At 44.7% G+C, this 62,739-nt stretch overlaps 1 protein-coding gene across 1 annotated transcript; it reads right to left on the bottom strand.

Moving 5' to 3' along the window:
• Positions 1-3,745: 3,745 nt before the first annotated feature.
• Positions 3,746-34,192, bottom strand: LOC146078292 (cytochrome P450 1A1-like). Its single transcript, XM_083186098.1, has 7 exons — positions 34,123-34,192; positions 19,661-20,467; positions 18,458-18,581; positions 16,952-17,041; positions 11,625-11,748; positions 6,438-6,524; positions 3,746-4,299 (listed from the first exon to the last, which is right to left on the bottom strand). The coding sequence occupies exons 2-7, from the start codon at positions 20,459-20,461 to the stop codon at positions 4,017-4,019; spliced, it is 1,509 nt and encodes a 502-aa protein (XP_083042224.1). The 5' UTR covers positions 20,462-20,467; positions 34,123-34,192; the 3' UTR covers positions 3,746-4,016.
• Between the last annotated feature and the right edge of the window lie 28,547 nt (positions 34,193-62,739).

Here is a 62,739-nt window from a genome sequence, read left to right as displayed (position 1 = left end):
TGAGGCTGCCAGTGATTGAGAGAAGCGCCCAAAAATATTTTTGCCTAAAACCTCCTTTTATTTTTACAAAGGTATGATGATACCTTAGACAACCGGTCCTTTAACCCAGGAGACAAAGTGTTAGTGCTGGTACCCACCACAGAAAGCAAGCTGTATGCACAATGGTGGGGCCCTTATGAGATCATAGAGGCAGTGGGACTGGTCAATTACAGGGTCTGAAAGAAGGGTAGAAGGAGGGAGGTACAAATCTACCATGTAAACCTGTTAAAATCCTGGATGGAACCTGTCAGTCAGCCCTCTTTGGTAGCTAAAAAGGTTTCAGAATGCCAGGTACCCATTAAAGTCATGCTTACTCCTGAAAAGAAATGGGAAGTGGTGAACTTGGTGAAGCGCTACCAAGATGTGTTTTCTGCCATTCCAGGAATACACAGATCATCCAACATGAAGTTGTGACTCCACCTGGTGTGGTCATTAAACAAAGGCCATATCGCATACCCAAAGTAAAGCGGGCAGCGGTAAAGCAGGAGATGGAAGAGATATTACGCCTAGGAGTTATAGAGGAATCCACCAGTGAGTGGAATAATCCAATTGTCTTAGTACCTAAGCCTTAAGGTGCTTAAGGTTCTGCAATGACTTCCATAAACTGAATCATATGTCCCGGTTTGATTCTTACCTTATTATTATATTTTTATTCATAAGGCACCACAAGTGGTACGCAGCGCTGTACATATAGAACACATTAGAACAGTACAGGGTAAACAGAACTAGACATAACACAATTAAAGCACAATTCTTAGTACAAAATACAGCTGAGATATAGGGAAGTGAATAAGAATAGATGCAGGTAGGTGAGTAATACCCCTTTCACACAGAAAATGAAATACCCGGGTGAAGCAGTTCAACCCGGAAATTTCATTAAATACACGGGTTCTTTTTCTGTGTGAAAGGGCACACCTGTGTCGGAAATCCTGTGTCTCCAACCCTGGAATTGACCAGGGTCGAGGACACGGGATTTATGACCCGTGTTGACCCTTTCCCACATAAGAAATACCCGTGTTATTCAGCAAATTACCGGGTAGAAATTTTCATCCCGGTAATTTGTTCTTCTGTGTGAAGGGGGTCAGGCTGCACCTGGCAAAATGACACGGCATTTGAAATGCCATGTATTTGCTGGGATTTTCAGACTTCTCTGTCTGAAAGGGGTATTAGGGAGCTGTAATTGACATGCAAGAAGAGTGCTGTGAGAACAGGAGGGAAGAGGATCCTGCTCTAAGGAGCTTACAATCTAGAAGGAGGGGGAGACAGACAGGTGACATGAGGTGCAGGTAAGGAGACCTGAAGGCAAGAAGTGAGTATGGCAGGGATGGTCAGGACATGAGGCAGCAGGTAGCGAGAATGGGCAAAGTAGTCCTCTCCCTCCTCCTATCCCCCTCCATGTTCACCCTTGACCCCTAACAGCCCTGCACTGTGGCCCATGCCACAACACATCCTGCTAGGGGGCAGAAAGCATGTAGAGTGAAGAGGTATACCACAGGATTGAAGAACCAAGGCTCTGGTACCACAGTGTAGTTCAGAAAGATAGTGTCAAAACAGAGAATAGAAAAATAAATACAGAGTTAGGGTAAGTAGTGTGAGAATCAGGTGTAGAGGGATATATTTAGTGCCAAGAGAATCTGGCACACTGAAATGGTGAGTAGTGATATTAGGGTGTACAGACTGTTGGTGTTGCTGGATTAGGTGACTCACTGAAGAATGTTCTGTTCTCCTGTTCCTCTACTATTTATCTCCAGTGTATCTCCAAGGTTATATTAATATGAAATACTTAACACTAAAAATACTTTACAGCTATGAATGCTATACAAACAGAAGGCTATACAGCCTAAAATACACTGATTAAACAGCAATCCACATGCTTGTAATCCACCCTTATGCCCCGGGTTGATGAGTTGGTAGTAAATTTAGCCAATAGTCAGTATCTCACTACACTTGATTTGAGAAAAGGTTGCTGGCAGATTCCGTTAACAGAAGCTGCTAAGGCAAAAACAGCCTTCTCTACCCCAGAGGGCGTATTCCAGTATAAAGAACTCCCATTTGGTTTACATGAAGCCCCAGCAACCTTCCAGAGAGCTATGAATAAGTTGCTGCGGCCCCACAGGGAACATGCAGCTGCATATTTATATGACATTGTTATTTTCAGCTCTGACTGGGAGTTACACCTACCAAAGGTAGAATCCATTTTACAGTCTCTACAGGCACATGGGTTTACTGCCAACCCTGAGAAATGTGCCATTGGTATCGTTGAGGATAACTATTTGGGGTACATTGTGGGCAGAGGACAAATGATGATGGTGGTTCCCCCCTAGCCTGCGAATGGATGTTTATGTTAAACATCCATTTGCAGCCAGTGCAAGCAAATCTGCACTGTGCTGCTTGTCTATATTTCATGTATAATTGTGGTTGTCCATCTTTGGGAGATTTATTTTTGTGGCCGCTAAAATTGGCTGACATAACATCCCGGCCATAGAAAAGGTTATAACCTAACCACCCTACTACACTGTTTCGTTTCGTCTTTCTAAACAGGACTGTATCCTGATTATTTTGAGAGGTATCTGATTTTGGCTTTAACATTTTAATGCATACCTATTCAAATTTTGATTTTCAAACTGCAGATTGAGCCCATATATAAAGTATATACCCCTCGGGGCAAAATATCGAACTTGAATTAAGCTGTAATAACACCAATACAACCGCTATATGAAATAATCAGAATTATATATTTGTTAATTCACATGTTGATACATTGCTATTCTTAGAAATGAATAAAATGCAATAATGTTTTTTTGGTACTTGTTTCCTATCTGGGCGCCCACTAAGTTAATTGCGCACCATGCTATTCTCCGTAGAGAAATCGGATCGCATCGCATCGTACACATACACGATATTGAACGATGCGATGCGATGCGATGCGATCCGATTCGATTTCCCATAGGAAACAATGTGAAATGGCTCAATTTAGCCAAATTATCATAGGAACAATAGTAAATGGGCCAAAAACACCCCTGAACATTGAAATGTCCCCCCAAAAGTAGTTGACGCCACCCCGCCATCAACGTGAACCCGAAGCGTGGCGAGCGCAGCGAGCCCGCGAGGGGCGGCGGTACGCGTCCTCCGACCTTTTCATGCCCTACTATCCACGTCGGCGTGGAGTGAGAATAGAATAGTGTGGCGAGCGCAGCGAGCCACCGAGCCCGAAGCGTGGCGAGCGCAGCGAGCCCCGCGAGGGGACGCGGATACCTTCACAGGTAAACGCGTCCCTTCGCGGGCTTCCCAGGTGTCCGCGTCGCCCGCGAGGGGACGCGTATAACTGTGAAGGTATCCGCGTCCCCTCGCGGGGCTCGCTACGCTCGCCACGCTTCGGGCTCGGTGGCTCGCTGCGCTCGCCACACTATTCTATTCTCACTCCACGCCGACGTGGATAGTAGGGCATGAAAAGGTCGGAGGACGCGTACCGCCGCCCCTCGCGGGCTCGCTGCGCTCGCCACGCTTCGGGTTCACGTTGATGGCGGGGTGGCGTAAACTACTTTTGGGGGGACATTTCAATGTTCAGGGGTGTTTTTGGCCCATTTACTATTGTTCCTATGAGAATTTGGCTAAATTGAGCCATTTCACATTGTTTCCTATGGGAAATCGAATCGGATCGCATCGCATCGCATCGCATCGTTCAATATCGTGTATGTGTACGATGCGATGCGATCCGATTTCATTACGGTGCCGTACGTAGAAAACCTGGGCGCCCAGATAGGAAACAAGTACCGTTTTCTTTTTTAAAGCAAAACAATGACATTTTTAGTTTTCATTCTCCGATACAGAAAAGGTCTTATATTGAGTATTTACATTTTGTAAAAAAAACAAAACAGAAATATCTAGAACTGATTTTAGGTTAAACAGATACTGTAGCTGAATCATTGTACAGTTGTTCCAGGTCTAGAAATTATTTTGGATAGGACAAAACAAAGTTAATTACGGGACAGTGCTTTCATCACATATTTTTGAGGCTTGAGGTTCATTCCATTAACTGGCGTAAAGGTTAATTCATCTGCTGGATTCTTTTCCAATCGAAGTCTTTGCAAAATAAGTGTCAGCATCAAAAACAGTTCAATACGGGCAACTTCTTCTCCCAAACATTTGCGGACCCCCAATCCGAAGGGAATGACATTTTGGGCAAGTTGTTTGTCAAATCTCCCCTCCTTATCTAGAAACCGTTCAGGTTTAAAGCAACTTGGTTCCTCCCATAATGCTCTATTACACATAAAAATAGACTGAGGTTATAAAAATACACAATTTTATTTGTATAAAAATGCAATGAAAATATATTTTTTAACGAACGCAATCATTATCATAAAATATACACCTGTCATTTCAAATGATTCAGGACAGCGTTAAATTAATAAATAATACATTAAAGGAATGATACTGTAACTTGTGTTTCTGTATTGCATGGAATATATTGGTTACACACATTGGATAGCAGTGGCGGTTTTTACCTATGGGCGGCAGGCCCCCCCCCATGTAAAATCCACCACTGTTCCCTGCCTAAGTGAACCCAGATGCAGTCTGTGAGACTGCACTGGCTTCACTGTGACTGACAGTGACTTCCTATTGGAAGTCTGACCTGCCAGTTCCCCAAGGCAGTCCCATTTAGAGGTGTTCCCTCCCTCCGTGATGCTTCTACATGGGCTGCTGATCGGCAGACCATAAAAACCGGGTTCTGCACATGCACTTTGCAAGGTAAATAATGCACAATATGCCTCTTGGGGCTGCTGCAAAAACAGCTCATAGAGGCTGGGGACGGCGCATGTGCAGTACCGAAGAAGCTACTGCGCATGCATCGACCCTACAGCGGGGACTGGCGGCTTGGACAGGGACCCTGGTGGTGGCAGCTGTGGGGATGAGCGCATCAGCAGCGGCAGCAGGGGGGCCAATATCAAGAAGCCCCTGTCCTCTGCAGAGGTAATAGCCGCCACTGTTGGATAGACAGCCTCTAGTTAGACCAGGCATGTCCAACGTTGGCCCTCCAGATGTTGTGAAACTACACATCCCAGCATGCTTTGCCACAGTTTTGCTATTAGAGAATGCTAAAACTATTGCAAAGCATGCTGGGATGTGTAGTTTCAAAACATCTGGAGGGCCAACGTTGGACATGCCTGAGTTAGACAGTCCAATGGTCCACATGTAATAGGTCGACATTTTCAAAAGGTCGATATATAAAAGGATGAGTATGTCAAAGGTCGACATGTGCAAAAGGTTGACAGGTTCAAAAGGTCAACTATTCCCATCCATGTGGGCCATGATTGGGAATAGTAACCTGTGGCAGGAGCTGTAGTAGCGGAGCGAGCCAAATTCCCGAAGCATGGCAAGCAAAGCTAGTGTCCCATGGTACACTGGGGTGTACACTGAGGTCTACGTTGGGGTTATATATGATGAAACATACAAAATGACACTCCAAAACTACCTTTTGCATGTTTACCATTTAGGGCCTAATTCAGATCGCAGGCAGATTTGTTCTAAAAATGGTCAAAACCATGTGCACTGCAGGTGGGGCAGATGGGTGGTTTTGTGGAAACTGAAATCTAAATTGCAGTGTAAAAATACATTTACCCTGCAGAGAAACAAAATAACTCCCCCAATCCTAACTCTCTGTGCATGTTACATCTGCCCCCCTGCAGTTTAACACAGTTTTGTCCATTTTGAGAACAAAATTGTCCTACACATTTTTGTACAGTGTATGTATAGTTTTCTACAGAAAAAATGCTTCCGTATGCTTAACATGCACATACAGTATGTGAGACTAAATGCTATATTAGTATGTATAGTACACCTATCTGTTGATTTTCTTAATGATTTACTAAACGTGACATAGTAATTATAGGTTTTGGGCAGTACGGATGGTGTAAAGGTTAGCATTACTGCCTCACAGCACTGAGGTCATGGGTTCGATCCCCATCATGGCCCTAACTGTGCAGAGTTTGTATATTCTCCCCGTACTTGTGTGGGTTTCCTCCCCCAAAAATATACTGGTAGGCTAATTGGCTCCCAACAAATTAACCCTAGAACGTCTGTGTGTGTGTGTGCATGTGGTAGAGAATATAGATTGTAAGCTCCACTGGGGCAGGGACTGATGTGAATGTTCCAATATGCTCTGTAAAGTGCTGTGGAATATGTGTGCGCTATATAAGAAACTGTTAATAAATAAATAGTTATAGTATGGGACAATCACAATTTAAATATTCTTGTTAAAATGTATAATACCGGAAAGAAACAAGTTGAATGAAAAGGAAATATTAAATATTCTACATCACTTTCACACTATGTACTGTTCAAGAAGGTATACATTTTCAGGTGTACAGTAACTCAGATTTTAATACCGTTATACTTACGGATCACAATTGACTTGGTATATGAGCACGAAAACGCAGGTATTCTTGGGTATGAAATAGCCATTTAGAAAAGTGTCCCTGGTTGTGCTGAAATTTAAAATCAATAAAAATGTATTTAGAAATAAAAGTTTATGAAGTGTTAACTCAGACGTGAATTAATGTGTACTTGACACTTTGCATTCAAAACCAAACTGCAATTGAGAGGTATTGCTGGAACCCTTCATAGACAGGACTGACCCATGTCCACCTTGACATATGTCGACCTAGACCCATGTCGAACTTGCTGCATGTCGACCTAGTGGTGTCGACCTAATGCTTGTCGACCTAGTTGTTGTAGATCAAATGATCCACACCCCAGAAAAGGCATCAGAATATAGCCAGAGGCCCTGTACTGTGATAATTGGAGAGGGTAAAAAAGCTGGAGTCTATGGTTGAAGAGGATAATAAGGTACTCTTTACCTAGAAGGGCGCCCATCGTGGGCATCGCATGCACTAAAAAATCGCATGCGATGCGACCGACGCGATGCCCGCGATTTCCCATAGGGAACAATGTTAAATGTCCCAATTGACCCGATTTTCCTGTTCAATGCCTCAATTGACCCGATTTTTCCATAGGAAACAATGTTAAATGGCCCAAAGAGGCCAAATAGGCACCCTGAAGTGTGAAATGGCCCCCACAATTGTTAACGCCACCCCACGATCAACGTGAACCCGAAGCGTGGCGAACGCAGCGCGCCCGCGAGGGGTGGCGGTACGCGTCCTATGACCTTTTCATACCCCCACTATCCACGTCGGCGTGGAGTTGAGAATAGAAAGATGTGGCAAGCGCAGCGAGCCACCGAGCCCGAAGCGTGGCGAGCGCAGCGAGCCCCGCGAGGGGCCGCGGATACCTTCACAGGTATCTGCGTCCCCTCGCGGGCTTCACAGCTGTCCGCGTCCGCTCGCCATGCTTCGGGCTCGGTGGCTCGCTGCGCTCGCCACACTTTCTATTCTCAACTCCACGCCGACGTGGATAGTGGGGGTATGAAAAGGTCGTAGGACGCGTACCGCCGCCCCTCGCGGGCTCGCTGCGCTCGCCACGCTTCGGGTTCACGTTGATCGTGGGGTGGCGTTAACAATTGTGGGGGTCATTTCACACTTCAGGGTGCCTATTTGGCCTCTGTGGCCCATTTAACATTGTTTCCTATGGAAAATCCGGTCAATTGAGGCATTGAACAGGAAAATCGGGTCAATTGGGACATTTAACATTGTTCCCTATGGGAGATCGCGGGCATCGCGTCGGTCGCATCGCATGCGATTTTTTGGTCGCATGCGATGCGACCGACGCAATTTTTTTTTTCACTAACGATGCCCACGATCAAAATCGTGGGCGCCCTTCTAGGTAAAGAGTACAGATAATAAAGCTTGAACATATGGCTGAGAAGGACGACAAGGCTGGAGACAAGGGCGTAACTACCATAGGTGCAGGGGGTGCAGCTGCTATGGGGCCCAGAGCTGAGAGGGGCCCACTTTGCCTGTCAAAGTATCATGTGCTGTATACATTTTTCAGCATTAGGTGATAAATAGGGATAAATAGGTGCCCTTACAAACTTTTGTTATGGAGCCCACATGTATCTAGTTACGCCACTGGCTGGAGACTATAGGTGCCCACACACTAGAAAGATCTGCGATCTTAAGATGTGCACATACAGTTACCATTAAAATCTTTTGTCCTTCCTGCACAAAAGATTTCAGACAAGCGCACATCTTTACCAACGATTTATCTTAAAATCCGATGTGCCTTCCTATGGATATTTTGCTAAATCTTCTGATCTTACATGTAGCATGTAAGATCAGAAGATTTATCAAAAGATCCATGGAAGCACGCATACGATCGAGATCAACCGATATTCTACCGCTTTTTGGGCGATTTTGCTGTAAAAATCGTCCAATCAGTCAGAAATTGGCCATTCGGCAAAAAAAACAACCTTCTAGTGTATGTTTTTTTTTTATTTTATATATATTTTTATTGTATTTTTTATTGTATGCTGAATGGACATTTGGAATAAAAGAATTGTCTTATTGCTTGCAATTGAGTCTGGACTGACGCTTCATTATTGATTGTCTGGAGACCTGGGAGCAAAGAAACCTTTTTGGTGAAAAAAGGGCACCACTATAAGGTACGCGTGCACTTCATGGGAATCGGAGCATTCAGTGTTTTAAAAAGATAACTTTATGGGCATATAAGGCCTGTAATACAGGACAGTGTAAAGGATTTTTCCATTTATTAAAGATTATCCAGTGGACTGTTGACTTATCCATCTTTCTCTATTTTCTTGCTTCTTATGTGGGTACTTACCTGTGGAGAAACATCTATTCAACGAAAGAGGAGTGAACATCACACCTTAATTTAGAGACAGCGCATCATTGTCCACCTCTGTTGTGGTTGTTTATGCTTGGATGTGGGGTTAGCATCCCTGGGTGGTATACGGTGCAGCAATCTGGTTTGGCACGGTTATGCCTTTACTAAAAAACCTGTGACCTTATGGGTTGGCAAAGGGAGCAAAGCAGGACTCTATGGGTTAAAGAACGTAACAAATGTGGAGTCTATGGGTTGGAGATTATAATAAAGATGGAGTCTATAGCCCCGTACACACTTAGCTATAAAGGCAGCCAATATGCAGGATAACTATATTGTTAACAATGTTATTGTGCATATAGTCCAGTGTGTATAAACAATAACAATGCATGATTCTGTGGGTCGTTATCGACCTCCTTTTCTCCCATCTATATGTACACTTTACTCAAGACTATAAGGCAATATTATAACAATACTAGACGTGGATGTGATAAAATCACCCCAACCCACAATGAGATAATTGATTACATTGCATGGCTCTGTCAATTATTACAAGCAGGGTCTAAGCTTGTGAGAGAGCTCTGTCACAGTGATCAGCCTGTGTTGGATCCCAGCACAGATTTCTTTGCCAGTGGGTAGAGAAATCTGTGCAGGGGTAGAGATAATGCAGTAAGCCCTGTAATTACACTATCTCAGGATGGTGTTATTACCACAGGGTTCACTGTGGTGTTATTTAGTAAATTCGGCCAGATCACATTTCAAGTATGGGAAATGCAATCTAGCTACTAATAAATGTGCATTAAAGGGGTTGGAGCAGTTTTTCACGAAAAATTGCTCCAAAATCCCTTTAATCAATTACAGTGGTACTAAAATAATATTTGAATAGTGTGAAAACTCCCATTTCATATTATTTAAGTAATAATAATATATCTCATAATATACTCGGACTGGCCCAGCAGGGAACCGGGGGATTCCCTGGTGGGCCCCATTGATTTATAACTCCACCCACTTTTAAAGGGGGAGGGGCCTGACACTATTTTTTATTATTATTAATGCTGCCGGGTAGTCTTATTAACGCCACCGGGTAGTCAATGGCATCCCACTAGTAGCGGTGGAGGCGGCAGCTGACTGACAAGCTGGGCAGCGGTGGTCTCCATTCCCACTACGGCGGGCTGCGGGTGGACGTCACATGACACACGTCGCGTGATACCGGGGAAACGCGTTGAGCACCACTGAAAATTGCTGTTTTTCTTGGCATCCATCCATCTACAAGTGACGTGTCCATCCACCCCATAGATGACCCTCCTAATTTCCTGGATTACAAATATTCTTGGGATAACCGCTTGATCCCTAATTTCGTCCAGACGACAAACAAGAGGACATTCTATTTGGGAACCTTGAGTCCTTGAAATCATAGGACAAACCACAGGACACAGTTTCACTAGATCCTGGCTCCAAAAACCACCAGGCACAATGGGATGGTAATATACAGCCTATTATTCAAATCCATTATTCCTGTTACAGATCTAACTAGATCATTCTGTGATATTGATGCAAAATTCAGTGCTATGAACTGCACCATCTAGAGTGATTCACCTTTTTAGTATATTATTTGTTTTTAATCTGATGTTATTAATAAATTGTTATATTCAGAACCGCGTATTGCAAATTTCTTAAAACAGCCAGTGCTGGCACATTTCTCTTTTTTTATGCGTCTGGACCCGCCTACCCTTGCAGTGTACACGGAGACAGCAGGTTGCTTCGTCACACGCTGTGTGAGCTTCCCGCCATCACCACTGGAAGCACCCCCTAGCCCGCACCACTGGAGTCCAATTCACTGCCTGCAGCAAGGTAGTTTTATCTCTGTAGTTATATTAACACGGTTGCATGAGTGAAACTGGTCTTATTTGAAAGGCACATTTTGTTTTCTTTATATACTATCTACTATGCGAGGGGGCACCTATGATGATTAGCCACTCCTCTCTGGTCAGCTGGCCACACCCCTTCAAAAAGACCACGCCCCTTGGTGGGCCCCTCTGAGTGTATTTCCCTGGTGGGCCCTTCATGCCCCAGTCCAACACTATATATACTGTAGGTTGCAGTGAAGTACAGGTCAGTGGCTGGGGAAGCACTGGCTAGTATAAGAGTCAGATTTACAAACACATGATTTGGTGGTGAGTTTTGATTGCAAAAATTATTAGAATAATGAAAAATGATATTTGTAAGTTTCTTATTGTATTATTGTAATAATATTTATAGTGAAAAAGAGGGGTTCTGTCACAGGGAATCAGGGCCCTACAGGCGCCATCAATATTGCCCTACGGCTCCAGCTGACTGTCGTTCACCTTACTGTGACTGTCAGTGTAGATGCTGTTGACTATCTAGACGTGTTTGACCAAGAGTGGTCTGCCACGTGATTGTTGATCTAGATGCCAGCGGTCCGCTATACCAGACCCCTCCCACAGTACACTATGGGCCTCATTCTAGTTCACTCTTTCTGACAAATTCCTTCTTAGATGGACAAAACCATGCGCACTGCAGGTGGGGCAGATGTTACTTGTGCAGAGAGAATTAGATTTGGGTGGGGTTTTACTTCAAAGTGAGATCTGTATTGCAGTGTAAAAATAAAGCAGTCAGTATTTACCCTGCACAGAAACAAAATAACTCACCCAAATCTAATTTTCTCTGCACATTTTACATCTGCCCCCCTGCAGTGCACATGGTTTTGTCCATCTAAGAAGGATTTTTGTCAGCAATATATTTTTCTCTAAGATAAATTAATAATACAATTGAAAAATAGAATGCAAAATATGGTAAACAGTATGTTAGAGTATTCCTTAAAAATGTACCAGTGTGGGAGAGTAAATGGTGCAAATGAAGAATGCCTGAAAACCTCATGTATAAATGCTTCTGTGTAATGCAATTCTCCTCTGTCTTCTGATCTCGGAATCCTGCCATGTCCAATTTTATTCTCTGTGCAAAAAAGAAATAACACACATGGTTTATTTTTGTATATTTATTTTACACTTTATACTGTACCTTAAACACAATGACACTAAATCTATTAAATCCCAACAGAAAGGTGTACTACTGTAAATGCTTCACACATATTTTGTTATAGACTGACTTTGTACTGTGAGTTAGCAGATATATAATAAGGCATATGCGAGTTTCCAATGAGTCTATCGGATATTTTTAAACATCGTGCAGACTTGTTGAAAACTCACAGAAGCCCTTATTGCCCTCAGAGGAGGCAGCTAGAATGCCGGATAGAATGCCCCATATATCTTCATATAATATTCTTTTTGCACAGCTACAGTATACTAAATACATACCTCCGAACTTCTTCTTCCCCATGAAGAGGGACACTCGAGCGAAGTGGCCTATGTGAATGGGGTCTATGCAAATGAGGCTACCGTCTGGCCACGCCTCGGTTTCCGCCCTCTGTGCCGCTGAATAGACGCTGTGCGCATGCACACAGCGTCTATACCCTTCAGACTGGGGGGACTCCCAACTGCCCCCCCCCCCCCTGCCGCGGGACACTACTGGCCCCGGGTGGGGGGTAGGACCGTCCCAAAATACCGGGATGGTCCCGCTAAAAAGGAGACAGTTGGGAGGTATGTAAATACCTTTATTTGCAATGAGCTTTATTATATATAAACCTTACATAAGATTTCATATAATTAATCATAAGGGCTTGCAAAGCCTTTATACTGAACTGTATATTGCATAACAAAATATATAAAATAAATAAAAGTGAAAACTGTGTTTTTAGGACAGTTTTATCAGTCAAAAAAGGACCCACTATTGGGGGTTATTCAGACCTGATTGCTGTTTATTGAAATTCATGCAACGATTATTGAATTCATGCTCATGCACACTGATCATAGTACACATCAGTAATGCCAAACAGTGTGAAAAATCTGTGATTTTTTTTATCGCAAGCTGGCTGCTGTTTCACTAACAATATGCCAACGTTTAAGGATGTTAACTGGCTGTTATTCTGGGAGTGTCAAAGAAAACCAGGTGTTTTCAAGGAGGGCGTGTGACGTCAGCTCAGGCCTCAATCAACCTGTTTCCTTCGCACAGACAGAGTAGGTTATGGGTTACACACAGACTGCATAGACTGGGAAACTAATTAGATGGTGACCGAGTTGCATATTGATTTGCAGCTATTCTCCGATTGGCATGATTTGTTGCGAGTTGTAGATATCTCATCGCAGGGCAGCAATCAGGACTGAATTAGGCCCATAGTTCGATAGCATGTCAGATATGGGATAAAGGGTGTGATTCTGATTTGCGAACTCACCCATGCGTTCACACGGGGAGTTCGATGGTAAAGCTCTGCACATGCTCATAATCGCTTATGCCCATGTGCAGAGCTTCAACACAGGTGCCTTCGGAGACTTGCATAGTCCCCAAGGTGTTCGCAAACAGTGGGGGCATGTAGGAGACGGGCAGGGGGCGTTCATATGTGAACGCACTGCATTTCCTGGGCATACCCACGAAAACGCTGGGTGGGCCCAGGAAAACACTGGGCATCTCCTTGTGAACGGGGGTTGCCATCCGGCTTCCGAGGGCGGGTGGCTGATGTCACCGGATGTCAGCTACCCGCCCTGTTCTTGGAGCAGGTAGCCGCCTGTCACCAGAGACTGGTTAGCAAGCTTTGGGAAGGTCAGCAGCCAAAATGTTGACATGTTTTTTTTTTTTTTTTAATTGTACCGAATGTCGACACAGTCTTCGAGCTCAGTGTCTAGTTATACTCAGCACACTATTTTATTCTCCCTCCACAGCCTAGTGTATGGTAGGGCATGAAATACCGCCTGTCGGCATGTGTTGGCTCCAAAAAAAAAAAAAAACATGAAAAACCCATGTTGACCTTTTGACTGCCGGTCTTCCCAATGTTGACCTAATGCTTGTTAGGCATGTCAACCTTTTTTCATGTTTCAACCTTCAATGGTCGACCTTAATGGTGTGGACCTAACAACCATTTCCCACTGACCAATATGTTGTATATAAAATCATATTTTATACTTAAAAAGTACTACTGCCATCTACTGTCTAAAGTTAGTAATGGATTGTAATTAATTGTATGAGAATGAAGATGACATAATTTGTCTGTGGGTGCCCCTTTTTAAAGAAAAATTGTTCTACTTATTCAGGATGGATTTGTCGGAGGCCCGTTTGGTTGCTACACAGCCTGCGCCACTAACTACGCTCAGGCGCGTCGGAGATGCTCGGGCGCCCCATTCTCGCATGTGTGTGGCTTGCACGTCCACGTCTGCTGAATTGCCGTCCATCAGATACCAAAGGACAGTGTGCCGGCGGACAACTGTAGGTTCATTGAAGTTTCGAAGAACTACATACAGTATCTACTCTTCCTACACAAACAAGACTTTTGCTTACTCAGCACTTTTTCATTGCCGATCAACAACTAATGCTAAATTAGGCCCTTGGTTCCCTAGTCACCTTAAGCTAAATGCTGGGAAGTGTAACATTAGGATTCAGCTAACTCAAAATATTTGTGCGTCACTCTTAGTAATTTAAGTAAAATACATAGTTTTATAACCTTTGCATCAGTTGTCATTCTATATTTTATTAATATTAAATATCTCTAAGTTTGATAAAACTAATACAACATTTATTATATCAGGAGTGTGTTGGTGGGGCAAAATGCGTTAAGTCACAGGTGTCTCACAGCACACAATTTGGGAACCACTGTGGTAAGTAAAAGAACGGCAGACAGCCAAACATGCAAAAATAATTCACTGTAATTTCACATATTTGTTGTTATAATATTATGGAAAGAATAGGAGGCAAATGGAGCCTAATTATAATTTGATTATCTCTTTCTCACTAACTATATATAAAAGGCTAAATCCTTATTGGGTGAAGTACCACCAGTGACCACTGGAGGCCACTCGATGGCCCAAAGTACTCCTAAATAGAAAGTGAAACCAAAATAATGTGTTTCAAACTTCCTGGATATGGACAGAGGGAGCTGTAAAGACATAGATGGGAGGTAGGAGTAGAGAGGGACTAATGGTGGCCATATCAGAAAGACCTTCAACTCCCTGGTGGTCCTTGGTGGTTTTTAGAAACACAATGTAGTCACAATCGGTCATACAATCCATCATACAATCTAGCTGCTGCAGAACGGTCGTCTCACAATCGATTAAATACAATAATGCACCTAAACTGCCTGAAAACTGCCACTCAAATGATGCCGGAGCCAATCCCACCTGATGAGATGTGCAGCATGTTTGATCAGAGGACCAATCCTCCAACCCATGGGCCAGCGCTTTGCACGATTGTGTGCTCACAATGTGCACACAATCCATCATACAATCCATCATACAATCCCTCGAGATTGTATGATTGGGTACAATGTCTTTCAAGTGTATGGGGCCTTAATCCGTCATTTTCACAGGCTTTTAACTAGTGTATTTATAATAGCTTGCACACTTTAAAATGTTTTGTGATTTAAGGTTTTGTGAACCACAGATGGGGATGCTCTTATTGTGGCCACCGGCGCATCAGCTGCAGATTTTTGGCAGATGGCGATCTAGCGGATGGGGATGGGACGTGGTGACGCGAGTGTCTCAAATGCTCGCAAGTCCACTGCCATAAATCGGCCATGCAAGCATCTCAACGCACGCATGCCCCCTTCTGGCAGATCACGCCGGTTGGCGGATGCTGTGATCGGAGCAGCTCAGATGGGAGCAACCCATCTGTATAGAAGTATTACAATACAAATTGATTGACCAAGAACAGATAATCATGTCAAGTGTCTTATTTTTATGAAAAATTCAGTTTGGGGATTATATTCCAAGCATACATCGTACCACCACTGTTGATACCCGGGTCACATCCAGTCTGGTATTTTTGATCTGATTTGGAAATCCCTGATAGCTGTTGTTCCATTTTAATAAAGTTGTTTTTATTGGAATTGGAGTACTGTGACATCTTAGTGAAAAGATACCTTTATGGGAGTCTACATAGCCTAATGAATGTAAGCTTTCATGTAAGCACTATTTCATATCTGCACGGTTGAGGTCATCCATTAGAACCTCGGGGACGTTTGGAACTTTGTTGGCATACACCATTTCCATATGCCCTGCACGGTTTAAAGGAGACTTTACCATCTTTTATCCTGTGGGATATTAATACATCATTTCTTCTCCTTCCCTCCACATATTATCGAGTGTAAGAGAAGAATTGGACACACCAAAGGAATTTTATGGAACCATTCTTATAGCGCAAGTGGGACTATTCTTGTGTTTTTGGAAATTGTTGCTGGTGGTTGGGTGACCACCATTATAGACCCCTGCTGCTCATAAGTATACAGCGCCTTGGTGGAACATTTTTGTTTTTTCCAGATAATCATGTCACACTACATATACAGTAATAAAAGGCTAACGCCGTTCCTCACCTCTATGGGGATAATTGAAGTATCACCCACTAGATGGCAACCAAAAAGGCAGAGCAATTCAGTTCTGGCATGCACAGCCTGGGCCGCCATTAGGGGGGTGCTGTAGGTACAGCTGTCTTGGGCCCGGCACTCATTTTGCCCACCCCAACCCTCCACTGTGCTGCCTGCGCTGCTCAGTGGCTCAATGAAGCCCTGCTCCCAGAGCGCGTGCTTCTTTACATCAGGATGCTGGCAGCCAATTAATATGCGGCACCGGGTGGTGAGCCTATCAGAGTGGCTACCGGTATGCAAGCTCTGATTGGCTCACCACCCAGTGCTGCATATTAATTGGCTGCCAGCATCCTGAATCTGATGTCAGGGAGCAGGGCTTTGTTCTTCCACTGAGTAGCGCAGGCAACATAGCGGAAGGGGGGGATGGGGTAGCTGGGCGGTAAGTGAAGGAGGGAGAGGGTGGAGGACACCAAAATTCTTGGTGGCAGCCGTGTGCATAGCTGTCGACATTGCTGTTATGTTGTTGCATGGGCTGGGAACTAGTGATTGAATAAAGCTTTAGTATTGAGCTACATTTTTCTTCAATATTTTGCTGTAAGCTCATTTATTTATTCATTTACCTACAGTATGTGGGAAGTCATGTGCAATCATGTGCATTAAAGGTATTGGAAGTGTGACACCTCCTTTCAAAAATGCAGTGGACCTGAAAATTATACTGTATGTAGAAGATAAAATGTAGTCATGAATCATTACCGATTTCTCTATGTAATTTTTCTTGAATTCCAGGAAATTTCAGCAGATATAATAATGACCACCGTAAAGCAGAAGATATTGTATCAAAACCTATAAATAAGACAAAAACAAAACTAAATAATACTGTAATATTTTGGAATGCTGTATTTAATGTAGGCTACATACGTTATCCCAAAAGTCAGGATGCGAGTGGTGAAAAGACTGACGCTGGCATCCCAATACAGAGAATCCCGACAGGGGTGCCAAAGCAACAGAACCCACTCTTCCTACCCCTCCCCCTAACTCTCCCTTGCAGCAGCCTAACTTTAACCTTCCTCCCCAGCAGCATGATCCTAACCCTCCCATAGAAACATAGAATTTGATGGCAGATAAGAATCACTTGGCCCATCTAGTCTGCCCCTTTTTTAAAACATGTTACCTCAAACCATATTCGATCCTTATTTCTTTGTAAGGATATCAATATGCCTATCCCAAGCATGTTTAAATTGTTCTACTCTATTTGCCTCTACCACCTCTGATGGGAAGCTATTCCACTTATCTACTACTCTTTCTGTGAAGTAATTCTTCCTCAAAATTCCCCTGAATCTTCCTCTTGTTCTGTTACTCCTCTTCCTGTGAAGAATGTCTCCCACCTGTACCTTGTTAAAACTCTTGATATATTTGAAAGTTTCTATCATGTCCCCCCTTTCCCTTTTCTGCTCTAATGTATACATTTTAAGATATTTTAGTCTTTCCTGGTACGTTTTGTGATGTAGGCCATGCACCATTTTAGTTGCCCTTCTTTGTACAGTCTCTAATGTATTTATATCCTTCTGGAGATATGGCCTCCAGAACTGAACACAATACTCTAGATGAGGTCGTACCAATGATCTATACAGTGGCATAATTATTTGTTTCTTTCTACTGCTGATACCTCTCCCTATGCAACCAAGCATCTGACTTGCCTTCTTCATTGCTTTGTTACATTGCCTACCTGCTTTTAAGTCACCTGAAATAGTGACACCTATTCCTCAATAGTTTCCATTATAGTGCCATTTAAACTACATTTAGTCTTCGGATATTTGAGACCCAAGTGCATGATTTTGCATTTTTTGGCATTAAACTGTAGGTGCCATGCTCTTGATCATTCCGCTAATTTAGCCCTCTTGGTGTGTCTACCCTGTTGCATACCTTTGTGTCTTCTGCAAAAAGGCACATTTTACTCTCAATTCCATTTGCAATATCACCAATAAATATATTAAAAAGCACTGGTCCAAGTACAGATCCCTGGGGTACCCCACTTGTAACCTTTCCCTTCTTTGACTGTACTCCGTTTACTACAACTCTCAAAACAAAGAGGAAGGAGTGTGTAATTAACAGGTCTAGAGAAGGTGGGGACAGGAGTTATAGGAAGGGGCAGTTGGGGGGAGGTACAGTGGAAGTTGCAGGGGGGCATGGCAGCTGAGTGAATTTACTAGTTTGTACATAAATTTCATTTCATGAAAAAAAAATATTATATTTTTTTACCTGCTCCAAAAATATCATTAACTGTAGACAAAATCTGGGCATCTGATAGAGCTGCTACTTTATCTTTTAATTTCTTTTCATTACAGCAGTAAATTAAGGCATCAGTAATATCTCGAATATGGTTCTAGAGTAAAAAGAACAAATATTTATACCATGCTTCATACAAAGGGGGATATTTACTAATATGAATTCGTAAAAAATAGGTGTATTCGTAGGCAGAAATACACCTATTTTTTACACATTCGTATTTTCGGGATTTACTATCCCGAAAATACGGCAATTCGTATTCCTAAAGATGGCACATTCGTATTTGAATTTACAAATACGAATGTCTACACCATCGACAGGAATCACCATTCAAAAGAATGGTATTTCCTGATTTACTAAGCAGCCGTATTGATAATACGGCTAATAATTGGCGTAAAACGGCAACGAAAATACGGCAGGAAAATACACCTTATTTTCCTGTCGTATTTGCTTTAAGCCTGCACGGATCAGTCAGATTTGTGCAGGCTGCAGTGTAAAAAAAATGGAAAATTAAATAAATAAATGAAAAAAAATGGCGTGCCCCACCCCCTCGACATGCAGGAAGGTCGACATGGGTCAAGTTCGACATGGGTCTAGGTCGACAGGTCATTAGGTCGACACCAGCATTAGGTTGACATGGGCGAGGTCCAAAGTCAAAAGGTCGACATGTTGTTTTTCACTGTTTTTATGAGCCGACATATGCCGACAGGCGGTATTTCATGCCCTACCATACACTAGGGCGTGGTGGGAGAATAAAATAGTGTGCCCGAAGCATCGCGAGCACAGCGAGCAATGTCGACCTAGTGGTGTCGGCCTAATGCTTGTCAGCCTAGTTGCTGTAAACAATATGATTATACCCATTACAGATACGATCTTTTTAAAGGTGCTAGATAAATGATATATAATTATTATTATAATAATATATATATATATATTATATAATCAGAATTGGTTGCTATGAACAACATCTCCACTAAAACCTGTACTTAAGTAAATATACCCCTAAGTGTTAAGTGATAAATGGTGGATGTTACTGTACCTGACCAGGAGCCATTAGGGATACAGAAGTCCAGCTAAACACTGCCAACACATAGGTAGCTGTGAACCAGCAGCAAACAAAGTTCATAAGACATTAATGGGATCCTTATAACTAGTGTGAATCTCAGCATTACAAACCTTATCATATGATTCGTAATGTTCTTTTAGATGTTTTTTAGTAAAGTTGTTAAAACAGTCAACTGCTTTTACTAGCGCTTTCAATCCAGGCAGAGGAAAGAACCGTAGAAATGGAATAAAATCAGCAGCGGCTGCGGCTCCTGATGCTTCTTGAGCATCTTCACTAAGTCGTATAAGCTTAACAAGCTCGTCATCGTCATGGTCATAACGCTTTCCATAACAAATTGCAGAAAAAACATTAGTTACAGAATATGTGATATTCTGTGCTGGATCGAAGTAGCCCTTTTCAGAATTTGCCAGCAGTAGTTCCACAAGATATTGAGCCTCTGCTGTCACAAACTCTTCAAAGCGGCTTGAAGATGCTAATGAAGATCTTGTTGACTTGGAAAACTCCCTCAGTGATGTTCTTGCTATTTTTTTATGTTGTTTCCAGGCATCTCCAAACTTTTCTGAAAAAGTCAGACTTGTTCCATCAGTTACCAGGCTGAAACTGTAGAGTTCTGGACGACCAGCAAAAATATCTCCATCCTTCAGTAAAACTTTTTTAATGGTCTCCAAGCCACTAACTACCACCACAGGCACCATTCCCAGCTTTATGAGAAACACATCGCCATACTTCTTGCTCATTTTATGAAAGTACAGATGAGGTAAATCTTTTATCTGTAGCATATTTCCGAGGATTGGCACGCCCCACGGTCCAGGTATACATTTGCCTTTTCTAAAGACTGTCCTCATTAAAAAGAGGACAATAATAAATGTCACTAATGAAAGGGTCACTTCCACACTTGAGAAAAGGAACATGTTTTCCTGAAATACAAAATACTGTATGTTTTAAAGACGTAAATATATTTTATGTAGTCTGATAATATAAAGATAATAGGTATCCATAACAGGTATCTGAATTTCCCCTAGACCAGTGGTCCTCAAACTCGGTCATCAAGACCAAGTTCATGTTTTTCAGGTCACCTGGCAGAGCTCATTACTCACTGACACATTTTAAAAGATCCACAGGTGGAGCAAATTATTTCACTTTTGATTCTGTATGAAGACCTACAAAACATGCACTGTGTGGGGTCCTGAGGACCGACTTTGAGAACCTTTGCCCTAGTCCTTTTTGTTGCATAGAAAATCTTCACATTTTATACAATACAGTACCCATTGGACAGTTAGGGGTAACATTGTTATGAGGTGCTTCTCAATGCTTTGAACATTGCTACTAATAACTCAAAAATTCATGGACACCCCTGGTTTAAACAAGAGTGCTCATATATCTTTGGGTGCACTAATAGGGGACTTTCAGTCCCCACACTTCTTGCCCTGAGCTTTAGATTCTCCCCTTCCAGCACCACTAGCAATTTCCATTGGAGGTCAAGTAAAGTAAGTTTCAGTATTACTTAAAGTACTTTAGCGCTGATGGGTAAAAATGTCAACATTAAAATTTTTGAGATTTTTGATGAAAATGCTAAGTACAGATGAGAGTTTTTATTAGCACTCAAGTGATTAGTTATAAGTTAGGGGACCATAACAGGGTGTGGATGGCAGGGTGAACGAGTGTGGGGGGTGGAGAGAGGTTTGTTGCTGGAGCAGTGGGCAGTCACTGAACTGGGCTGCTTCAAAGATTGTATCATTATTTAAAGTAGTATTGATTGACTCACGTCTATAACTCACGTCTATAACTAGCATCTGTTTACCACTGCTCTGTTCAGCAGAGCAACGCCAGGCAGAAGGGACTCCCAACTGACTCCATTACCATGGGACACTGCCAGTCCTGGAGGGACATGGAGATGAGACCATCCCAGAAAAACATGACCGGATCAGGATATTTGGGAGGTATCGTAATCTGCAGTACAATGTGGAAAGAGCAAGGAAGTTGCTTACTTCCCAGCCTTCTGATAATTCTGATTGTGCCCCTTTAGAACCTAGCAGCTCGTGCAGCCTATCCTGAGCTCTACACCAGCACATGCACAGAACAGACCTGCGTGCTAAATCCTTGCTTCTCAGAGAGGGCTGCAGATGAACTAAGTATTGCCAGAGCTCTGGATACTTGCTACTTATCCAAGCTATATTTCACATTGAACTGATGTGACATATGATGAAGAGTAACAATTCATACACCCAAAACCTCATGAATCAGTAGTTTGTTTGGTACATTATATCTCTTTATTGCTCTAAAGCAGGCATGTCCAAACTTTGGCCCTCCATCCGAGCATGCTTTGCCATAGTTTTAGCATTCCTTAATAGCAAAACTGTGGTAAAGCATGATGGGACTTGTAGTTTCACAACAGCTGGAGGGCCATAGTTTGGACATGTCTGCTCTAAAGGGTTTGAATTAATTTGATGATAGCACCACAAAATCAATTCCTAATTGTCAATTTCAAGCCCGGAGTAAGAAGTACTAAACCTTTGAGAGTGATAAAGCAGCAAAACTAAAGTACCAGCCTATCATCTCCTAAATGGCATGTTACAATCTGTATGTGAAAATGTCAGGAGCTGGTTGGTGGTTTATATCACTCTACATTTTCACTCTACAAGGCTTAGATTAGAACATCTACCACCACCTGGAAAATGACAGGAGCTGATTGGTTAGTAATTTCTCTCTCCACTGTATCACTTTCCAATGCTCCTCCATGTCAAATGACAGTATCAAGATGTTTTTCAGTTTTCAATATACAATCAATATGCAATCTCAGACTTATATCCATGTTCAATATCAGCAATTTCTCTAGTAAAATGTAAAACATGTAAATAAAATCACTTTCATTTTGCTAAATAATTATTTACTTGTTTTTCTTTCATTAAAAAAGAAACAATACTACCATTTGATGTAACTAAACAGATGCATTGTATACAGGTGCAACATTAATTAAGAGATAAGGGGGGAAATTTACTAAGATGTGTATTCCTCTTCACATGTGATGTTGCTATGGGCCACCAATCAGATCCTGTCTACGATCTTAAATAGGGTGCTAAATAACTAAAGCTCCGTACACACGGGGGAGATATATTGCTCAGCCATATATGGCTGAGCCATATATGGCTGAGCAATATATTGCTCAGTTTCTCCTTTTCATCAGCGACCAGAGATGGTCACTGATGAAAAAGAAACTGCCGGGGGAGCCCGGCAGTGGTAATCAGATCGTCGCAGGAGCATGTTCCTGCGACCAGCGATCACTACAGGGGTAAAAACGGGAGCGCGCACCCGGCGATATATCGCCGGTGCACACTCCCATCGTGGGCAATATGGTCGCTTAGCGACCATATTTCCCGCGATATTGTACAAAATCGCCCCCGTGTGTACGCACCTTAACAAGTAGATTATGATTGGTTGTCATAGCAACATCACATGTGATGTAGATTTCACATCTTAGTAAATTTCCCCCAAGGACTGTTTGAACAAGAAACTGTTTGCCTATCAATTGATTTGCAAAATGTAATTAAAGTGCTAAAGTATATTAAAAATCAAAACACATGACCATGACTTCTTCCGATGTAGTAATTAAAAGACCAGAAAGACCAGGACTGTTAGAGTAAATTACTGTGTGGTTGAATTCAAATGCACAACAAAATATGTTCATTATATGTAAGGAAAAAAAGTTCATATAATCTATAATGAAGATTAAAGTTTTAACAGTGTTTTAAAATGAAATTATTTTGTTTTACCATCAAATAGGCTCCCTATAAAAATAAGTAATATTGAGGTATTTAAATAGTTATTACCTTGGTTATCCTAAAGTCTTTAGTGTTGCAGCTGCTCAGTGTTTTGGAACAGTGTTAAAATGTGAGCGGAGAGTGAGGAATATTGTGATATGGGTGGATTTCTTTATCAGTTAATTTCTCTTGGTAATAAATTACAGCTTTTATTGACCTGATCTATAAACTTATTCATGCATGGTGGGAAAACACTGGCACATTGTAGCTTTGCTAGATAAATGATGTGAGTGGAGGAAGATCATACAATTTCACATATATTGCAGGGTTGCCTACTTTTCTAGTCTCCGGGAAAAGCCCGAATTTCAGAAGCACTTTGGGGAGGGCTAAATGATGCGATTATTACATTTTAGCCCCACCCCCTCCTCAGAGACCCGCAGATTGCTGTATATGAATGCTGCGATAGGGGTGGAGGAGGAGCGGTGGTCCCTCAGAATCCGGGAGAGTTGACCACCTTTCCGGAGGGCCGGGAGGGAGACCCAATTTTTGAGAGCCGGTCTTTCCAGGAGGGTAGGCAACCCTGATATATTGTTTAGAGATCCAATAAAAGCATCAGAGCTAACCAAAATGCAATATGTGCAATAGTTAGTGGCTATGTCACAACGTTGCAGCCATGTATAAAACTGGCCATCCACTTATTTATTATCATTTGGGCCCGTTTCAAAGGATTCCGACAGATTAGGCTGAGAAATCGGGTAAAAATGTATGTGCCTAACCTCTGATTTTGATCCAATACAAGGTCCTGTGTGCATTGGAACAGATCCGGAGAGCACAAGTGCTGCATGAAAGATTTGTTGGATCCGGGAGAGCTTGCTGGGGGTTGCATACAATGCATCGCATGTGGTCTAGCTGCCGGGATGTTGCGGCTCCCAGGTGGATTAGTGTATGGGGACCTTTACTTTATTGAAATTTTCTATTAGAATAATGCAGGATAGAATACTTCCCGTTGAATTCTTAAAGAGGTAAATGACGTATATTTTGTATTTTTTGTGTTGCATTTAATTTACATATTGTATTTGTGTTTAAACATAATTGAACTTTATATTGCAAGCTTTGTATGGAGTAAGAACACAAACAAGCCTGCATTGTTTACATGAACTTTACTAATATCATCACATTGTCTTGTAGTTATAGTTGCCTTAAATTCTGCAGGAGACTCCCTGAAATAGAAGCAATCTCCCTGATTTCAACTAACCCACATTATGCAGCTGAAATCAGAGATATACACGGCACATTCAAATGGAATCATCAGTACCATTTCCCTGCATTGGTTATAAAATGCACTGATCATAATGGCTTCATGCATTTTAAATAAGATTTGTCATGGCTACTTACATGGAATCACTTGTAAAACACAATAGTGTACATGGACAAGCCCTGACATGTATCAGTGTATTTTTTTCAATGAGTGCAGTAAACCTTACTAACTACTTTGGAGTCAGGGCGGATTGGGCCACCAGATAACCGGGCCATTTCCCGATGGGCCGGTCCGGATTTGGCTGTTTTCCCCCCTGACCGGGCCGCCGCTGTCTCCACTGGCCGGTCTGAGGCCACTAACCGCAGGAGGGTGACAGGGAAGGCTGCCAGTGGTAAAGATGCCAGCGGCCGGTGGTCCTAGAGGAGAGCTACTGCCCATGCCCAATGCAGCAGCTCCTCTTCCTCCCATTGTCCTTTGCAGCGCTCGACACGTGTTAGGTCCTGCAGCCTAGAGTTGCGGTGCCCGGCACTGTCTCCACCCCGCTCCTGCTATCAGAGCTGTCCTCCCCTGCCGACAGCCGTGCTGTCCTCCCCTGCCGACAGCCGTGCTGTCCTCCCCTGCCGACAGCTGTGCTGTCCTCCCCTGCCGACAGCCGTGCTGTCCTCCCCTGCCGACAGCCGTGCTGTCCTCCCCTCCCTGGACCCCTGCTGCCACTGGAGAGAAGCAGCCTAGTAAGTGAATGGCTCCTACCCCGCAGCACCCCCCCCATTTGTACCGATCAAATACCCCCCCCCCTCACATTGTTAGGTCCAGCAGCCTAGAGTGGCGGTGCCTGGCACTGTCTCTACCCGGCACCTGCTATCAGAGCTGTCCTCCCCTGCCGACAGTCGTGCTGTCCTTCCCTGCCGACAGCCGTGCTGTCCTCCCCTCCATGGACACGTGCTGCCACTGGAGAGGAGCAGCCTGGTAAGTGAACGGCTCCTACCCGTTAGCACACACCCCCCGGCACCCCCGTCAGTACCGATCAAATACCCCCCCCCCCGGAACCCGTCTGCACTGATCAAACCCCCCACCCCCGGGAACCCATCACCCATCAGCACCGATGAAACAACCCCCCGCCCCCGGGAACCCATCAGCACCGATGAAACAAACCCCCCCCCCCCGGAACCCGTCGACAACAAATCCACCATTGGGTCAACATTGGCTGCACATCAACTGCTGACTGCTGAAGCAATTACAGCCTTACAAATTGGACAAAAAAAAATTAATTGGGGCGGTTTGTTCGGAAGAGACAACACAGCTAAAAAACCTTATACCACCCATGACATTCTACTGAAACCTGTGTGTTTTAACTAGAAAAAGTCCAATTTTCCTAAAAAATGGGACTGTTTTCAGGGATTTTGCACCGCAGGAGGCAAGTGAAATAAACTGCCTTATAAGTTGCAGCATGTACTGACTTATTGGGGCTAATAGAAACTCCTTGCTGCGATACAATTACCCTGATCATTGATTGGGGATAATTGAATACTAGCCTTATACCACTTTCACATCGCAGACACGTTTTAAAAACCGGTATTTTAAAACGGTAATTAAAACGGGTCAGAGCCTTAATAGTGCCCCAGATTACCGTTTTAAATACCGGTTAAGTGTCATTCACATAGCAGTTGAAACGTTTCATCCAGAACACGTTTCAAGGCAGAGTGTGACCATTGCCTGTCATTATGTGTCTGCAGAGAAAGCTGTGCATGTGCTGGGCTGGGGATGGGACACCTTCCCCTTACAATGCCCTGTACTAGGAGAGAGGTGCCAACAGCACATACTCAGAACAGGGAACAGACACAGTAGTGACTCACCTAAACTTATCCAGCAGCAGCAGCAGCTCATGGTGGGGGTGGGGTGGAACTTGAAAAAGACTGAAAGTTGGATGCAGTGGCGTAAGTTCATAGAGGCACCTCACGCCGGGCCGCCCCCCCCCCCCCCCGGAGAATGTAGTCGGCGGACGGGGATGGCAGTTAGCGGTACAGCTGAGACAGTTTTCTGCCTGCCTCGCCGCTCCTGGCCACAGTGATCAGATAGGCTGTCTGATCACTGTGGCCAGGAACAGCGCGGCTGGTGGAAAACTGAGCTGTCAGGACGCGGTAAGAACTAAGCAGGGAGGCGGGGGGAGAGGAGAAGAGTGGAGGAGAGAGATCTCCAAGCCCCAGCGCTCACCTCCGCTGGCTATTATCCCCCGACAAGCTACCGTGTGTGTCACACGTATCAGCGTCCAGCCTACCCCGCTCGATCCCCGGTGCCTGCTGACATATAGGAGGGGAGGGGGCGCCACAAATTTTTTGGACAGGGGCCGCAAGTTACACCACTGCTGTGCCCCCCTGACCACAGGACAGCACATGGCTACACCGGTATGTTGGACTGACCCCTGATGTACCTCTACTAGTGCAGGCTTGACTGTAGGAAAATGCTTTTGTTTGTAGTTGTAGCCTATCAGTGCTTGTGCTTGTGTTGTTTGCCTGAAATACCGTTTCAGACAAACTGTACACATTCACATTGCAGAAAAAACGGCAAGGAACCGTGTAGGACTCTGCTTTTTACACGGTTCGTTAACTTTAAACGGTAAATCGGCTGTGGTGCATTCACAGTGCAGGCTTAAACGTTTTAAAAAGGGAAAAAAACGGCAATATACCGTTTTAAAAGTGCGATGTGAAAGGGACTAAGTTCTAATTGTTTACAGTCTTTTGTTTTTACATTACAGGACTTGCTGAATATCTCTTTGATTAAAAGAGCTGGACTTGTCCTGACATGTACCTACTGTTTAAACTTACAACCATAATAACAAAGCCACTCCTTTATGTACTGTAATAACAGGATGCCAATTCTTACCTTTATCATAGGAGAATATAAAATCAGTTTATACTTTGCCCTCTTTGATGTTGTTTGCTTACATGCCTCCTTTTACAGATTTTTAGGGCCAGATTCTCTAAGCTTCAAAAGTGATAAAACGGAGAGTGATAAACAGCCAGCCAATCAGCTCCTACGTGCCATGTCACAGACTGTGTTTGAAAAATGTCAGACAGGAGCTGATTGGCTGGCTGTTTATCACTCTCCATTTTATCTCTTTGGAAGTTTAGAGAATCTGGCACTTAATCTATTGTTGTCGGCATTGAAGCGCTGAACCCCAAAGTATACTCTAATTTGATTCATATACAATAATTTTGTTTATGAATGTACACATTTCCCAAGCTTATCAAAACAGTATATATTTTAGGTATAATTGTCACCATGGATAATTTTTTAGGGTTCTGCTTCACAAGTTACTATGCTTTTAAACTTTAGGGAAATGTAATGTGTGTAAAGGCAAGTTTCTAGTTTCTAAAAGGCTAGAGTGAAAGAAGAGAGGTAGGCTCCATTCACACCAAAACATTTAAAATCAGCTACAGTATTACTACAGCCAAACTTAAAAAAAAAAATCTATTTCCCCCCTAAACTGGTTTTCAAACCACCATCAATTGTTTTCATTTGGATTTGGTTTTGTATTTCATGACATTGGTTTTGGATTTTGCATTAGTAAACTCAATTACATTAATTTACAGTATTTCCAATCAATCACTTTGATTACCTCAGAGCTTACAATATTGTACAACAATATTTAATAACTGGCTGGCTAAACAAAGCACAAAGCAGCAGCGCACACTCACAACAGTTACTAGTAAATATACTGTAACTACTTTAGCATAATAATAAAGCACTAGGTGATTCATCACGCCCTACGGGCGCTCTTCACACTGTCGTAAGGGGCTGCGCCCCCTTAATTTGTGAACGTTTGTATTGTGAGAAATTTGGTTAGAATTGTATGAAAGATGTGTTAAATAGAGAACATATGATTTGGAAGGGGGTGTGCATTGTTTTGTTTAATTAAAAAGCGGTTACAGAGTAAGATGTACATTGATAGTGTTGATGGTACAGTGACATTTGTGGGTGTGGGGGGTGTGCATGTTGTTTAGGTGTGTGTGTGCAATAGTATAGTTGGGTGTTTTTGAGTCAGCGGCTCCCCAGTGGTGGAAGTTACGGTTCAGGAGAGCAGGAAGCTGGGTAGTGATAGGGGTGTGTGGGCATACGGGGGACTAAAGAGGAGGGTGGAGGACACTGTGCAGCTTCTGCCAGTGGGTGAGGGTCCAGAGTGGCAGCACAGGAGTACAGGACGGTGCCCCTGAGTCAGTGTCTCCTCCTACTGGGTGTGAGTTAGGGTGCATGACAGCAGGAGGCTGAGTGGTAAAGCATGATAGGGGAATGTGGGCAACACAGGGTGATCGGGTTCCCACAGGCGGAAGTTACGGGGCAGGAGAACAGGAGGCAGTGATAGAGGTGTGTGGGCATGAGGGGTAGTAAAGGTTTTTGCCTGTTGCAGAGTAGGGATGGGCATTGGTTGGCATTGATGGCGATTTTGCACCCTGCCATCGATAGTAGTAAAATATTACTTAGATAACCATCGATTGTTGTGGCCATCCATCAGTGGCGAATTTAGGGGTCAGGCCGCCCCTAGGCACAACATTTTTGACCGCCCCCCCGCTCCAAGTGTGAGGTGTCTGTGTGAAGTGACACACATATACACTGTGACCTCCTCCCTGCACTGATCCTCTTTTGGGTGCAGGGAGGAGGAGAGCCCGGCGCAGCAGCAGCAGCGCCGGGTGTGTGAGGGAGGGGGGAGCCGCCGGGACCTGCTGGGACCCGGCGACTCTCACCGCAAAGGACAGCTCTTAACGCAAGAGCTGTCCTTTGCTATAATTATCGCATATGTTAGAACATATGCGATAATTATAAATGCGATGGGCGGCGAAGGGGGCGGAGATTCTTAGAGAATCTCCCCCATAGACCCTTACCATTTTGCCTCCAAGCACAGGATAGAGCTGCCAGGTGGGAAGAGGGGGAGGGAGGGGGGGCAAAGACACAGTTTGCTGTTATGAGTGCAGATGCAGGGTGTGGGGGGGCACTCCCGAGGTACAGGGAGCGAGGTCTGGAGTCACTACCACAGGGAGGGTTGCTCCCAGCCGGGGTACGGTGGCTAATGATACTACCGCAGGGAGGTTAGCTCCTGGTCGGGGTGTGGGGGCTGGTAACACCACCGCACTGAAGGCCGCTCTCGACCAGGGTGCGGGGGCTGGTGACACTATAACAGTGAGGGCAGCTCCAGGCCGGGGTGCAAGGGCTGGTAACACTGCCGCAGAGAGGGTAGCTCCTGGCCAGGGTGTGGGGGCTGGTGACACTGCCGCAGGGAGGGTAGCTCCTGGCCGGGGAGCAGGGCCAGTGGTACAGTTGCGGGAGGTTAGTTGCCAGCCGGGGAGCGGGGGCCGCCGGAGGTACAGCCACAGGGAGAGTAGCTGCTGGCCGGTGGAGCTGGAGCCAGAAGAGCGGGAACTGCGGACGCATCTGACTGGGTAAGGGCGGAGGAAGTACTAGCTAGATTAGACTGCTGGTCTGTCAGCACTGTACATCAACCAGCGGCATCTTCAAGGGGAGAGTCACCAGTGTACTGTGTCCCACCCCGCTGCCCGTCACACACATGGCCCATCGACATTGGCTACAACATGTCCCAAGCAGCGGCAGCAGCCCAGAACACACAGCCATTATTTCCACCCCGTGTATCCAGACACCGCAGTGTTACACACACTTAATCAGTCCCTGGGGATCTCGTACAGCACAGGACAGAGGGACAGGACGAATCATGTCAGTGGTGTTCGTCTCTTGCTGCTGCCTGCTCATCCATGCTGCTGGTCAGGTCATTCAGTCTTGTGACAGGCAGCCTGCCGCAGTGCCGCCCATAACAGGTGCCGCCCCTAGGCCCGTGCCGATGGCAAAAGTATTCAACATCGGCCACAAACCATCAATGATTTTAAATCATTGATGGTTGATGGGCATCCCTAGAACTGGAGGAGGGTGGGGGACAGTATGCAGCTCCCGGCAGTGGGTTAGCGTCTCCTCCCACTGGGAGGGAGTAAGGGGGTGCATGAAAGCAGGAGGCTGTATAATAGTGGTATGTGGGCAAGACATTGATAAAAGTTGTGGCGCTGGTGCAGAGGACCGTGAGGACACTTCTGGCAGTGGTGGAACCTGCAGCGCGGCAGCCAGGGCCGGATTTCCCACTTAGAGGCGGCACCTGCTTGTGGCGGTACAGGATCTCCCATTCTCACAGGGGTACGTGAAATGCGGGAGCGAGGTCGCGGGGGTCCGCTGGGGGGTGAAATTGCCGGAAGGGGGTCAGGGGGGTCTGCAAATTGTGGGAGGGGGGGCACGGGGGACCGCAAATTGCGGGAGGGTGCGGGGGTCCGCAAATTGCGGGAGGGGGGTGCGGGGCATGAATCGCGGGAAGGGGGGGTCTGCAAATTTGGTGGAGGGGGGTTGTGTGGGTCAGCGAATTGAGTAAGGGGGGTTTGCGGGGGTCTGTGTATTGCGGGAGAGGGCGCGAGGGTGCCGTGAATCACGGGAGGGGCGCGGGGGGTGCTGTGAATTGCGAGAGGGGCGCGGGGGTGCCGTGAATCAAGGGAGGGGGGGGCAGGTTGCTAGCAACTACCTATCTGCTCACATAAGCTGTGTTATGCCATTATTAAATAGCCCGATGCAGCAATCCTCTGAAAACAGTTTTCAGAGTAGTGACAGAATTGTGTAAAAGGACATCCACCGCTCTCTTGAGCCACTCGCCCGTCTGCCGCTTGGATACTTCTGCGGCTCCCAGCATCTTCACTGCCATGGGCCACCCAGAAGCTGCACCTCTCTTCTCTGCTAGTCAGGGAGGCAGTGTCACATGACTCTGGTTGTATGAGCCATCTAAAGACAGATTGCATGTGCTTAAAAGTACATGCAATCTGCCCCCAATCCCAATTGATTTTACGTGCAGCACGTCAGACCGGAAGACCAATCCTCTAATCTCCCAGGGCCGGGAGATTGTGTGATTGTATGATTATGTACACACAATGTGCACACAATCCATTTTATAATCTTACAATCAATTGAGATTGTATGATTGGGTACAATATCTTTCTGATGTATGGTCACCTTAAGAGAGATCCACGGGAACTCTCTCAGTCATCTCTTTTCGCTTTTGCTTTACTGTGACTGGCAGTGACTCCCATTGGATGTCTGACCTGACAGTCTCCAAAGGCAGTCTCATTGGGAGGTGTTCCCTACCTCTGGGCTGCTTCGGCTGCAGCCCACAGAATCTGGGGTACGCGCCAGCGCAGTACTGAGGCCATTACTCCACATGAGCCAGTCCCAGTATCTGCCATCTGCAGTGTACAGGCACCACCAGGACCATGATTTAGCTTCTATGGGCTGCTGCTGAAGCAGACCAGAGGTAGGGAACACCTCCCAATGGGACTGCCTTTGGAGACTGTCAGGTCAGACATCCAATGGGAAGTCACTGCCAGTCACAGTAAAGCGAAAGCGAAAAGAGATGACTGAGAGAGTCCCCGTGGATGTCTCTTAAGGTGACTATACATCAGAAAGATATTGTACCCAATCATACAATCTCAATTGATTGTAAAATGGATTGTGTGCACATTGTGTACATAGGAAGTACTAGCTAGATTAGACTGCTGGCCTGTCAGCACTGTATATCAACCAGCGGCATCTTCAAGGGGAGAGTCACCAGTGCACTGTGTACCACCCCGCTGCCCGTCACACACATGGCCCATCGACATTGGCTACAACATGTCCCAAGCAGCGGCAGCAGCCCAGCGGCAATGGAGGTGGGGCGGCATCACAGCCAGTAGGAGCAGCTGCTGCTAACAAACATGCACAGATCATTGTTTGGGCTGGTTTGCTGTCATAGGCTTGATTGGAAAATCAACCATTAGTAAATCTGCAGCTCTTAAGGCCCCCATACATTAGTCCGACTTGTCCTAAGGACAAGTCGGACCTGATTTCACCCTGCAGCTCCCCGGGAGGGGGACACACGATTAGGCACATGATGTGCCAAGGTTTGCATATGATAAATCGCATGGATTTATCATATGCGGTCCCCGGGGAGCTGCAGGAGGAGGGAGCCGTGCGGGGTAGTCATCAGTGGGCGGGGGATGCCAGCTAATAGAGAGCCGAGCAGGGGGAGGCTGCATAGGGAGCCGGGCAGGAGGAGGGTGACAGCGGGAGCAGCGCGCCGGGCAGGGAGGATGACGCTGGCTGCCGGGCAGTGGCGGGAGCCGGGAGGAACACAGATAACTTGAAAAAAAAAAAAGCCCATACAGAATGACTAGCAAGCCATTGATTGGCTGAGACCTCTCTCAGCCAATCGCTGATCAGCTGAGAGAGGTCTCAGCCAATCAATGGCTTGCTAGTCATCTGTATGGGCTTTTTTTATTTTTTTCAAGTTAGTGTGTTCCTCCCGGCTCCCGCCGCTGCCCGGCAGCCAGCGTCATCCTCCCTGCCCGGCGCACTGCTCCCGCTGTCACCCTCCTCCTGCCCGGCTCCATATGCAGCCTCCCCCTACTCGGCTCTCTATAGCCGGCATCCCCCGCTCGCTGTCATCCCACGCACGGCTCCGGGGCTGGGCTGCACATAAGATTTAGCAAATCTTATGTGCAGCCCGTCCGACCTCCCGATCCGATGCGCACGGGACCACGCATCGGATCGGACGGGGTGTCTGCTAGTGCGATTTGGGCCGATTTCACGGCCCGATTCATCCGAATCGGGTTAAATCGTGCACAAATCGCATAGTGTATGGGGCCTTTATACTTGTCTATGTAAATACAAATAAGAATGGGGCAAACAGAATGAGAAACAGAAGCAAACAAAAAACATGCAAGCAATGCTAGGACCAGCCTCTAGTGCAGTGATTTTCAACATTTTTACCTTGCGGCACACTAAATAAGATTTTCAAATTGCCAAGGCACACCATGAGATCCCCACAGGGCAAAACACATTGGCCACCCACAGGAAAAATCCAAACCTATTGGCCTCCATATAAAAAACAATCACAGGTAACAAAACTATAATACATTGGCCCTTTACATGAAAAAAAAAGAGACCAATAAATAACAGTTAAACTGGTGGTGGCTATAAACTGGTTTGGGCATCTCTAGACCTGGGGGCACACTTGGGAGCAGCTCAAGGCACACTAGTGTGCCATGGCACAGTGGTTAAAAAACACTGCTCTAGTGTATGTACATATATTCCTTACACAGTTTTGTTCATTAGTGTTTCTGTTACTATGAAACCTGTTTCATCTGCTAATAATAGTACACAGACCTTCATAAAAAATGACATGTATACTAAATAACTGTGCAAAGCATCTGAGTAGATAAACTAACAACACTTATACAACAGCTTTTAGTTTGCAAGTTCTATACAATATTATTATAGAAGTAGAGTATTACATTTAGTATACTGCAAGCAGAGTATGATGTCATTAGGATCACCTAGTAACTGAATATCTACATTCTACAATAATATGATTAAAGAAGCTATTGTCAAAAAAGCAAAGGAATTTAATAAAGATCAATAATAAACAAAAAAAACAGTATACCCCAAATCCCTATAACATGTTAGAATTGAGAAACAAATGACTTACTTTTTAAAACTTGCAGAGAAGTATGTGGGGCTGTCTGCAGCAGCGAGGGTGAATACACAAAGCATTTTAGCTAGTTCTGAATGTTAAAAAGTGGGCGTATTAGGAAGTGACTATTGTGCTGACATCACAAAGAGCATGTGTAGTGATCCAAAGCTTGGACCAACAATCATTTCAATTATCACAGTGTATAGGTAAATTAATACCTGAAGGATAGACAGTCAATAATCGAATAAACTAATAATCATATAGAAGTTGGATTTCAAATAAACAAACATATTAACCAGTTTTTAAGATTACAGGAATAACTATGCTAGTTCTTTTAGTCAGCATTGTATAGATAACAACATGTCAATTAAAACTAAACTATTCCACTTTCAGACAAAGTTGTAGATAAATTGCAGTGACTCATACTGTATCAAAGCAAAGGAGCATATTTACAATGTAATGCGGGAGATGTATTATTGCTGCGCTTATTAGGCTCTTAAAACATGTCCTGTTTCTCTTCATTACCGAGGTGAAGCAGGAAAGGACAGCAAAAAGATGTACTGACTTGTCCGCAGAAGTGGGGAGCGAAAACCCACCCCAGTGATGCCTGATCTGTGCGCTATCTATCCCTACCCGCCCAACTATACTGGGCATGTCTGAGATCTCGCAACTGCCAGGGACAGCGCTGTCACTGCTGTGGAGATAGAGCATCACCAGTTAGCACTGCTGCCCATTCATACACTGTCCCACATATCATCATGAATTGTATTAGATAGCAGTGCTTATATAGGTAAAGCGCCCCTATCCAGAGGCGTAGCAAGGGCGGAGCCGGTGGAGCACAAGCTCCAGACACCGGAAGCTATCATGGTGCCGGAGCCGTGCCGGCTTCGCCAGCTCGCCCGCTCCCCTGCACTCTTGTCTGCCCACTCTGTCTCCCCCACCAGCTCCCGGATCCCCGCTGTGTCCGGGAGACGTGGTGCTATTTAAAATTCACGTCTCCCAGTGGACCACTAGCCAATAGGCGCTTGTGGTCCAGCAGAAAACAGAAATTTCAAACAGAGATATTTTAGCGCTTATACAACCCGGTACTTCCCTTTAAGTGGGTATTCTTTCAGAGATGGGTCCTCTGATGCTCAAGCTCCAAATGTTTGATAAATGTTCATGTAGAATATGAAAAGAGAACACATAAAAATAGAACAATGGTGAGGATTGTCCCAAATCAGAAAATGACACGAGAATAATCTGTGGTCTGTTCTTCACCCGTGTGATTGGGTCTACAGGGCTTGTGTTAATTAACCCTTCACCCGTATACAAGGGTTTCGTACCCGACTCACATCAATGGTGGGTAAAAAACACCTATCAAGGTATCTTTTATATGGCTCCCGGATAAAATATGTACAGGTCAGATGATAGGAATGAGGTGCATACCCCAACTCACTCAGCAAGAAGTAGGTACATTCCCATCAAGGTATCTTTATGGAGACAACACCGATGGATTTTCCCACAAAAACACTTTGGGGAGCAGAGAAGGAGGACACCATTTGGATCCAGACTGGAGAATACGGCCCAAAGTCAAACACACCTGGGATGCGAGTCCGGACACCACTCCAGGTTGTAGACTTTGTTTTCTAAACATCTGCCCATCTCCAATAAGTCTGGAAGCTCTTGTAGTCCTCACTACCTTTTTTATTGTTTTGTTTTATGGTGCATCCTGCTGTTGGAGGATCAGTGTAAATAAAGTGTTTTTGTGGGAAAATCCATCGGTGTTGTCTCCATAAAGATACCTTGATGGGAATGTACCTACTTCTTGCTGAGTGAGTTGGGGTATGCACCTCATTCCTATCATCTGACCTGTACATATTTTATCCGGGAGCCATATAAAAGATACCTTGATAGGTGTTTTTTACCCACCATTGATGTGAGTCGGGTACGAAACCCTTACATACGGGTGAAGGGTTAATTAACACAAGCCCTGTAGACCCAATCACACAGGTGAAGAACAGACCACAGATTATTCTCGTGTCATTTTCTGATTTGGGACAATCCTCACCATTGTTCTATTTTTATGTGTTCTCTTTTCATATTCTACATGAACATTTATCAAAAATTTGGAGCTTGAGCATCAGAGGACCCATCTCTGAAAGAATACCCACTTAAAGGGAAGTACCGGGTTGTATAAGCGCTAAAATATCTCTGTTTGAAATTTCTGTTTTCTGTGTATGCTTTGGGGGAGGGGTGTCTCCTCATCAGACATTGAGATTGTTTTGGCTGCTGTGCCAGAGGAAGTGTCTCACTCATTGTTCTTTTCTGTATGCTTGTGGTCCAGCAGCCAATCAACTGGTGGCTGCTGGACCGCGAGTGCCTATTGGCTAGCGCGGTCCAGAGGGAGATGTGAATTTTAAACAGCAGCACCGTGCATGTTTCCCAGACACAGCGGGGAGGGGGTGCGCAGATAGCGGCTGCCACTGCAGTGGATCGATGCCTCATGTGGGGGAGGGGACATGCCCTGGGTCTGCCTCTCGCCATCCCCAATGTGCTGCAGGAGGCTGGAAATAAGAGGCAGCGGGCTTCAGCAACAGCCACCTACTCCCCAGTCCGTGCTGCAGCCTACGCCTCCTACTTCAGTGTCATCAGAATGGCTCCAAGGAGGCGTTTACAGAGGATTAGGGAGTCAGATCAGCTATTGGGACTCCAGCTGGATATTTGCTTCTGTATTCATTGTTATTCTCCCCCCCAGCTGCTACTCTGGTCTGGTAATGTCCCCCCCCCCCCCCCCCGCGCGCGCTCTCAGCCCCACTAGTGTCTCCCCTATTCATGCCCGGACAGCAGGCCACTCCTTTTAGTGACAGTCTGTGGGCCTCACACCCACCCTTTAACCCTCCATTGCACTGGTGCTGCAGCTTCTGCCTCCTCTCCCATCCCCTGAGAGATGGTGGGGCTGAATTAGAGGTGTGGGGGTAACAGGTGCAGGGGCTGATTTAAAGGAAGAAAAAAAACAGTTTTCAGCACATAAACTCTCCACCCCACCCCCATTCTCTATCTGCTTCTACCTTAAATCTCTGTCTTTGCAGCTCCCTCTTTCCCTCTTTGAAACAGATCAGTGTCCCTGCAAAAGTTGCTTTCACTTTCTGTTATGACATATTATAGCACGCAAAGGAATAATTTGGTCCATCAAGTGGCCTCTAGTGGTCAGTGGTGGTACTTCACCTCATAGAGATGAGGAGTAGTTAGCCTTTTATATAGAGAGATTTTAAGAATTAAAAGTGATAATCCTCTAACTGTTGCACTAGCTGTATACTAGTTATACAGACCATGCTGATCTCAAAATTAAAATCTAAATAAATATGTTATTCATTAATGAAAGGGTAAACATCAAACTTAATCACAACTGGTAACAGACAAAACTGTGCTCTACTCTAAAGCCCTGTACACACGGTGCAATTTCAGCCATTATCGCTGGGGATATGGTCGCTGAGCAACCATATCCCCATGTGTACGGGGCCACTGTCGCTGGGAGCGCGCTGCCGCGACTAGCCCTGGTGTGGTTGTCATGCTCCTGCGACCAGCGGCTTCCCCCGGCAATCAGCTGTTTCCCCCTGTGGCTTCTGGCAGTTTCTCCTTTCATCAGCAACCATTTCTGGGTGCTGATGAAAACGGGACACTGAGCAATATATTAGTCCGTGTGTACGGAGTTTAAAAGGACACTTCCTCTTTAAATTAGAGATGGAAATCCAATGATGGAACATTGGGCCAATTCAGACCTGTACGCATAGGTCCAAAAATGACCATGTCCCCGATGGTGAGGGTCTGCATGTGCGCAATAATGTGCATGTAAAAACTACAAAATTTTTCATTTGCCGGGGTGCTTGCTGTCGGATAGACAAGCAGGGGGCGTTCCAACGGGCCCGCCTAGCATTTCATGGGCGTGCCCACAAATATGCTGGGAGCTCCTATAGAAACGTTGGACGGACACCTGCGAACACAGGCATGCCCCTGTCTGCTTGGGGTGGATGGAAATTGTCACATGACCACAGCGCCCACCCCAAATTTGTCAGGAAGCGTTCATCAGAGAAGTTAGTATAGGCTTACTCTTCTTTACGAATAGAGGAGAAATCATTTATTGGTGAGTAACCATTGAATGATTTCTTCTCTGTACAGCCGCATGCAATCGGATGTGTAAGTGTACACATCTCTTTGCATGGTTACGCTGGGATTTGGTTGGCTGGGGGGGTGTTTGTGCGCAGCGGGGCGGCGTTTACCTGCTCGCTAGGGAGCCAATATAAGCCATCTAGGGAGTAGGTCTAAATTACCCCCATTGTGAAGTTTTTATAGATGCACCTGATAAATGTTAGCACTGATTAGTTGCCATGGGCACCAAAACAGTTTTTTCCGCCTATTTTCTGATTTCAGCCCAAGTTCAGAGGGTCGGGGCTTATAATGGTTTTGGTGGGAGAGTTTAACTTTTAACTCTTTGAGGGCTAGGGGCAGATGTATTAAGCCTGGCGAAGAGATAAACTGGAGATAAAGTGGAGAAAAAGTGAAAGGAGGTAATGCACCAGCCAATCAACTTCCAACTGTCGTATTTCAAACACTGCTGATTGGCTGGTGCATTATCTCCTTCCACTTTATCTCCAGTTTATCTCTTTGCCAGGCTTAATACATCTGCCCCATAGTATGCACTAAAGGCCCCCATACACTAGCCGATTTTGGTTAGATTTCAGCCAGATCAGTCGGATCTGATCGAAATCGGACCAAAATCGGCTAGTTTTGATGTCCCCTCAGATCCGATGCGCGGTCCAGTGCGCATCGGATCTGCGTCGGGTGGTCGGACCTGCTGCACGTCCGACCACCCGACTTGGGACCTAGGGCCTTATTCTGGTTGGTGCGGGCGGCCCGTACGCGTACGTTCCGGGGGTTTTTGTGATCTGCGCATGCGTACCATCTCCAATGCGCAGGCGCGAACACTCCACAACGCTTATGGACGGGTCTCTCCGTGCGAAAAAAACTGTACGCGAGAGTACGGGCATTGGGGGCGGCATAGGGGCATGATGAGGGGAGCGGCCAAAATAATGAGGGAAAATGGGCGTAAATATGGGCGTACACGGGGGTGTGCACCAAAAATGAACGGTGCTACTACCGCACGATCGGCTAAAGCACCGTTCATTTCGGACACAAAACAGGCGCCCGCCAACCGCCACCTCAGACCACCCCTACAGATACCGCATGCCAGCGTGCGCCTGGGTTTGCTAATTAACGCTGATTACTACTCAAACACATACACCTGAATGTAATAAGCAATGCTGCAGTCTATTAAGCTTATCTTTCTATACTTCTCGACATTTAAAGGTTTGTTTAATTTAAGGTAAGAATCTTTTTAAGACCTGCTTATATATGCTAAGGTAGGTATTTGTTAAACAGTTATACACATTCACTACGTGCTTTCATAGACTTTACACAGTAGCACACTCAATCTACACAAGTCGACATGTGTCAACGTGTTCACTCTAATACAAACATAGGTTTTGTATTTATGATACAATAACATAAACCACATCTAACACCTACAAAGGATGTTTCAGCAATGTTTTAAGCCCATGCCCACTATTTTGCACACAATCTTTGTATAGTACCCAAAATACAGACCTGTACCACTATCTGATCTGCTATGAATTGGATTTTACTACACTCTGGATGTAAGATGCCACCAATCACATTATTGCACTCACATCTCTCTAACAAAGGATTCCTACATCTGCTTATGACACTGTAAAATCATGTATATGTACAAAGTTAAACATGTTTGTCCACAAGCAATTTTATCATGTTTGGCCGATTCACACATCTTTTTTTAGGGAGGACACATATGCATTCCTACACAAATGTACCTTTTGACCCTTGTTTGTCTACCTCACCCACTCCACGAGGAAAGCATTGTTCTGGACCTGCTTTTACCTACTAATGTAGGAGCTACCTCACCTGCACACAAACTGCTTTCTCACCTATTAAGTTGCTCTGCACATGTGCTGACACAAACTAATTAGCAGGGAAAAGTTGGATAGGAACATGGGAATGGCCATGGAGAGGGTTACACATGGGAAACTTCTACCACACTTCAACAAATGTTCAAAAATACCCTGGTCAGTAAGTACACATAAATGTAGTATTTGTTTCACACAAGAAATTACACATACAACAATTTTGTTTTAATTGGTAAAATAAATTTATTTGCTGTTCAGCATCACAGCTTATTTGACACTTTAATGTCATAAATCAAATAAACAAATTAAATATACACAAAAATAAAAAAACAGCCAGAACAAGAGGTTGCATATCTCCAAACATGTGTTACCCTGCAAATGCAATGGTGAAAGAAATGGGGACACCAGAATACGTACTGCAACAACCAGGGTGAATACTAAGCAAGATACACACCACCAAAAATTTATCCTGCATTTGTAGAGGTCAAAATAAGAACTTTAATGCCCATGGCACGAAAATGGATCGATGGCCAACTCAGGAAGTGGATGTCCAGTGCAATTTAAACATTTGGGGTCCAACCACAGAGGAAGTGAACCAGGTCTCATTATTTGGGCCCTTTTTTCCCCTTTTTAGATGGGGCCTTGGGGACAGGGGCCTTTGGCTCAGATGGCTTGCGGCGTCTTCCCCTAGTGGACACAGGAGGGTCAGCAGAGGTGGAAGGTTGGGGAGCAGCTTGGGGTGGGCCAGCAGATGGGGGATTGTCCCTTAGGGACCTGGCGGTGGTCAGCAGCTCCGCAAGAATTTCATTCTGGCGGCTGAGGTGTTGGCCAATGCTTTGCATGCCAGCCGCCAGAGTGTCATTCATGCGGTTGAAGGCCTCACACTGCTGCCTGGTTGTGGCCTGCCAATCCGCCAGAATGTCCACAACCTGCTGCTGACGGGCCGCAGCATCCTCCCCTTGCTTCTCGATCCTCTCCAGCGTCACCATCAAGCTGGCATCCCATGTGTCCTGTGTCTGGGGGTGTCGTCTTGGTGGAGGCTGGACCACTTGCTCCACCTGTGGCTCTGCAGAGGAAGATGCTGCCGGTTCATCCTGGGTTTCTGCTTGTTCTAGGATAATAATTGAAAACAATGTCACCATCACATACGCACTAAAAAATATCTTTCCAAATACAATGCATTACTGTGACTTACCATCAAAATCAGCAACAAAGATCTCCACCGGGAGCTCACTATCCACATTGGATATCCCTCTGACCTCGGCCACATCAATGACATCCAAGGCATCCTGCTCCAGGGGGGTATATTCCAAGGTGTCTGGCATAGGCCCCCTCCCGGTGGACATGCTGTGGTTGTACCGGTCAGTCATCTTCCTCTTCAGTGTCATTTTGAAGTCTGTCCACCTACAAGTAAACATACAAATATCACCATGAGATATGTGCACCACTGTACTAGTGAACATCATGACTACGTTACATTTCCTAGTGTGGGTGATCTTATGTTTTTTAGCCATATGTGTCCAACACACACATTAATGTCTCCATTAGGAGGCATTTCAGTGTCTCATCTCATTCATTAGGCCACTAAATGCACATACATAGATCACTATGCAGAAATGACATCATCCATGGCCAAATTATGCACCTCCACCTGTTGTGAAACAACACATTCCACCATAGCTTGACAGTGTGGTTATTATGGAGTAATTTAACTATGGGATGGCATACTGGGATGTGTAGTTTCTCACCAGCTACATGTGCACAGTTTGGTCATTCTTGTTTCAGTAGCATCATATGGAACATGTTACAACAACTCTTTCAAAAACACATTTTCTCTTGTCCCATCACATACTTCACATACTTCACATGAGCAGAACTGTGCCCATAACCTCACATCACACCAATGGTGCATGTTTCATATATAAATGTGGGTTATTAGACATGGTTGTGTTCACATGTGACATTGAAGTGTAGCACTATCTACAAACACACCTTTCTATTATTCTCAAAACATACATGTAACATATGTACACACATATGACATTATCAGGGGGACAAACACACTTGCCTTTTCTTCACCGCTAGCCAATCTCTGACCACTGGTGACACCTGGTTCACTTCCTCTGTGATCTTCTCCCAAAGGTTTCTCCTTGCACTGGCACCCGGCTTCCTGGCTGGCAATTCGATCCATTCGCGTGCTCTGGGCACTAAAATTCGCAATTCTGCCTCTACAAATGCAGGGTTTCTCTTTTTGGTGGTGGTATCCTGCTCAGTCCTCACCCTAGATGTTGCAGCTCGTTTTCTGGTGGCCCCAGTTCTCTCACCATGCACCTGCTGGGTCACACCTGTTTGGAGAGATGCAACCTCTTGTTCTGGCTGGTTGCTTGGCCCTTGTGGAGCTGGTGGAGGTTGAACAGGGCCTGTTAGTGAGGGGCCCGCTTGGTCTTGCAGGCTACTTCTCTCTTGGGCCCTCCTTCTCCGCTCCTGTTCCCTCTTCTGCAAAGCTTCAAGCAGGGATTCTGCTGTAGCTCTCTGTAGAGCGTCCTCAGCTGCGGAATCGTCTGAGCTAGACATGTTTGCAGCAATTCTGGCCTGCATCTGACTGAATATTTATATGTTAATCTCCCACCATGAACAAGGGGGCGTATATTTTTCCCCGCAATGTTGTTGCTAATTTACGCCGATATTTCCCGCCGATAATTGCCGCTTAAATTACGCAGGTCTCAACGCACCTGATCAATCACCTGTATATGCACATACACAGGTTGTGGAGCATTGTGTGCTACATCGTGAAATGTGTGCACCTGTCATTCCAATGATGAGTGTTGTCAGCTGGTATCTGTTGGAGTTCGTGTATGCTTTGTGAGTCACATTTCAAAACATCACGTTATAATGCTTTCCTTACATATGTAATGAGTATGAAATTGTCATACACCAACATGTTGCATTGGGCCTTTTTTAGCAGCGTATTTATTAGTAGACGGTTGCGTGTATTATTTTCTGCACACTGTATATACAGTACGTCTCTCCATGGAAATCGGTGTATTGTGTCCTTTTAGCAGCGTATTTATTAGTAGACGGTTGCGTGTATTATTTTCTGCACACTGTATATACAGTACGTCTCTCCATGGAAATCGGTGTATTGTGCCCTTTTAGCAGCGTATTTATTAGTAGACGGTTGCGTGTATTATTTTCCGCACACTGTATATACAGTTCCTCTCTATACATTGAAAGCATGCTGTTGGTTATGGTGTGTGTATATCGGAACGGTCCGCGTAAGTTTCTATTCGCATCCAGTTTGTTAATGTAAGAAGGATTAATAAAGTTAATACTAAACAAACAATTTTTTAGACCAATCAGCAAGCACCAAAAGTAATATATGTACCTGCAATTAATAACTGCGCCATTGCCACTATGACTTCAACCAGGGCTAGCGCGTTTTTGACCCAGGAGCTGGTGGCCTTGGTTGAGGTCATGGACCGGCGGCTGGGGCCCAGGGGCCCATATGTGTCCAACATGGACAAGCGGCGGGCATATAATGCTGCCCGCTGCCTAATCTACGCCCGGACTGGCGTCCGCAGAAGCCTGGCACAGGTGGAGCGCCGCTGGTCTGACCTGCGCCGGCGGCAGCCAGTGTTACTTTCCTCTATTCGCCGCCATATTGCCCGATGTAAGTTTTTATTTACTAGTATGTCTGCATTTTTTTGCAATGTTTTCTGTACTTTTTATAAATATGTTCCTGAGTATGTGGGTGTATATGGGTGTATATGGGGTGTATATGGGGTGTATATGGGGTGTATAGGGGGTGTATAGGGGGGTATAGGGGGTGTATAGGGGGTGTATAGGGGGTGTATAGGGGGTATATGGGGTGTATATGGGGGGTATATGGGGTGTATAGGGGGTGTATAGGGGGTGTATAGGGGGGTATATGGGGTGTATAGGGGGGGTTTAAGTAGTTGCTCAGTTTTTGGGTGTAGCATATCAATTAGTTTGCATGATAAATGTCTGAAATATAACAGCAATGATAATTTGTAAGGTTATGAGCATGACTAATGTGAATTTTTCTTTCCCCCATTTTTATGAAACCCAACCTTCGATTTCTATGCCATCAACATGAACATTTCAGCACGGGCAATGGCACGCATAGAAGCCCGGGAGGAGGCAGCCCGGGAGGAGGCAGCCCGGGAGGAGGCAGCCCGGGAGCAGGCAGCCCAGGAGCAGGCAGCCCAGGAGCAGCCAGACCAGGAGGAGGAAGAGGAGGAGGAAGAGGAGGAGGAGGAGGAAGAGGAGGAGGAAGAGGAGGAGACAATGGGTCCAGCTGGGGACCACCAAATTTCCACATCCCCTTCCACCAGCCACTCCCCTACCCCCACCCACACCCCTACCCCCTCCCCAACCCCCACCCACACCCCTACCCCCACCCCCTCCCCAACCCCCAACCCCACCCCCACCCACACCCCTACCCCCACCCCCTCCCTTTGGAGTGTGGCCATGGCTCACCCCTTGAATAATTGACATAACAGTACATCCAATGAGATATCCGACATTAGTGGTGTTGTAGTTATGTGGGTCCAGGTGTTGGGTAACTCCACTTCCCAGCATGATGTGCAACATTAATTTATAGATTGTTTTGTTCATAGTGTGTGAGGCCATGCGGATGCATGCTTTACAAACATAGCTTTAGGCCTATAATTTGTACAGCAATGTCCTAAATTTAAAATATTAAGGAGTGCTTAAGCCGCACCAATGTCATAACCCTTAAATAGCACAGCCTAATTGTGAGGTTAGAGGTGAGTCTCCCAAAACAAAACTACCAATTGGGATACAGAAAACATTCATCCAAAAAGGAGTAATTTAATTAATGTTATTTACTATGTACAGTATGTGTGTAGTTTTTAGTACTGTGTCTACATCAGACCCATCTTCAATGTAGTTAAAAAATGTATGTGGCCTTCACACATAACTCACAACTTCTTATTATGTACAAATACAACAAACATTTGTGTATATTATATATATATATATATATATATATATATATATATATATATATTTTTTTTTTTTGATCCCTTCACTACAGACACTGAACAGCACCAGGAGGAGGTGGCAGCCATTATTCGGGAGATCTTCCTGACCCTCCTGTATTTGCAGATCCTTTTTGCCCAACTGGAGGCCCGCATTTAAGTTTGTTGATTTTTTTTTATGTTTGTATTTTAAAATTAAAAATTTCGGTACAGAGAGAAGTTGCCTGTGTTGTTAATCAAAAATATGTTTGCAGGTTTGTAAGGGCAGGTACATACAGATGTGTAATGTAAGTTATATTTGTATTTTGATGTGAGGGGTAATGATTGCTGTGTGAATGTGTGTGTTTTTGAGGTAAATAACACATAGTGAAAATGCATGAATGTTTAATGTTGTTCGATTAAAACATCACACATAACATCAGGGTAGGTATACATGTTACACATTTTGGACAAACTAATTATGGACATAATTTAGTACATACTGTATACAGAAACACCAACATAACTTGATTTAAAAGTAACAGCAATGTGGGGACACATAGATAGTGATTAAAATGCCACATTAGAACATAACAAATATACATGTAATGAGGGTTAAAATGTTGTTTTATTAGGGTCTTTATTAAGGTAGACAATTGAGTTAATAGAAAACAATAATTTAATAACAATTAGAATAATTAATTAATTGCCTGAATTGTAGTTGAAAGGCAAGATTTGCAGGTCCATATATGTGAAGGGTATGCCAGCGTGCACGGACGTACGCTCACTCTCACGAGCGATGACATAAGCTGAGTTTTCTATTGAAAACAATAGGGACCCGTCCGTACAAGCTGGCGTACGCTCAGATAGCCGCAAGAGGTCGGCGGGCAGACGGACGAGAGACGTCCGTAAACGGTGGCGTACGCTTTGTTGTACGCCAGTTGTCGGAGTCTAGGGCTGATCCGTCCGTGTACGTTGGCGTACGCTCATTTGTACGCCACTCCCCTTAGACGTTGTTTCTGGCCGTACGTATGCGGCTGATTTGAGGGTGGACTTAACCCCAACGGCCGCGTACGGAGAGCGTACGTTAATAGGGAACGTACGCACGTTTGGCCGCTCCGATCAGAATAACCTCCCTAGTGGGGCGGCGCGGCGGTAGAGGGAGCAGGGGGGGCTGGGGACGCTGCGGGGGACACAGGCGGCATAGAGCCGGGCAGGGGGAGCCGGCGGGAGCTGTCAGTACGGAATAAAAAAAAAAAGCCCATACAATGAATGGGCGGCCTGTGATTGGCTGAGCGCTCTCTCAGCCAGTCAGCAATTGGCTGAGAGAGCGCTCAGCCAATCACAGGCTGCCCATTCATACATAGCAGCAGCGGGGACGGGCAGCGCAGTGGCGGCTATTATATTTTTAAAATACTTGTCAAATGACCGGCCGCTCTCTGATTGGCTGAGAGCTCTCCGGCCAATCAGAGAACGGCCGGTCATTTGACAAATATTTTAAAAATCTAATAGCCACCACTACGCGTCCCGTCCCCGCTGCTGCTATGTGTAAGTACACTGCCCGGCCAGGTCAGCAGCGCTCACCGCACCCGCCGCCCGCCCCCACCACCGCTGGCCGCCGCTGCCCGCCCCCACCACCGCCTCCGCTGCCCGCCCCCACTACTCCTCACCGCCCTGTAGCTTCTCGTTGTTTTTTTTACATGGGATAAATCGCATGCGATTTATCCCATGTAAAAAATAGCAGATCAAGTGCCAAATTGTATGTGAGCCTCCCGGGGAGCTGCCGGGCGGCTCTCAGGTAAATTGGGTCCGACTTGTCCCTAGGACAAGTCGGCCTAATGTATGGGGGCCTTAAGCTTCAAAAATGATACAATGGAGAGAGAAAACAGCCAGCCAATCGGCTCCTGTCTGACATTTTTCACAAACAGTCTGAGACATGGCAGGTAGGAGCTGATTGGCTGGCTGCTTATCACTCTCCATTTTATCACTTTTGAAGCTTAGTGCATCTGGCCCTCAATTCTTTAACATCTAAGAAGCATTATCTTATCTATGCAGTGATTCTGTTTGATGTATTTGCCGTAGCTATCTTTGAACGGAATGGGATCGTTCGACAGACTGCATTTAGGTCTACAAGCATTAGGTCTACACCAGTAGGTCGACTTGCATTTAGGTCAACCTGACTGAAGGTCGACATGGGTTAGGTCGACAGGGTCATTAGGTCGACAGGTGTTAGGTCGACAGGGTCATTAGGTCAACAGGTATAAGGTCAACAGGGCCATTAGGTCGACAGTGAAAAAGTCAACATGTTTTTTTTAATTTATTTTATTTTATCAAACATCGACAGAGTCAACATAGCACCGCGTCCCCTTGCATGGCTCCCTGCGCTCGCCATGCTTCGGGCATGGTTTTATTATTTATTATTTTATTCTCCCACCACGCCCTAGTGGATGTTAGGGCATGAAATACCGCCTGTCGGCACATGTCGACTCATAAAACAGTCAAATGACCCCATTTCGACCTTTTGCCTGTCGACCTTCCCCATGTCAACCTAATGACCCTGTCGACCTTATAAAAGTCGACCTAATGACCCTGTCGACCTAATGACCCTGTCGACCTAATGGCCCTGTCAACCTAAGTCATGTCGACATTCAGTGATGTCGACCTAAATGCAGGTCGACCTAAATGCAGGTCGACCTAGTGGTGTAGACTTAATGCTTGTAGACCTAAATGCTGTAGACAATATGACCGTATCCCCTTTGAACTGATGGCGTTTATAGCAGAAAAAAATGACTGACATTGACAACAGGTTTCAATTGAAGCTAAAACCCAATTGATGATAGCCATTTTTTTTTTACATCAAAATGCCACTAATGTTGGTCGTCCATCAATTTTGGTTTAGAACCAAAACCAAAAGTAAATGTAGCATGTATTCTTTCATTTGCGTTTTCTTAATATTTCTCCTAAATTGCTGAAATAAAGTATACTAGGTTATTTAGGCTTTTGGTGTCATAAAGTTAAATATAATCAAAGCAAAAATGAACTTCTCAAGCAGCAACTTTAATCTCCACTCCTTTACAACATTAAACCCTGTATTTTTCTTCCTAGAACTACAATTAAATGAATCTACCAATGTTTTGAAAACAATAAAACGGTCCTGTTCTTGCTGTAGTGTATAAAGAAGTTGATTGCACATCCTGTACAGATATATACTTCTATTACATTAACTTATTTTTTGTCATTTCAAGGTTATGTTCTCTTGGAAAATATAATTATTCACTTGGGAAACAAATTGTTTCTCTAAAGGAACCAGTTAGTGCATTACATCCCACTCGTAATGATAAGAACCAAGCCTGCAGTACAAAGCAGTGAGTCACTGCCTTCGCTGCCAGTATATCAACTGTAAATATTTATCGCTCTTTTTAACGTTCACATGGGCCCGAGAAAATATGTGGATCTCAAACTTTAAAAATTCTTTATGCACTTTTGTCAAAGTTTGCAATACTGTATATGCAAATCACTTTTAAGTTCCTGGCGGCTGGACGGAAGCGCGGCAGGGAGATGCGGCATGGGCATGGCGGGAGCGCGGCGGGAACGTGAGCTGGTACTGCCCCGATGTTTGGTGAGTTTGTTACATTCCACTGTTTTTTAAGGTCATGTTATTTGTCATTTTGTGGTTATCCTTTGAGAAAGGCGTTTGCACGCCGAAACGGTCCGTCAGGACACCTCCCATGGAGTGGACCTTTATTGTGCTGCTGCCACTTTATTTATGTGGACTTGATAAGGCTGCTGTCTACCCATGTTATGATGAGTATCATGATCTTTTCTTATTAAACACCTTCGGGTTTTGCATTATATATGCTGGATGTGCTGGTCCTTCCATCTGCGGTGGATATCTATTTGCTGCATATGTAAACAAGTGTGTATTATACCACGACCTGGCACTCACCTTTGTTAAAGGAGCGGTGTGCGTTCCCTATACGCAACTTACAAATCACTTTTAAGGATATATATTTCTTCTGACAATGTATATCTATGCAGAGCAGAATATTGTCATACAGTATATGTGAACTTAATCTTTATCACCTATACAGAGTCCATTCTTTGCCAATTGGCATATAATATATTGCATAATACAACACAGCATGCTCAGAAAGAAAACAAAGAAGCAGAACTAGCATTGGTGCAGCAGGTGCAGTGCATCGGGGACCCTGAGGACTAAGGGGACCAGTGCTGCCCCTGTCATTCTCCTCCTGTCACCCACTGTTTTTCCCTGTGACACTCTTTGCACATTTTTGCTGTTCCTTCTAAACCACATGGAATCTGCAATGACTGGGTGCCCCCACAGAGCCCCCCCACCCCTCCCTCCCCTCCCCCCGGCACTTGGTCTGGAGCAGCAATTTAACGACACTTGCAGCACTGCGATGAAGCTTTCTACTGCATGATTTTTTAATGGCAAGTAGATAGAGAGGGGTGTGGCATGATGGCCCGATGCTGGAAGAGCTGCACTACCTGTCATACAGTTTGGCAAGCACAGCAGAGTAATAGAGCAACATACCTCCCAACTGTCACGATTTTAGAGGGACAGTCCCGATTTTCGGGTCCTGTCCCGCTGTCCCACCCGTGGCAGGCATTGTCCCGCTGCGGGGGGTGGCAGTTGGGAGACCCCCCAATCTAGTAGAATAGACGCTGTGCGCATGCGCACAGCGTCTATTCTCGTATGAAAATGAGGTTGCGGCTAATTAGCATAAGCCACACCCTCATTTGCATACGCCCCGCCCCCTTTTCGGACGCTCGAGTGTCCCTATTTCTTCAAGTCAAAAGTTGGGAGGTATGGAGCAAGGAGTATGTCTCTCCACTTCAGTGTCTCACTGCTTTGTATACACTACTGAGTGAGTTGTGTGAGCCCTGCCTAAGTATAATATACACCAGCAAGAGAAAACACAGCTGCACTAAAACAGTTAGAATGCTAGTTCATAGCTTGTAGTAAAAAATACAATATACTGTATGCAGGCGCTTTTAAGGAGTAGCTATTGCTTTTGCTTGCATAGAATAAGAAGCAATAGCTTTAATATGGTAATGCAGCAGGAGGTATCACGGTTCCTGCTGCATTACTGATCTGAACTGCATCCATGGATGCATAATCTGATCTTTAAAAGCACCATCAGTTGGCTGTGTGACCCATGTGGTCTTGCTATCTGGGCTCCTGCAAGTCCTACCTAGAGGCGAGGAAATCTCAGTCTGTTACACCCATGTATGGTATGTAATGGTGATTGTGTGGCTTTACCTGGTAACCTGGATTTGCATGCCTGATTCAGAGATGTAAGGAAGATCAGTTGAGAAAGGGATCTGTCAGATTCCCCAACAGAACATATTTATTATAGACATTTAATAATTACTTTGCATGTTATATGAAAACTATTATGGTTATAAACAGTGGCGTAACTATAAAATCTGCTCCCCCAAGCCAAAAAAGTTTCCAGCGCCCCCCCCCCCCCCCCCCCAATAGCATTCTAGTGAAACAAACAGGGCTGTTTCTAGACAATATAGCTCCCAGTTTTAACAGTAAAAATGGGCCCAACCAATAGATATTTTAAAAATGAAGAATGCACACATTTCAAAAAAGTATGTGCGGCTTCGCTTGTAATGTCCATTACACATTATGCCACTTATCGCAATGACCATTACATAATATCTGACACACCGCAATGCCCATTAAACATTATGCCACATACCGCAATGCTTATTACACAATATGCCACACACCACAATAACCATTACATATGCCACCCACCGCAATGCCTATTACACAATATGTGACACTCCGTAAGGCCCATTACACATGGGACACAAACTGTAACGCCACTTACACTATACGCCGCACACCGTAATGCCCCTGACTCTATGTGCCACACACCATAATGCCACTAGTTTTATATATATAGAAGGGAAAAATCTGAGTCACTCTAGAGGGCTTGTGAAGAAAAGTAAATTTAATGTAAACATAATAATCGAGGATTCAATATACAGGATATTTTTATCAAGACGACTCATGCATGTAGCATGATAACTCGCACGGCGGCGAGGTAACAAGAATGGCACACGGCGGCGCCTCTGCATATATTTATACTTACATTTGCCCGCTTCTAATCTTAGCCACGGCCGGGTGTAGCCGCTCCGGCGACACCGGGAGAAGCTGCGTTTGCTACTGACGTCAGTCCTGACTGGGTTGCTAAGCAACAGTCTAGGACGCCGTCCCCGACCGCAGCTTCGATATGCGCGAGCCATGCACAGCACAGGGAAAAGACAAAAGTTATAATCATACTGGCAACATGGTAATGGAATAAAGTTTGGCAAGTTTTGTGTGTGTATATATATATACACACACTAGCCTCTCTGAAGCAAACAGGAGTCTCTTTGGAGATTTATATATTTTTATTTTGGATGAAGATTCACCATCCTTGTTTTTAGGAAAATCAATTTTTAGCATGATTTAAAGGAGGCTGACAGGATTTCCAATACCTGCAATCTTATAGGCAAGGATCACCCACTCCAATAAAAAAAGGGGGTCGACAGAAATTAAGATCTGTTCCATTCTAGGTCACATTAATCGGTTATATACTAACCTACCAGCAGGATATTAATTTATATTCATATTCTAGGTCTAAGATATTATGTCTTACATAATTAACCAATTCCGGATAATAAATGTTTAATGAAGACAGTATTCTACATTTGTCACAAAAATCACGACCACAAGATTATTGTATTTCCCCTGATGAAGTCTCTGTGAGACGAAACGCGTTGGGATTGGCTACAAGCGTTTTTATCCGACTATCCTGTGAAGATTAATAAACAAAAATATTGGAAAAGACCATCTGTATTACTTCACTCGATACGGAATTTGCAAACTTTGCATTTGGACTTTACTATAGGCGCCATACCACTATTGGGTAAAAAAAATATATATATATATATATATATACAGGTTGAGTATCCCGTATCCAAAATGCTCGGGACCAGGAGAATTTTGGATAACGGATTATTCCGTATTTCGGAATATTTTAATATTTCAATGATGTATTTTGAAGTATCTTGCATTTATGCTGTATAAACACATAATATACACACAAATATATTTTATTACCACATAAAATACACACAAACATATTTTAATTGTTCAAAAAACAAGGTTTCAAAACGTGAAACAAAATGTGTGTACTATCTCAGCACTGAATTTGAATGCCAAGCAATCATTGTCTTGCACATATATAGTGCCAGTTACATATCATGTCACCAGTAGTGCTGTTACATATGTCCCCAGTGAGTTTTTAGCTAAAAAATTTTTTTTTTTCACTTTCTGGAATGTCCGTATTTCGGAATAATTCGGATAACGGATATTCGGATACGGGATACTCGACCTGTATATACACACATGCACACACACATACATACATACATACATACATATATATGTATATATATATATATATATATATATATATATTAGATATATATAAATATATATATATCTTATATATCTATCTATCTATCTATCTATCTATATATTTATATATTATATATATGTTATATGCATATCTACAATGTGTGTATATATGTATGTATATATATATATATATATATATATATACACATATATATATATATACATATATATATACATATATATATATATATATATACACACTGTAGATATGCATATAACATCTCCATAATTACAGCAAGCGTTTCTGCTATTTGGTATTATTCAGAGAGGCTAAGGGAGGGAAGGGCGGGGGACAGGCTGTAAAACTATTAACTTACACTGTCCAAGTCACGTCACTGCACTGTACGGTACGCACGCCCCAAACCTAACCCTCAGGACAGCTGCTGTGCTGCCTGCCGGGGAGTTGGGCACCAGGGAGGAGGACAGACGGAGCCATGAGACATGGGAGGAGCTGCGTGCGGCGCATCAGCCCACCCGCGGCATTCTTGTTTTCTGGCAAAATGCCAGTTTGCCGTAGCTTACAGGTGCCCGCAGCCCACCAGCTGACGGGTGCCCACCACAGCGCTGCTCCTCCAAGCCACCGCGGGGGCTGCCTCACGGTGGCTACGCCCCTGGTTATAAACAATACTCTACAACACATTATATTGCCAAATACAAAATAACATTCAACTGTGCATAAAATGAAACTGGCAAAAAGCTCGGTTATCCTACTAAGGATATGTGGGTTTGGATTCTGGAAATCCGAACACCACCAAGCACTATTTTGAGCACTCTTCGGGTATTCTTGCCCAGACTCACAGCTCAGAACAGGGCAAAATGTCTTTATTCATACCGTCAGATCTCGCAAGATCTGGAGAGCGTTTATAAGGAAAAAAAAAAACATTTTGTATCCCAATTGCACACTATAATGGCGTATAACGTCTGAGAGCCAGCTTACCTGGAGATACCCCAGGCTTCTCCAATGGCACTCAGGTGTCAGCAATCTCCCTCCTAATGCTGACCCATCTATGCCTCTCAACTGCACAACACTTTTGTTGGTAAGCTGCACAGAGATCTTGGTTGCATATATCTGCAGATATAGGGCTAAGCCCCCAGGCCATACGTCAAGGCCTCTCTGTCACTGGGGGTCCCTAATACTGGGTATGGGTCTGGGGTGTGGGCCCCCAACATGCCAACACAGGCTGAGTACTCCAGGGCAGCACACAAATGAAAATTAGTAAGGGTTAATAAGACGTACGGCCTGGGGGCTTAGTGAGAGAATAGCTATAAATAACTGAATAGTTATATAAACACAGTTGATGCAAACTAAATTCTTTGGTACATCAACTTGGCAGCCAGTTACACAGCAAAGCTGGTTTATATCACAAGACTGTGTAGTGATACAAATTGTAACTAAAAACAGTGACGCAAACAGTGAGACAAGGAACAAAGGGATACAAATGTATTCTTTAATCACAACTAAATCTGCTAGAGTTGCCACATTTACCCAAAATAATTCTATCCGTGAAAGCAAAAACTATGGGCCAGATGTAATAGGGTGTGAGAATCAGAAAGTGAGAGATTTTGGGAGAGTTTTCCCATTTTATAAAATCGGATATCAAGTACACGGCGAAATCAACCTTGTTGTTCACTGTAAATGATTGCCGCTTTAAAAAAAAAGAAGGGAAAACTCTCCCAAAATCTCTCACTTTCTGATTCTTACACCCTATTACATTTGGCCCTATATGTTCATTTTGTGGATATATTTACAGTATATCCTATTACTTTTATGTACAGTTTAAAGAAGATTTATGCATATGTATTATAAGAGGCCAAACAAAGAAGGGTTCAGCCCTTTATATCCCTTTGACACTGCACAAATAACCTGGTTCTGACCCAGGTTAATAGAAGGGTTTTACCCAAATCGGAAATGGGTTGCTGGGCAGTGTAAACGGGAAAACCTGGGTCCCATTTACACTATAGGGTGGAGGCAGTGTTAGCTTCAAGAGCTGTCAATTCCCCCTCCCCCGATGACATTCAGCCTTTCCACCCTGCCCTTACGTAATGAAAGCAATGCGGCTTTTTGCCAGATTACTGAGGGGAGCTTCACCTTGCAAATCACCAGTTGCTCCCAGGACGAATCCCATGTGCTACCTGGCATTTTGTATATGAAAGGGGTATTAAGGGCCCCACACACAGCACAACTTTCAGGCATTTTCTGAGCGATTTTAACAAATCACTCAGAAAATCCCTGAAAACGCATGTAAATCGCTGTGTATATAGCCCACACATCGATTTACATGCACGCCCCCGCCATTCTGAATCTGTCCATATTTCAGAGCAGTCGCTCAGAAAGCTCCTGCTCATCTCCCGCATGTGTGGCTGCGGGCAGATGATCAGGGCTGTTTTGAGCGGCTGAAGACGCCGAACGCCGCCATCAAGCCCGCAGACCCCCCCCCCCCCCCCCCCGCCGATGCCCACATGCAGTCCCGCTGACGCTGCCTCCTGCGACATGCCCGCTCTCATCACAGAGGACGCTGCAGGAGAGAGAGGACGCGACGCTGGATTCTGGACTGTTTTTTTTTTTGCCCCCACTGTGCCGCCAACGATTGTGTTTGGTGGTGGTGGGGGGGGGGGGTTGAGCTGATAAAAGATAGGAGCATTTTTGCGTTTGCTTATCAAGGAATTGGGCACATTATTTTTATGTGGGGGCTATTTCCATTCTGTTTAAAGTTACTGGAGGCCACTCATTTTTTTAGCATACGTTTACACCGCACCAGCCTGCAATGCAACACTTTACAATTGGGTCCAACACAGTATTAAAAAACAAGACTAATGTATTAACAGGTGGGTACATAGGTATGCATGACCTGCACAAACTTTGGGGTCACTTCAATCCACAGCAATGGCATACAGATACCCCTTTTTCGGCAAACCCTGGGTCACTAAACATGTATTTCGGTACTCTTTACCTAGAAGGGCGCCAGCGACTGAAATCGCGGGCGTCGGGGGTAAAAATCGCGGTCATCGCGGGCATCGCGGGCATCGCGGGTAAATCGCGGGTACATAAAAATCTGCTACCCGCGATGACCGCGATTTTCCCATAGGGAACAATGTTAAAAAGGCTGATTGAGCGCGATTTTCATGTAAAATGCCTCAATGCCCGCGATTTGGCCATAGGAATCAATGTTAAATGGGCTACAGAGCCCAAATAGGCACAATTAACCCTTAAATGTCCCCCTAAATTTTTAACGCCACCCCACGATCCACGCCAACCCGAAGCGTGGCGAGCGCAGCGAGCCCGCGAGGGGCGGCGGTACGCGTCCTCCGACCTTTTCATGCCCTACTATCCACTAGGGCGTGGAGTGAGAATAGAATAGTGTGGCGAGCGCAGCGAGCCACCGAGCCTGAAGCGTGGCGAGCGCAGCGAGCCCCGCGAGGGGACGCGGATACCTTCACAGGTAAACGCGTCCCCTCGCGGGCTTCACAGGTGTCCGCGTCGCCACGGACACCTGTGAAGGCCGCGAGGAGACGCGTATAACTGTGAAGGTATCCGCATCCCCTCGTGGGGCTCGCTGCGCTCGCCACGCTTCGGGCTCGGTGGCTCGCTGCGCTCGCCACACTATTCTATTCTCACTCCACGCCCTAGTGGATAGTAGGGCATGAAAAGGTCGAAGGACGCGTACCGCCGCCCCTCGCGGGCTCGCTGCGCTCGCCACGCTTCGGGTTGCCGTGGATCGTGGGGTGGCGTTAAAAATTTAGGGGGACATTTTTGGGTTAATTGTGCCTATTTGGGCTCTGTGGCCCATTTAACATTGATTCCTATGGCCAAATCAGGTCCATTGAGCCATTTAACAGTAAAATCGCGTCGGTCGGGACATTTAACATTGATTCCTATGGGAAATCGGGTGCATCGCGTCGCGGGCATCTCGGGTACATTTATGGACGGCCGCGACGCGACCGACGCGATTTCCATGTTTAACATGGGTTTCAATGGGAAATCGCGGGCATCGCGTCGGTCGCGTCGCGGCCAGACATAAATGTACCCGCGATCACCACGACGGGCGCCCTTCTAGGTAAAGAGTACCTGTATTTCTAGTCTTGTCTCAGTGGTTTGAAACCCATTGACACTACAGAGTGGGTTCTGGTTATTGCTGGGGCTTCTCATTTGCTGGCACTTGGAGATGACATAGGAGGTATTCAAGTCCATTTCTTTCCAGCTCACCAAGAAAACTGGATTTTCCCTATTCAATTGTGGATATTTTTCGGCCATTTTTTATATTTATTTTATTAAGTTTATTTAGGAAGTTACTGTCTATACCATATAACATTATTTTTGTGATGAAGTGCAGATTTTTACGTCACTTTTTTGTGACAGTTGTGACACATTTGAAATCTCTCATGCCGATTCTCCCATTATGAATCTCTGACACAAATCTCTCAGTATGTGGCTCATTATCTGAGAGAGTGAAATCTCTTGTGCTGACATTGACTTAAATTAAGGAATACATAATAGGGCATCAAATAGAACTGGCAAGCTATAGTAAACAGTGGGACAAATAATACTTATACAAACCAAATTATTTTCCTGTGTTTTTTTTTTTTTTTTGTACATGAAATTCTATAGGAAGTTTATATGTCGGTCAGGTAACTCCAAGAGGCAATGGAGACTCCTGCCTCCAGACTCCAAGCACTGAAGGCGCATCTGCATATATATCGCCACCTGTGTGATTCACAGTGGTATACAATGGAGCCCTGTAGTCAGGGCCGGCTCTGCCACCCCCACCTGTCTATACTCACATTAATTTGGGTATTAAGTAGTGTACCCATGCACCCAGTTGCTACAACCAAAATAACAGGTCTGTGATGCAGGTTTCTCACCACCCACTCTAAACCCATTTCCAACAATTAGACCTGATGGTTCAGAAATTCATTGTAAGGGGTTACCCATTAAAATAATTTGAAAGCAAAAATTAAGGCTCTAAGAGCCGGAATGCCATTCTTAATGCTTAAAAACATGATAAAGGTGATGACCTATTCCCATGGGTAAACCAGTACAACAGTAACAGCACCATCCCTACCAGCGAAAAATCTAAGGAGCTTTGGCCAATTATAACATGTGATCCATACCTCAAAACATTACACAATAAGCACATAAAGCCCTGCTATGCACAGGCTAAGAAGATCAGAGATATAATTGTAAAAACTGATGCAATCTCCTTTTTATAAAAGCCCAAATATAATTTCCTCATCCGAGGTGAATGGGTGTTACAGATGTCTTGGCTGTAGCACCTGCAACTATTTGGTTGCAGGTGATAGCATAGCACATCCCTACTCCAGGAGACGGTTCAAGAACAGATGGCCATAGACTTGTAGCTCAAAGTTTGTAATTTATGCCTTAATGTGCCCATTTGGGCTTCATTACATTGGTAAAACCGAATGCCATTTTAAAATGGCTCAACTCCACGCTGCCATCCGAGCTGCATTGATTGCTGGTACAATCGAACAGCCGGTAGCATGGCGTTTTGTGCAATTTCAAGACATTATGGTGACATTGCAGTACAAAATTGTAGACCAAATCCCAGCCTCAATGCGATGAGGCAACCATTCAAGACAGTTGTTACAGCTAGAGTCCAGATGGATTTTCTTTCTGGAAATAATTAAACCGAGAGGTTTAGGGGGAAATTTACTAATATGAAAAACATAGTTTTTCGTATTAGTATTTCCCCTACAACTGCATATGACTGTTTCAGTCGTATGCAAAGTCGTGTTCCGGAGGGGAATGTACAAAGCAGTCAGATACGACTGCTTTGTAACCCTCCGATGGTGTAACCATTCGTATTACCTGGCCATATATACGGCCACTAATATGAATTCGTACAGGCAGTCTGCACAGATCAGTCAGATCCGTGCAGGCTGCAGAGTGTAAAAAAAAACCCAGAAAAATAAATAAATAAATAAAAAAACAGCGTGGGGTCCCCCCCACATCTGTAACCAGCACCAGGCTGAAAGAGCCGGGGCCGGTAATTAAAAATCAGGGAACCCGACAAATAGGGGTTCCCCGATTTTTAACAACCAGCCCCAGGCTCCAGGTCCGGGGCTGGTTCCCAAAATACGGGGGACAAAATGAGTAGGGGTCCCCCGTATTTTAAGAACCAGCCCCAGGCACAACCAGCCAGCAGGGTAATGTCACAGCCGGGGGACACTTATTATATAAGGTCCTGCGGCCAAAACATTAACCCCCTGACCCGTCAGCCTGGCCAGGGGCCCTGGGGGAGTGAGGACCCCCCCAATAAAGGGGTCCCCCCCCTCCAGGACTTACCTGACCAGGCTGAAGCCTGGTGCTGTCCCCGGTGACCCTGGGCTGTGGTCACCGGGCTGATAGTGGTGTTAAAAAAAATAGATGAAAAAAACTATTGTTTAAAACTGTGGAACTATGAGTCCCAGCAAGCCTCATCCGCAAGCTGGGACTTGGAGAACCACAAGTCCCAGCCTGCGGGGCATTAAAGGGCCCGCTGGGTCTTGTAGTTCCACAGTTAAAAAAATAGTAGTATAAACACACACTGACACAATGAAAATAAAAGTTTAATACATACATTACACACATACTGATACTTACCTATCTTGATCCCGTAGGTAGCCCTCTGTCCTGGTGTCCGGTGTCCTGTGTTGTCCTCCAGGTCCATGTCGGCGGTCCGTGTCGTCCTCCAGGTCCATGGCGGGGTCCGAAGAAATCCATGTTGGAGCTGTGGAAGGAAATCCTACTCACCTGGTCCTGTGCTGAAGATGTCTTGTCTTGGGTCCGCCTTAATCAAGGTAATCTTCATGCTGTCGCCGGTCCCCGCACTGTCCGCATCGCACTGAGGAGAGATGCAGAGATGTTTCATCTTCTGCGCCTCTCCTCAGAATGATTTCTATTGGCCGCCTAGCGGCCAATCAGGAGCCAAGAAAGTCGGCTCCTGATTGGCCGCTAGGCGGCCAATAGAAATCATTCTGAGGAGAGGCGCCGAGTATGAAATATCTCAGCATCTCTCCTCAGTGCGATGCGGACAGTGCGGGGACCAGCGACAGCATGAAGATTACCTGGATTACGGCGGACCAAGACAAGACATCTTCAGCACAGGACCAGGTGAGTAGGATTTCCTTCCACAGCTCCAACATGGATTTCTTCGGACCCGGAGACCCGCAATGGACCTGGAGGACGACACGGACCGCCGGCATGGACCTGGAGGACGACACAGGACACCGGACACCAGGACAGAGGGCTACCTACGGGATCAAGATAGGTAAGTATCAGTATGTGTGTAATGTATGTATTAAACTTTTATTTTCATTGTGTCAGTGTGTGTTTATTGTACTATTTTTTTTCATGTGGAACTACAAGACCCAGATGGCCCTTTAATGCCCCGCAGGCTGGGACTTGTGGTTCTCCAAGTCCCAGCTTGCGGGGGAGGCTTGCTGGGACTCATAGTTCCACAGTTTTAAACAATAGTTTTTTCATCTTTTTTTTTACACCACTATCAGCCCGGTGACCACAGCCCACGGTCACCGGGGACAGCACCAGGATTCAGCCTGGTCAGGTAAGTTCTGGAGGGAGGGGGACCCCTTTATTGGGGGGGTCCCCACTCCCCCAGGGCCCCTGGCCAGGCTGACCGGTCAGGGGGTTAATGTTTTGGCCGCGGGACCTTATATAATAAGTGTCCCCTGGCTGTGACATTACCCTGCTGGCTGGTTGTGCCTGAGGCTGGTTCTTAAAATACAGGGACCCCTACTCATTTTGTCCCCTGTATTTTGGGAACCAGCCCCGGACCTGGAGCCTGGGGCTGGTTGTTAAAAATCGGGGAACCCCTATTTGTCGGGTTCCCTGATTTTTAATTACCGGCCCCGGCTCTTTCAGCCTGGTGCTGGTTACAGCTGTGGGGGGGACCCCACACTGTTTTTTTAATTTATTTATTTAATTTTCCTTTTTTTTTACACTAAAGCCTGCACGGATCTGACTGATCCGTGCAGGCTAAAGCCAAATACGACAAGGAAAGCAAGGTGTATTTTCCTGTCCTATTTTGGTGCCTGTTTTACACCAATTAGCAGCCGTATTAATACGGCTGCTTAGTACATCAGGAACCACCATTCTTTTGAATGGTGATTCCTGTCGTATCCTATCGATGGTGTAGACATTCGTATTTGTAAATACAAATACGAATGTCCCCTCTTTAGGAATATGAATTGTTGTATTTTCGGGATTGTAAATCCTGAAAATACAAATGTGTAAAAAATAGGTGTATTTCTGCCTACGAATACACCTATTTTTTACGAATCCATATTGGTAAATTTCCCCCTTAATGACAATTTAGGCCTTGTTAAATTCTTATAATATTTTTGTGGTAGAGATACTTTAACACAGGCAGATTTAAAAGAACCAGTGATCGCAATGTGTCTACAGTATTTATTAATTACAATAGGTTCTCCATAGGTAATTATGTACACAAGTAGTCATGTTTATTTGTAGTAAAATATTTAATGTTGTTTTTTCAAAGATGTGCATCCACTGCCTCTTCAGTCATAGGAGGTGGGCATTTGCCTGCTTGATCTGACGGACACCTACATTTATCAAGTTAGTATTATTAATTCACTTTTTTTTTTACTCCATATATTTTAACAGTGACCTTAATCTTGACCATTCGCTTTTGTCCTTTTTTTAAATTGTATTTTGCACTGTATTTTGATATGTTTTTCATTATGTTGTGTTGCCATGGTTAAAGCCGCCACGGCTCAAGGCAGCGTGACTGGAGCCGCAAAATTTAATTTCCAGTGGATCTCTGGATGAAGGAGTGTAGCACTGTGGGTCGCATGATGTTATCTCCAGCGGAAATGAAGCGGGTCACCGGAAATCTGATGGCAGCAGATTCTGGATGGCATGATCACGGAGGACACCGGTTGGCTGGCTTTTAACTGGTTCGCTTATTTATTGTTACACTTTTACATTGTATTGTTATCCTGATAATGAGGTGCTAAACCCCGAAAAATTGAGGATGCACTTAAGTTCACTTTTAACAAGTATCCAGTATCCTGATTTCTATCTTATATGTGATGGATATTGGATGTGTAGGATTGAACCCATTCACTAGGGAAGGCATCAGAGCCAGTTACATTGGAATGTCTAGAGTTAGTGCCAGAGGTTGTATGTTTTATATATCTATATCATATTATCTATATTATATATTGTGATGAATGGAACACATACACTGGATCAGAAAAAGTCTAGTTCATAGCAGGTAAACAGCATACCACATAATCAGCACAGTAAATCCACCATCAAGAGCATTTACTCGCTTGCCTGGAGACACTTATATCAGAAGAGCACAGGTGCTGCTGATTACACAAGCTTGCTTTTGCTAATGCTCCCAAACCTGGTCTGAATCCTTCACATTACTTTCATGTGGAGAGATACTCTCTGCCACACTCCTCCCCTTTAGCTTAAACCACCCTGGTGAAGCTACTACATTTTCAGGTGAGCTCTCTGTCTCACCCATCTTTACTTGTATCAACTGCCCAAGTACACAGCCCTCCTCCACTTTCCTGAGGTCGCCCACCTCTTCTTCTTCCTTCTCCTCCTCCCCTAGCTTCATCATAGGGTTGCTTGGAGGATTGGGACCTGAAATGAACTGGGAGAAAAAGAAGACTCAGTTTGGGGGGCATGCTTGAAAAAATGTGTTTGTGTGGTTATGAAATGTATTGAATAATAAAATTGAACCTTTATTATTAATTATCTAAAAAATGAATATGAATAAATAAAAAAAAAACACTTATACATATCACAAAGACAGATGTACAAAGGTAAATAATGACAACATATACATAAAGTTTAAAAGGCACGACAAGCACCCCTGGGTATTGAGTCAGGTAAATCAACTAGTACTATAACCCAATTGGGATTAATAGAACCGTTACACCGCTATTATACATTTTTGTACAGAGTAATTAGATAAATAGTCAGAGCCAAATATTCACAGCCACACTAAACCTTAGAATCTTAAACTTATATTTCCCAAAAAGAAGTCTCTGTAATAGCACAAATAGATCAGTAAAAGGTTGTTTCTTACTAATGATCAAAGGCAGCACAAATCGGAGATAAATATAACAATTCAAACATTCAGTATTGCTGGGTGTG

Source organism: Crinia signifera, chromosome 1 (genome assembly GCF_055691185.1).
Source record: "Crinia signifera chromosome 1, ASM5569118v1, whole genome shotgun sequence".
In the NCBI taxonomy this organism is placed as follows: domain Eukaryota; kingdom Metazoa; phylum Chordata; class Amphibia; order Anura; family Myobatrachidae; genus Crinia; species Crinia signifera.
This window is presented reverse-complemented; position numbering and strand designations above follow the sequence as displayed.

Excerpts from the sequence above, each read along its gene's own strand:
- LOC146078292 (XM_083186098.1), bottom strand. The coding sequence starts at position 20,461 with ATGTTCCTTTTCTCAAGTGTGGAAGTGACCCTTTCATTAGTGACATTT. Across the intron at positions 17,042-18,457 it reads TAATGATATTTTTGGAGCAG|GTTTTGATACAATATCTTCT; the intron begins GTAAAAAAATAT and ends TCTTATTTATAG. Across the intron at positions 11,749-16,951 it reads AAAATTACATAGAGAAATCG|AGAATAAAATTGGACATGGC; the intron begins GTAATGATTCAT and ends TTTTTTGCACAG.